This window comes from Oryctolagus cuniculus, chromosome 6, assembly GCF_964237555.1.
Source record: "Oryctolagus cuniculus chromosome 6, mOryCun1.1, whole genome shotgun sequence".
Taxonomy (NCBI): Eukaryota; Metazoa; Chordata; class Mammalia; order Lagomorpha; family Leporidae; genus Oryctolagus; species Oryctolagus cuniculus.
In genome coordinates, this window is record NC_091437.1 from 46,845,064 (window position 1) to 46,917,152 (window position 72,089).

The 72,089-nt window shown below is 46.2% G+C and overlaps 1 protein-coding gene across 1 annotated transcript; it reads left to right on the forward strand.

Moving 5' to 3' along the window:
- Positions 1 to 2,322: 2,322 nt before the first annotated feature.
- Positions 2,323 to 59,461, forward strand: ADRA1B (adrenoceptor alpha 1B). Its single transcript, NM_001082062.1, is given in 2 exon segments — positions 2,323 to 3,271; positions 58,854 to 59,461. Coding segments are annotated over 2 exon segments (1,557 nt in total).
- Positions 59,462 to 72,089: the final 12,628 nt, after the last annotated feature.

Sequence of the window (72,089 nt, forward strand, 5' to 3'; positions counted from 1 at the left end):
TAAATCACTCCAACCCTATGAATCTCTGATTTTGAATACTCACCTCCAACTTGGGCCAATTTAATTGAAATAGAAAAGCAATAGAGAAATCTGTTCTCAGGGTTGTCTCCACCACACATTTCTTAACCTCATGTAAAAATCCTTGAAATTGTAAAAATGATGCAGTCTGGGAGTCTGGGCATTTTGGCAGGAGAAAATTAAAACCACCTGCCCCCACCTCCAAAAAGTAAGAGCTAAAGAGCCTACATCTGGGAAGCCTGGCTGTAAATCACCCTGAGAGAACCCTACTTCCACCCCTGAATACCAAGTTTGCAGTGATCATCAAGGGTAGGGGCTGAGAAGTCTGAAACGCAGGGCTTGTGGGCTGGAGTAAAAAGGGTGTCAGGCTTGACTTTTCAGTCTCCAGCTGCCTATGTCTATTGCTCTGCCGCAGGTCTACCAGTCACACGATCTCGGATGTCTGCTTCCTCTGAACCACTGTTTTTTCATCCGTCTACGGAGAACAGTTACACTTCTAAGAATCGCTGCGAAGACTAAAAGAAAATGAGTAAGTGCTTGACTACCAGCAGGTGCTCAGTAAGTGAGAACTCCCTCCCGGCACTAGTAGCTCAGGTCCCAACATTTAGCACTTGGAACACAGCTCCATCTGTAACAGTCATTCCGTCCTCTACCTTGTCCCTAGGGGGAAAGTGTGACACAGCAGTTAAGTGCTCAGCGTTGAAAGAGACCTCACAGCTGGGTTCAATTCCCAGTTCCTCTCCTCCATGGCCGTGTGGATTTAGGCTGGAGTTAAACGTCCCTGTGACTACACCTGCCAAGTAGAAATGAGGATGACAACAGTCCTTTTCTCACAGGGTCTTGAGAAAATGTAAAAAGAAGGAGTGAACTGTCTAGGGCATAAGAAATGTGGGATAAATGCTACTTTATCTAGGCTCTTCCTAGGTTGGGGTTGCGGGGTGGGAATGGGGGGTGGCAGCCCATACTTCTCCTAAGCACCATTCGCTCACTTCTGGGAGTGTGTCCATGTTGTCAAATACCCAACATAGTAAGGAAGAAAGAAAAAAGTTAGCCAAGGACCCAGATCCCAGAGACCCTCCTCTGAATCAGCCAACTGGCTGCTTCCCTTTACTCCTTCAGGTCTGCACTCAAAAGTAATGCAGACATCCCAAGCAGCTGTTTAAAAGTTCAGATCCCACCACCAGCACGCACACACACCCACTGCATCTCCCTCCCTGTGCTTTATTCTCATCCTAACACCTGTCTTCATGTGACTCACCCCTTAAAATTTGTTGATGTGTCTGCCTCCTCTCACCAGAATGCCTGCTCCTGGGAGGCGGGCATCTAAGTCGTTGGATTGCTAAACCCACAGCCCCTAGGAGGCAACAGGGTGGAGGGGCCGCGGGGGGGCAGCAGCGGGTACCAATTCACTGAATGAATGAGTTAGTGTCTGAGCGAATGAATGAAGCGGAGCCACAGTAGGGACAACGCAAGGGGGCTGATTATCTCGGATCATACTCTCACCTCTCCCACTCCCCTAACCCTGCGATGCTTCCTCTTTCAGGGGCCAGCCAAGTTGCACATCCCATTAAATCCGGGTCCTGATTCCAAGCAACCCCCTATTCAGAGGTAAGTCACCCCATCCCACTTTAGAAACCGAGGAGTGAATAGCAGGGAGAATAATCCCAGCGGGATTAGTCCTCCAGGTGGGTGACGGGGGATCCCCACGCCCGGCCCTGAGCCCCGCCCCCGCCCCGGGCCCGCCCCGGGCGCGGCTGGGGGCGCGGCCGGCCTCCCGCCGCGGCGTCGGGGCTGCGCGGGCCTTGGCTGGACCCGCATTGCCCCCTAGTGCCGCGCGGAGTCAGGGCGCCGGGCTCCCCCGCCTGATGTCACCGCCGTGCAGTCAGCCCAGAGGCGGCTCATTGACAGCAGACCCTCCTCGGCGCTCGCTGGGCGGAGGAGGCGCCGCGGTGCAGAGCCGCCGCGGGCCGGGCGCTGCCGCGCGCCCCTGCCCTGCCGCCCGCTCCCGCCAGCGCTCGCCCGCCGGCCCGGCGCGCCTGACGTGGACCATTAAACTTGGAGCTGCCGCCTCGTCCCCTCTCTCCTCCTCTTCTCCTCCTCCTCCGGCAGGCGAGCGAGCGGCTCAGTGCAGTCAGGGGACGTGCCGCCGCCGGGCTGCACTGCCCGGGGACATGACTTCTCACCAGGAGGGCGCCTTTGGGAAGAAGACCACGGGCAGAGCAAAGTTTCAGGGCAGCTGAGGAGCCTTCGCCGCAGCCCTTCCGAGCCCAATCACCCCCCTGGCTATGGAGGGCGGACTCTAAAATGAATCCCGACCTGGACACCGGCCACAACACATCAGCACCTGCCCACTGGGGAGAGTTGAAAAATGCCAACTTCACTGGTCCCAACCAGACCTCTAGCAACTCCTCTCTGCCCCAGCTGGACGTCACCAGGGCCATCTCCGTGGGCCTGGTGCTGGGCGCCTTCATCCTCTTCGCCATCGTGGGCAACATCCTTGTCATTCTGTCTGTGGCCTGCAATCGGCACCTGCGCACGCCCACCAACTACTTCATCGTCAACCTGGCCATCGCGGACCTGCTGCTGAGCTTCACCGTCCTGCCCTTCTCCGCTGCCCTGGAGGTGCTTGGCTACTGGGTGCTGGGGCGCATCTTCTGCGACATCTGGGCGGCCGTGGACGTCCTGTGCTGCACCGCATCCATCCTGAGCCTGTGTGCCATCTCCATCGATCGCTACATCGGAGTGCGCTACTCTCTCCAGTACCCCGCGCTGGTCACCAGGAGGAAGGCCATCTTGGCGCTCCTCAGTGTCTGGGTGTTGTCCACGGTCATCTCCATTGGGCCTCTGCTTGGCTGGAAGGAGCCGGCACCCAATGATGACAAGGAATGTGGGGTCACTGAAGAACCATTCTATGCTTTCTTCTCCTCTCTGGGCTCCTTCTACATCCCGCTGGCCGTCATTCTGGTCATGTACTGCCGCGTCTACATTGTGGCCAAGAGGACCACCAAGAACCTGGAGGCGGGAGTCATGAAAGAGATGTCCAATTCGAAGGAGCTGACCCTGAGGATCCACTCCAAGAACTTTCATGAGGACACCCTCAGCAGTACCAAGGCCAAGGGCCACAACCCCAGGAGTTCCATAGCTGTCAAACTTTTTAAGTTCTCCAGGGAAAAGAAAGCAGCCAAGACCTTGGGCATCGTGGTCGGTATGTTCATCTTGTGCTGGCTTCCCTTCTTCATCACCCTCCCACTCGGTAAGTTGGAGACTGGCAGAGGGCAAGTGGGCATCCTTGGAGCTCAGGTTTCCTGATGAGCTTGCTCTGGAGTTGTTGCTGTTGTTGTTGTTGAGGGTTTTGTTTTTTTGTGCAGTCTGTGTGTGTTTGGAGATTGGATACGGTTGTTTGTACAGCAAAGGCTTTGCAGATTAGGGAGCTGGCTCAAAACCAACTCAGGTGTTAGTGGAACACACTAAGGTCCCTAGCCACTTGAAATAGAAACACGGGAGGAAAATCTTGGATATGGAATGACTCACTCAACAGCCTTGGTTTAAAAATTTAAAAGGACAGTGGGCTTGAGCACCACACCAGCATTGTTATTTCGGTAGTAGGGATGTGTCGGCTAAGGCAGCATCACTAATGCAGCATACAGAATAGTTGTAGTTACTGCAGACGCGGCATTCGGGAGGCAGAGAGGCAGCTCATACACAGGCAGGCAGCGTTCATTCAGCAGTTCCAGGGCTCTTGCAGAGACCACACTCTTGAAGGGCTTTGCAGAGTCTGCACTGCAACCCCCATCCCGCCCTTCACCGCTGGCTACCACCTCCATGCACTGCCTTCGTTGTCACTTAACAACAGGGTTTCACAGCCACCGGGCTCCAGCCAGCCTATGACTTAGCCGAAGCTTCAGATTCGAGGGGAAAAATGACCAGAGGGTCACACACTCTCACGTTTTGCCCCAAAATGTTCCTAACACTGGTGAGTTGTGGAATGCCTAGAATGAAATTATAGCTGTCGTTCAACCTTCAGCTGCCAGACACCAGGAACTCAGTACTTTCTTCCCTTTTTATAAAAACGTGTCCATCCTTATTTTGTTGGGTGGTTCTACCAACTGCATAGCTCAGAGGCTACCTAGTTTCTTCTAAGGGAGAACTCAAGGTCTGGTTGGGAGGTAAAGGCAGGAACTGGGACCTGCTGTCCACATGGCCTGGGAGACCCTTGTCCCATCTGAGAGGTAGCACTGATGAGCTTTTGCTTCTTCTCATTTCCCTGGGGAACGCTGCACACAATGAATGAATGGAGGTAGGCGATCATGGCATGATCATGTGCCAGCATAATGGGAAAGGTAACAGCTGCTGCATACATGGACCACATACACCAGCAAGCCCACCAGGGCCTCAGCTGGAACTGAGTATAACCCAAACCCTCCAGCAACTCAAATTCTGAAGGTGCACTGCTTTCAAGAGAAAAAAAGTGAATGGGAAGAAAGCAAACTGATATCAAGAATTCTGTTAAAAATAAAAGATAAAGGGAAAAAAGCCTATTTAACCTGCTGTCCATGTCCTCTTTTCTAAGGCGTGCTTTGTAAGCTAATGCCTTTCAGAAATATTTTCAGTGTAAGTGTTAAGTGGAAAGGGTTTGAGGTTCAACCCCCAGGAGTGATCGCAGCCCACTGCAGACAATCTTGCTTTGCTTTCCCAGTGCCTCAAGGTCCTGTTGCAGTCTCATCAGGTTAACAGTGGATGACGACTCACACTGCATTGGGCCATCATGGTTGTACGTGGAGGTGACTTGATCTCCCACTAGGCACATGACCTTGGGCAAGTGACTGCTCTTGTGTGAGCTTCGGTTTCTTCATCGACAATAGGGTGCTAACTGGTATTCGCTCCATAAGGTTCACACTACCGTGTGGAGAAGACTTACCAGATACTGGCATACTGCAAGTGCTCATGAAAATTAGCTATCAGAACTACTAAAGCAGACTGCAGTCTCCCCCTCAGTTGTACCTGTGTGTCTACTCCCTCACTTGCCAATCCACACATGTTTTTAAAAGGTCAGAGGAGAACTGGGTCCTTCCCCTTTATTCTTTCTGCCCATGCTCTGCAGAGGCTGTGACCAGAGCATGCATGGCAAGGAGAAGGGCCCAGCATGATGCAGGAGTGGATCAAAGGTTCAGGCTTTGGCAGGGGCCAGGACAACCCACTCCAAACAGGTGAGGAGACTTCCAGCATGTTGAAATGGAAAGAGCACTGCTCTGATGGGCAGCAGCTTTGCCACAGGTGGAGCTCTGTAACTTTAGGCTTGTTGCTTTACCTCTTTGGGCTTCAGATCTCGTGCCTGGAGTACAACAGAAGGTTGAACTAAAGTGATGTCAGTCTTTATTATCAGAATTACCTGATAAAAAAGCGTAGCCACCTGGGTCCAACCCTCAGAAAATCAAATCGGTAAGAAGCATCCCAAGAATCTGCCTGCTAAATCAGCCCACTGGGGGATTTCAAAGAGGTGGTCCACAGACCAGGCCTTGAGAATCACTTTCCAGAAGAACTCTCAGCTCCTTTCAGGCTCCAACACCCTAGAGACCAAAGTTTCAAACACTGCCAGGCTTGGAGCTTTCCTAGTCATGAGGTGGTTTGGGGATGATATGGCTTCTCTCTGGGTCCTGCCATTCAAGTCAAGCCCACCCTGAGTTTCTTCTCACACTCTCCCCACTGTCTCTCTCCTTCCCATCTGTGCCCTGCTGAGACCTTGTCCCTCTTGCGTCTCAGGTTCTTGGCCTCTCCGCAACAGGAAGTAGCGGTTCTTGCCTCTCTGATGCTCTCAGGGCTTGTTCCTCTCCTTGCAATGACTCTCTGGCTATCCCAGTCATGATGTCTTGGTGATCTCCCAGTGTGCCATCCTGGAACCGAGTCCATCACTATCCCACTTCCCTGGACCCCAAGAGGTGTGGTTGAGGACTCCCCACCATGAGTTGGGAACTATCCTGAGTTTGGGATAGATCCAAAGGTAATCAAAAGCTTCAAACAAAGAAAGTGCTCAATGAATGTTTTCTTAATCATTTAGGAAAAACAGTCCAGCAAAATGGAGGTGCGGGTTCCTACTCCCTCTGAGTTGAAATAACACCTAAATGAAAGTAGCATCATGTAGAACAATAACTCCTTTGGAATCTGAAGAAGGTTCCAAATTCTAAATTTTCCATGAGGAGCTTCTCACTCATAAAGAGAGAATCAGCTCTGGAGGGGAGATGGTGGTTGGCAAGCAGAAGTGCAGGTAGGAGTCACTTCCAAATGGCTATAGACTTTCAGGGGCCTGGATGGCAGCACATTTCCATAGCCATGTTTGTTTTCTCCATGGGAGAGAAGGGTTGGGATTCCTTCTGGGAAGGAGAAAAATAGCCATGCCCCCTATGGGATCCTGCCCAGGGGCCCCATTTGTTTTCGCTCTGCCCTGTTTTTTATTTTTGGGAGCAGGGCTGGGCTGCATGCAGAGCAGGGCCTCTCGTCTCCTGCTGTGCCCTTCCTACCTGTAACGCCCTCCCCACCGCCTCCTCTCCCTGTGGCCTCAAACCAAGTTGGATCTGGGACCAGTGCTCACTTAATCAGGAGCAGGGATGCACTCCACCAAACAATGACCTCTTTATTTGGCCCCTGGAATCAGGCCAAGGGAGGACAGGAAATAATTGGAATAGAATATAGCAGTACTTCTTGTCCATGGGCTGCACGCAAGATGTCGAAGAGAATCTTCAGCTGCCCAGCATTATAATGAAGATCAACAGCCACCCGCCTAGGGCCTGGTCAGGGAATGTCTGGGCTATTGAGGAGTGCATTGCAGTGGAGTGAGAGAGACCGAGGTGGGGGGTGTTGCAGGAAGTGCTGAGCAAGCCAACTAGTAGCTGGGCTTAGTGAGTTGTTTAGAAAATACTGGAACCTTGCCTCACTCCAAATCTTTCTTCCGTCTTTTACAATGCTGAAAGGCACCAGGAAGCCATTTTTGAACTAACTGCTTTCCCCTCCAAATAAATGAAGGTCAATTTCAAAGAAACAGTTGTGCTCTCTATAGTCCTGGATCCAAACAGGAATCCTCTCCATGGATTTGATTCTCCAGACCTCTCATTCAAATGGGTGCTGATGATTTTTCCATCCCCAATAAGCACAAGAGAGGATGGGGGTCTCCGAGATGACCCAGGACAGAGCCAGTCTTACAAATGCATAAGAAATCCTCCAGCTTGGAGGCGTCAAGGCATAGAGATCATAACTTCTCACAGGAACACTTTTGGTTTGAGTACTTGGTGAGGGGGAAAGTTTTACACATAGGGAATCCTTCCTGGAAGAGGAAAATCCTACTCAGCTGAAGTGCTTTTGATCATTTATTGAGTTAACAAAGACTCCCTGAAGTATCTGAACCAAAGCACGGCCCCTTCCTGCATGAGGTGCATGGCCTAGTAAGATTGCTTGGTTATTGGACACATACATACACATAGCAGACCTTTTGCTAGGGTTCCCAATGAAAGTGTCTCATCAATCCTCCCTCTTTGTAGATGAATACATTGTAGCTCAAGAATGGTGGATTTCTTGCCCAAAATCACACAGCAAGGAAGTGATAGGGCCAGGACTTGAATCCACATCTGTCACAGACCCCTACCTGTTCTATGGCACCGAGGAGATGCCTGGCCTTTTTGTTCCCTGGTAGCAACCTGTTCTTATAGAAGATGTTCCCCAGGAAACTGGGAGCCACCCCGTTAGAAGCTACTGATGATACTTCTCTTATAAAATTCTGCCCACTCCTGAGAAATGAACCCAGGAAATGTCAGGGCAAGCCATCCATGTTCCCCCTGAGAGCTAAATTTCTCTCCACCTCCTGCACCACACATAATTAGGGTCTCTCAAAGCTGGGCCCTTGATCAATCAACCCAGCCAGAAGGAGAAAGTAGGGGGTCCGGGGTCCTTGTAATTCATTCCTTCACTGAATAGATATGTATTTATTGAGTGGCTACTCTGTCTAGGCATTATACTGGAGATAGTTGTGCTCCATAGTATTTAGTTCTGCAGGACACAGGCACACAAATAGACAAGAAAAACAGTGAGATGCTAACAGAATTGTATAACAGAATTGGTATACCATGAGGGCCATGAGTGATGTTTAAGCCAAATCCTGAACTGTTTGAAAGAGCTAATTCAGTAATGGGGAAGTAGCAAAAGAGGGATGCAGGCAGAAGGAAATCACACATGAAAGCCCTGAGACAGGAATATTCCTGAGACAGGAACATTCCTGAGACAGGAATGATGGGGAAGTAACAGAGCCTGGGAAAAGGGAGAGGCAGGTGCAAGCTGAGCTTGAGGTATGGGCAGAAGCAGGCAATATGGGAATATTTAGGCCACGTGAAGGACTTTAGATTTTACTTTAAGACCATTGGCCAATATGGAAGAGTTTGAAGCAGGCAAAAGATTCTACCTGAATTATGTCTTTAAAAGCTCAGGGAGAGGGTGCTTAGCCTTGCAGTTAGAAACACACCCCACATCAGAGTACCTGGGTTTGATACCTGGCTCCAGCCCCTGATTGCAGCTTCCTGCTAATGTAGACCCTGGGAGGCAGTAGTGACGGCTTAAGCAATTGGGTTCCTCCCATCTACAAAGAGACCCAGATTGTGTTCCAACTCCTGGTTTTAGCCCAGGCTCAATCTCAACCATTGTGGACATTTTGGGAGTGACCTAACAGATGGAAGCATTCTATCTGTATGTGTGTGTATGCATGTGTATGTGTGTCTGTTTGCCCCTCAAATAAATAAAATTTTAAAATATGACTCGGGCCACCCTGTGGTACACAAACTTAAAGACAAGTAGGAGTCCTTGCAGTCACAGTGAGAAGTGATGGTGATTTACACCAGGCTGGTGGCATTGGCAGTTGAGATAAGCGACAGATTCAAAGACTTGAAGATGGGTTGGTGATGGTGGAAGACAAGGGAGAGAAAAGCAAAATGTATCCAGAGGATCCCTGGCATGAGTCACCTAGGTAGCCAGGTAGCCTTTTGTTGAGATGGAGAAGATGGGGTCAGGAGGAGTGGCTAAACAGGGCCATGAAGATTCCTCCCAGGTCTTCATTGAACCACTCACCAGGGCACATAAGACCATGCTAGGAACAATCCACAGAACCTTAGGAGTTGAGCAGGCAGGATGTCCAACCCAAACACCAGAGGCCACGGGCAACAGCAAATCTACTGTTCATCAGAAACATTCCACAGAGGGGGATGTTTTCAAAAGCATGGATTCTTGGTCCTCACCATAGACCTATTGTACCAGATTCTCTCATATTGGGGCCAAGAATCTCTATTTTTAACAAATTTTGGGGGTTATTCGTATTCAGCCAGTACAGCATCAGTCCTCCTGTGCCTAGGAACCCCTGGAATGGATACCTGAGTAGAGACCAGGAAACTCAGCTTAGCTTCTCCAAGAGCAGTCAGAGACATTCCAAGTTCTGCCCAATCCCTTGGTCTAGTCCATGTGGAAGAAGGCAGGGAGGCTGGCAGGAGGGCAGGCAGTTTCTCTGAACTGAATTCTCCCCAGAGAAGGGGAGACAAGAATGAACACATGGAAGCATCCTCACCGTGCTGGGTACCCTGCTCAACAATGCATCCCTGTGAATGGCAAGCATCATCATCCCTGCCTTTACAGCTGAGACTATTAGAGTTCAGAGAGATTCAGTAACTTGTCCAAAGTCACACAGGTAGTCTATCAAACCCCACATTTGGTACTCCATAAATATTCATTGTATTATTCCTATTGTTACTACCCTGCTTCCCCAACATTTGCCTGAGGTCTGGTGCTCAAAGATTTTACTGGATCATGGCAAAATGGGAAATATTTTATTATTTTAAAATCTAAATGTATCCAATTTAAATGACTGTCCTTTTATTCTAAAGACTACACTATGCCCTTTCTATTTTGGAACACTGACTTAGCACTCTATGATAGAATGATGGCAATGTGAGTTAAGTAGAGATGATAGTGGTAAGTATGTATATTTTAATGTCTCACTTAGCAAAATAAAAAATTAATAACCCTATGTCAGTCCCATCCAAAAATATTTTTGAAATTTTACTGAATCTCCTAAAGTCTTGGAATCTTTGGAGACACAGTGATGCCTGGACACTGCAAATATGTGTGGAGAAAAGAAAGCTGGGAAGAAAGGAGAAAAGAGGGAGAGAGGGAAGAAGAGAGGGAGAGGCAAATGAGCCTCAGCTTTGCTGTGAGATTCAGTGGACTGGAGCAGAGGGGCCGGGAGAGAAAGCAGGATGTGTGAAGAGTTACCCCTGTCAGGTATGACGGGCAAGAAGGCCAGTCTTAGAGTCACCCTATCTGCTGGGCCGAAAGAGGCCACAGAAACGTCAGCGGGTGCGTGTGGAGCTGCAGTGTCATCACAGCATCACAGAAGGGCCTCTTCAGATCTGTAATGCAGGAGATGCCTTCTCCTGAGTATGTATGTGGCTCATAAAAATAACTCATGGCCGCCAGGCTGTTCTGGAAAATTGCTTTCTCCCAGCTCTGCAGGACTCTTCTGCAGGCACTGTGCTCCCTGACCACGCCTGATAATAATAATACTAACAGCTACCATTTATTAGGTCATATCGTGTGCCAGGCTTACCCTGCTACTCTGGGATGGAGGTGTTTTCCATTCATCCTCACAGTTACTCTCCCTGCAGGCTTATGAAGTGCACAGTGCCATTGTCCCCATTTTACAGATAAGGAGACAGAAGCTCAGAGAGACTGAGAGATTTCTCGCAGGTCACCCAGCCAGTCAGTGACAGACCTGGATTTGAATCCAGGTAACCAGATGAGTTCATTATTGGAGATATTCGGCTGTGAGGCTTTGGACCCCACTTTAAGGAAGAGCAGGAAGGAACTGGGGAAATCAGAGTGTGAGAAGGAAGGAAGGAAGAGCAGGAGGGTGCCCATCATTTGGCAACCGAGAGGCAGTGTATCCTAGGGAGAAGGTAAAGAATACAAAAGTAAATTGGGCCTTTTCTCTGGCAAGAGAAGTCAGAAGTTTTCTTTTATTATTGATACTTTAGAAGGTTTCCTCCAGCATCACAGCTTAGTATTGGTAATGTCATCTGTATTTTTAAGATTTTTGTCAAATTTGGGAAAACAAAATTTAGAAGACTTTCCACACGTCCGTTTCTGGCTGCATATGTCTCAAGACTTGGCTTCTCCTGCACCACCCACCCAGGTGCGATGCCAGAATCTCGGGCTATTCTTCTCTCATGAATCATCCCCTGGTGCTTTCTGTGGATGTCACAATGTCAAGTGTGAATGTTGTGAGCAAGAGATTAATTCTAGAAGCCCTCTTTTCCATTCTGTGGGAGCTCTGACTACTGATGACCTGGCTACACAGAAAGACAGACTGCAAACCGCACAGTATGTTTGACAGAACACACATCGAATGTATCTTAACTCTTCCTCAAAATGCCCACAGTCCCTCTAGTGCCACCTACATATCTATATGAGCAGAGAGGAAGAGCAGACAGCTGCTGATCCCTCAGCAACAGAGAATTCAGAGCAAAGCCGATGGTGATCTAAATCAGTCATGGTTAATAGACCTTCCTTTTGAAAATGCCATGGCTGTGAGCGAACATTGCTAAGGCTGGGGGTGGGGCAGTCCGTGAAGATAAGAGCACTGAGGCTAGTCCTTCACCCACACCCAGACACTCCAGGGTGGCTCTGTCTGGTGACCCCAGGGGATCTACTTACCTTCTCTTGTAAGCAGTTACCAGATCTTTTATCTCTGTGTAACACAGGTCGTCACACGAACTGGATAAATGAATGAGTGAGCAGCACTGGCAATTTACTGGAAGAATTAAGTCCTTTATTTTCCATTACACAAGTAGACTTTCCCACCCTGTGCCTTTGCTCATGCTATTCCCTTTCCCACTAGTGTGTTTATGGCCCTTTTGAATATACAAATCCTGTCCACCTGTGAGCACCCAGCTCTGTAGAAACCTTTCTCATGAAGTTGCCCCAGCAGCAGTCACTTCCTTCATCTCCGGTTTACATGGCTCGCCACGTGTACCCGGGAGAATGGAGACTAGGCACAACTTTGGCAGGGCCACTAGGCTGCAAACCCCTGGAGGGGTCAGGAGCTGGGTCTGAATCATCTTGTGCTCAATGCCCAGAGACATCTACGTAGTATGTATGTCATAGCAAACAGCAGTGACAGTTGCAATTCAGGGTTTGTGCCACACTTCACCTACCATGTGAGCCTCTAATACGAGAGTACTTCAAAAGTTGTGGGAAAATAGAATTAAAAAGATATGTTTATGATGATGCAAAATAAAATTTTGAGGGACAGGCATTGTGGTGCAGTAAGCTAGCTGCTGTGATGACACCGTGCCATATGAGTGCCAGTTCAAGTCCTAGCTGTTCCACTTCCAATCCAGTTCCCTGCTAAATTGTCTGAGAAGGCAGCAAAGATGGCAAGAGTATTTAGGCCCCCGACACCCATGTGGGAAACCTGGACAGGGTTCCAAGCTGCTGGCTTCTACCTGGTCCAGCCCAGGCCTTGTGACCATTGGGGAGTAGACCAGCAAATGGAAGATTCTCTCTCTCTATCTCTCTTTCTTTCTCTCTCTCTTTCATTTGCTTGCCTTTCAAATAAAATAAATCCAAAATTTTTTTTAATTTACACATAATTTTTTTACAGTGTACTTTTTGAAGACCTGTCATAAATATTGTCATTCATTTCTGAATGTCATTCATTTCTGAATGAGGGAATGGGCTTACAGGGGTTAAGTGGCTTGTCCCATTCCTGGAAATTACCAAAAACACATTAAAAGAGACCATCATATACTGATCCTATTTTGAAACCAGAATGCAAGTCTCGGCCTGGTCACGGAGCCTTTGAGAAAGACTGGGTAAATGAAGAAACTATACACAGGCATGGGCTTGGCCATTGGATGGTGTCTTCATACTTTCTTAAGGGCTGCAGTCATCCACCTCCAGGAGCCCCCATGGGCCTCCATGCCCCGTTACCTTACTGGCCCTCGTCATCTTCACCTCTGTGAGATATACCATCAGAGATGGTTCCCTAACAAGAAGGAAAGGAGGAAACCATTGTGGCAACTTTATAGCAAGGCCAGATGGAGGTCTGTCTTTAAAGGCCAAAGGTTGAAGAAAGTCCTCAGCTTAGGATGGTTGGACTTAGAATGTTTTGACTTTACAATGGTGCAAAAGCAATAAATGTTCCATAGAAATCATACTTGGAATTGCAAAATTTGGTCTTTTCCCAAGCTAGCAATAGGCTATGCAATGCTCTCTCACAACGCTGGGCAATGGCAGCAAGCCACAGCTCCCAGTGAGCTCTGGGACATGAGGGTAAACGATACTCCTACAGGTGCTGTGTTGCTAACCTGGGATGTTTGGTTAGTTAGGTGTGTTGAATGCATTTTCAGCTTTTGATATCTTCAGTCACAATGGGTTTAATCACAATGTAACCTCATCATGAGTCAAGGAGTAACCATAATGTAATTCTACATTAAAACACACATACACACAGAGAGAAGCCTGAGTTTAAGGAACGCCAACAACATTGGGTTTTTCCCATGAAGGCAACCTTGATTTCTTTAATATCAAAAAGTGAAGGTACCCACGCTCTGTTGGTGCTCTAAGGACACATTGGGCTTGTGTGCTGGGTAACAGGGTGACTACATCCTAGTTTGCCTCAGAAAGTCCTCATTTATGCCTGTTTATGAAGATATGATTATTATAATAACCCCTTCTTATTCTCAAAAATGTCTTGGTTTGAACAATAGTAGTGTCTCCCTATTTTTTAAGTTTTTTTTTTTTTTATTTACTTGAGAGATAAAGTTACAGAGAGTGGGAGAAACAGAGAGAAAGGTCTTCCATCTGCTGATTCACTCCCCAGATGGCTGCAATGGCTAGAGCTGAGCTGATCCTAAGCCAGGAGCCAGGAGCTTCCTCTGGTTTCCCACGTGGGTACATGGGCCCAAGCACTTGAGCCATCTTCAGCTGCTTTCCTAGACCATAGCAGAGAGCTGGATCAGAAGAGGAGCAGCCAGGACTTGACCCTGTGCCCTTATGGGATTCTGGCACCACAGGCAGAGGCTTACCTTATTGTGCTACATTACTGGCCCCCAATGCCTCCTTATTTTAAAACCCAGAGTAAAAGTGTTTACAATAGAGTTATCTAGTCATACCCCAGTTTGAGATCGAGCCTGAGATGGGGGAGGAGGGAGACACTCTCAGTGCAGAGAAAGATGCATCACAGGAGATGAAATGAAGAAAGACATAGCTTGTGCTGTGAACATTTTGTGGGAAGCAGGACTTACTGTAAATGTTGGTTTTGAAATTTTAAATGAAGTTTTCTTCATTTGGTGCACTTACCCTGGTTATACCTATGCCTGGCTGACTTGGGGTGGCCCTAAGGAGCTGGTGAATGAGTGAAGAAGTGAAGAAATGGAGCCAGTGTTATGCCATAGTGGGTTAAGCTGCTTTTTACATGGGTATCCTGTATTGGAGTCCTGGTTCCAATACCAGATACTCTGCTTCTAATCCAGCTTCCTGCTAAGATACCTGGGAAGGCAGCAAAATATGGCCCAAGTGCTTGGGTCCCTGCAACCCATGTGGGAAACCTGGATGGAATTCCTGGCTCCTGGCTTCTGCCTGGCCTCAACCAAATGTTGCAGCCATTTGGGGAGTGAACTAGCAGATGAAAGATTTCTTTCTGTCTCTTCCTTTTCTGTCACTTTGCCTTCCAAGTAAATAAATCATTTTTTAAATGAAGAAATGGATCAATTTCAGCACAAGATGGGTGATGTAATCTGAATGATGACAGAAAGACCAGTGGGTTGAAATAGGATCTGGGGGTGGAGAGAGGGAAAGTGAGCTGCCTTTGAAGGACTTAGAAGTCTGGCATCCTCACCCCATCCATGATCACACCTCCTACTATGACAGAGCATGAGTCAGCCCTAGATACAGTAGAATCTGTCCTCACTGGCAGCTTAGCATTCTTAGGGCTCTGTCAACACTCTTGGCCACACCCACCAGCAGCATGTTGGAGCCCCCTCCGAACATTCAAGTGCCCCTCTCCCTGTGCACACAACAACTGTGCTATAAAAGTTGCACCAGTGAGCAATTCAGGCCAGAATGTTCAGAAACAAAATGTTCTAGTACATCCAAGTGGACCATTCTTCGCAGAGCCCTACCCCGACATTTAACTTTCTGAGCCGTGTCTTGCTCCCCTTAGCTTTCTCTCTGGCTAGGATGAGTTGGGGCTTGACCTTGCCCGCTTTTTGAAATTCTTCTTTAAGACAGAGTTTCCTGTCAGGCTAACAATCATGACTTAGAGGCTGAGCTTAGCGCCCCAGAAGGAGGGTAAAATGGGACCAAGGGCAGACAGGGCTCACTGTCATTCGCAGGCGCTGGCCGCAGGGCTCGCACCACGAGCACAGGGCCAGGCCGAGATCCAGGAAGGCAGCTGGTCAGGGAGGAGGAGGCTCCACTAACTGGAACAACAACAAAAATTACATGTCTGATTTATATATTCAGGCCATTAATTGTACCCGACATCAAGAAAAAGTGGTAGGGTCCCATCTCCCTGTCTCCAGGGATATCCCCCTACGGCACCCGTTTGTGTCCCCTGGTCCCCAACTTTTCAGAATTTACATTAACACAGGGTCTGTGGGATTTTGTTGTTGTTGTTCCATGGACCACTTTGGCAATCTGCTAAAGCCCCTCTCACAATGGACACATAAAATGAAAGACATAGGGTTTCAAAGAAATCCAATTATATTGAAATATTGTTATTATAATGGTAGAAAAACAAATTTATTATAGAGTTACAAATGTCTTTCTTAACATATTAAATAAACAAGATCTAGCAGCAAGTCAAATAAATAACTACTGTAATTTTGAAGTAGTGACAAGTGGAAATATTTTAAGATATCTTCAATGATTGTAATATGATATTATAAATCTGATTTCTGTGGGTGATAAATCCTGCTGCTTCTACTAGGACTGGTAGACTACATTCCTACAGTAGGAAAATGCAAACTTTCAGCCAAAGGTTTTTTTTTTTCTTTTTTTTTTTTTTAAGATAGTTTTTTTCCACGGACCCACTTACCATAGAGTAAGAGCCCTGCCTTAGGACATTACGAAAGATGTGAGGTATTCTATCATCTTTTCTTTATTAAAAAAAAATAGCCTTATAACCACAAAGCACTTGAACAGTGCCATCACACTTTGTAACTGGTATGAACGAATATGCACGGCCATGTTTTGAGTCAACTAATTTATCTGTTTAAGTGATGCATAGACTTTCATTTAAATCAGAAAGAGGAAAAAAAGAGAACGGTGAAACAAATTCTTCTGTCCTCACCTGGATTGTGTTCCTGACCCCCAGCTCCCAGCTTTAGATCCACATCCCCACAGTGTACACACCTTTTCTGCAGAGATAAACACTGTTACCAGATCAGTTGTGTACCCTTCCAGAAATATTCTATTTGTATGTTCAAGTATAGATATTAAATATTTGAATATATATAATATACAAGTGAATATGTGTACATGTGTGTTAGTGAGGATATGGATGTGGATTGTGTACATATGTTCATCCTGTATTGTGTTTATTTTACTAATGGTGTCATTTGAAAAAAAACCCTTCAGTGAAGGTTGTATTCTTTTACTCAACAATATATCTAGACATACTTCTGTGTCAGAGTATAGAGTTATTATTCTTTTCATGACCACATGAAAACCCATTTTATGTGTGCCAGCACCGTGGCTCACTTGGTTAATCCTCTGCCTGCAGTGCCAGCATCCCCATATGGGCACCAGTTCTAGTCCCGGTTGCTCCTCTTCCATTCCAGCTCTCTGCTGTGGCCCAGGAGGGCAGTAGAGGACGGCCCAAGTGTTTGGGTCCCCGCATCCATGTGGGAGACCAGGAAGAAGCACCTGGCTCCTGGCTTCAGATCGGCACAGCGCCGTCATTTGGGGAGTGAACCAACGGATGGAAGACCTTTCTCTCTGCCTCTCAATGTCTATAGCTCTGTCAAATAAATTTAAAAAAAAAAATTTATGGAGCATCCTATTTTACTTACCAGTTTCCCAACTGATTGATATTGAGGTTATTCTTGGTCTTTCACAACTACAACTACATAATGCAACACATTCATATAAATGCGGGGACTTCAAAAAGTTCATGGAAAATGAATTTAAAGATAAATTTATTTTTGTGCCCCAAATTTGTGAAAATATTTATAGTTTTTCCATAATACACATTTTCCTGAACTTTTTGAAGATCTTGTGTGTATATAAAATACATATGTCTGTGCACTTATATTCAGAATAAATTCCTAGAAATGGAATTGCAGAGGCATGGAATATTTGGTATTTTAGATTTAGCCTAATTGTGTCCTATCCTATTATACAAGGAATTTGAAATATATTAAAATATATAGTGATATTAAAAATAAGTTAGATCTATATGCAGGTACTTCAAAAAGTTCATGGAAATGAAATTTTAAAATAAACTTATTTTGGTGCAAGTAATTTTGAAATCCATACACACTTCTATCTACTGATCTACCGTTTTGGAGGGATGTTCATGATAACTAAATAAAAAAGGCAAGTTATAGAGCAATGTGTAATCCCATTCTTGAAAGCCATTAAGGGATAGGGTAGAGTAAGAAAGAACATATTATTAAATTTTTCATATCCTCTGTATTATTTCACTTGCTGCAATGAACAAATACACTGACTTATGATTAAAAACATCAAATTAAGAAAATGTGATGGAGGGAGTGGGCATTTAACTTATGCATCAAGATGCCCATATCCCATACCTGAATACCTGGGTTTGATTCCCACTTCTGGCTCTGAATTCCAGCTTCCTGCCAATGTAGACCCTGGCAGGCAACAGCGATGGCTTAAGTGATTGGGTTCTGCCACCCATGTGGGAAACCTAGATAGTGTTCCTCACTCCCAGTTCCCACTTTGGCCCAAGTCCAGCCCTAGCCTTTGCAGACATTTGAGGAGTGAACCAGTGGATAAGAGGTCTTTCTCAGTTCTCTCTCTCTCTCTCTCTCTTCCCCACATCTCTTTCTCTCTCCTTCTCAAATAAATGATTATAAAAATTTAATAGAGTTTATAAATTGGGTTTCAATAGCGTTATAGTGGGGACTATATACATTTCTGTTTTATGAGAAAATTTGTCAATGGCTGAAAAAGGACTGTGGTCTTTAGTCATTTTTGATTTAATTTTACCTATAGATATATAGATACATAGATAGCTAGTTTTTACTCTGTGATTACCAGCCCTAAAACACTTAGAAATGACCTTGGCTCCTTCCTCTCCTGGTTATAGCCCTGCCTACTCCCCCATTTCAAACATATATTTTGTTGGGTTCTTGATTTTTTTTGGTGTTGCATTTTTTTAAATGAGAATAATTTTCTCTCTTGGTAGCAAAAAATAATTCATAAATAACAGTAAGATATAAAAAAGAAAGAAGTCGCTCATAAGCAGACTGCCTGTCTTAGTGCATTTGGGTTTCTGTAGCAAAATACCTTAGACTGTATAATTTATAAACAATGGAAACTTATTGCTTAGAGTTCTAGAGGCTGAGAAGTACAAGATCAAGGCCCTGGCAGGTTCAGTGTCTGGTTAGGACCTCATAGATGGTGCCTTCCATGTGTCCTCACTTGACAAAATGGGCCAACAATCACCTGTGGGCCTTTTTCACATGAGGACAGTAGTGAGATTCATGAGGGCCTATCACCTAATCATCTCTCAGCACCACTGCACTGGGCATTAAGTCTAAGCACAGGAATTTGAGGGGATACAAACACTCAGACCATGGCACCATCTATATTTGCACATTTAATATTTTCCCATGAAACATCCCAGAATTTTCCATGAGTGGTATTAATACAAATTGGATCACCCAGTGCTTTCTTCACTACTCATCAAGCATGGTTTCTTGCCAATCAATAACTCATCATTTTTTCCATCATTTTAATATTACACTGAATTCCATAATATAAGCTACCCTAATGTACTCAAGCAATCCAGTTATGTAAGCAGCCCGCTTCTGTAAACAGATGACACACACAAGGAATCACATTCACAAGGTGCAAGTGTAGGGTAAAAAGCATGTCCCTCTCACATCCCTGAGTTTTCATTCCTGGAGGTAACTATGATTATTAGATTCTTGCATATCTTTCAGAGATAGCCTATGTAAGTGTATTTGCAAGTTCTTTTTGCAGTGTCAATACAGAGTACAAATACTTTTCTCCACTTTGCTTTTTTCTCCAAACAATGAATCATAAAGATCTTTTCACTTCAGTACAAATAGTGGCAGCCTCATTCTTTTTTGATACATGTGTGTTGTTCCTTTCTTGTTCTTTGCTTTTTTTTCCAATAAATTCATGTAGAAGGACAATTAGTTTGTTTTAACATTTAGTTACTGGCTGGTGCCATGGCTCACTTGGCTAATCCTCCACCTGCAGCACCGGCACCCTGGGTTCCAGTCCCGGTTGGGGTGCCGGATTCTGTCCCGGTTGCTCCTCTTCCAGTCCAGCTCTCTGCTGTGGCCCGGGAAGGCAGTGGAGGATGGCCCAAGTGCTTGGGCCCTGCACCCCATGGGAGACCAGGAGGAAGCACCTGGCTCCTGCCTTCGGATCAGCGCAGCGCGCCAGCCACAGTGGCCATTTGTGGGGTGAACCAACGGAAGGAAGACCTTTCTTCTCTGTCTCTCTCTCTCTAACTCTACCTGTCAAAAAAATTTAGTTACTAAAAATAATACTTTTATAATTCTTATGTAGGCAAATATATCTGTAAGAAAAAGTAAAATCCTGGCAATGAACTAGTCAGAATAAATTTTTGAGTGTTTTTGTCAATATTGCCAAACTGTCCTCCACATGGATTATACCAGTTTTTATACCAGTTTACATTTCTGTAACTGTTATTCACCAAGAGTGTGTTATCTACCATTTTGACCTTTTCCATCTTTTTAAAAAGATTTATTTATTTGAAAGGCAGAGTTACAGATGGAGAGAGGGAGAGAGATAAGTCTTCCATCCACTGGTTCACTCCCCAGAAGGCCACAACAGCTACGCTGGGCCAGGCTGAAGTCAGGAGCCAGAAGCTTCTTCCATTGTCCCTTGTGGGTGTAGGGGCCCAAAGCACTTGGGCCATCCTCTGCTGATTTCCCAGGCATATTAACAGGGAGCTGGATTGGAAATGGAGTAGCCAGGACTCAAACTGGCGCCTGTGCACTGCTAGCACTGCAGACAGTGGTTTTACCCACTACTAGCTCCAACCTTTTCCATCTTAATGAAATTTTTGTGAATAAGTTTAAGTGTCTCTAAATGTTTAAGACAGTCCATCTCCCCTTGATGTACATTTCTCTTTATGTTTTTAGCTGTGATAAATATTCTGATACATACATTTTCCTTTGATAGCTTTTGTGCACCTGTACTTTAGGATCTCCTTAGGATAAAGTCCACTTTGATGATTAGATCAAAAGGTAGGCACATAGGAGAGAGAAAACCTCGGACGTGTATTGTCCAATTGCACTCTGGGAAGAGCACTGCAATTTATACTCCTACTGTGTGTTTCAAAGTCACTGAAGAAACTCTTTTTTTAGTTCCTTGCTCCCAAGAAGTCCCAAGCATCTGCGTGACAAGTCAGCTCCCCTCCGAGGTGACAAGGTGACTTGCAAGGTTCAAATCCTTCCAACTTAATGTCAGCTTCCCAGAGTTCAGGGCTTGATAGCTAGCTGCTGATTTGGAATGCAACACCCATCATCCATTAGGGGAGCCCGTGCAGGCAGCAGCCTTGGAATGTGTGTATTTTACCCAGGATCCAAGAACAAAAAGCAGTCACCCACGGTGCATAAACGGATTTGATCTTTTGCACAGCTGCCAGGCCCACCACAGTCCCCATCAGTGGTTCAAGACTCCAGGGCTGACATCCCCATTTAAAACCGTAGCAAAATAAAATAAAATTTTGTTACCACCCCCAGGAAAACAACTGAGACTCGGGCACTCAGAGGAGGAGTTAATAAGGAAGAATTCTTCTGGGCCTCTGGGCTGGCTCCACCCCACCGTGGGGGCCTGCGAGGACCTAAGGAACGCAGTGGCCAGTCTATATTTAGACAAGGGCATGGCAAACGCACCACATTTTAGTTGCAAAATTCAAATTGGCCCTGGAGGATGCCAGCCTCACAGATTGAAAATTCACTTGAGCACCACTCAAGGAGCAAGGAGCCAGGCTGCTGAGCAGAATCTGCTAGGAAGGAGGCTTTTCGAGAAGAGTCCATGGGTCCTGGTCGACCAGGGGCATAATTTAACCCTGACCTTGAACTGCTGATCTGGAAGGAGAGGCCAGGTTATTTTCAGACTGTACTAAATCCAGAGGTGTTGGAACCAGCAGCTAGGACAGGGCAGGCAGAGGGTGAACTTGGACCCACTGCTGCAGGGTCAGAGGACCAAGGAGGGTGCTTGGAAGGCAGAGGCCTGGGCTCCAAGAATGGGCCCAGGAAAGCTCTTCCTGCCACCTGTGTCTGCCACTGCCTTCCCACACCCTGGACTGGCGTCAGCTCTTCATGGTTTCTGTTTGAGTGGCAACCTGGAGTACTAGAAAGAACAGCAGCTTTGAAATCAGACAAATGCAGTTCTCAAGTCCTGACTCTGCCACTCATCTCTCTAAGCCTCAGTTAATCCATCCATAAAATGCGACTGAAGTCATTGACCTCATAGAACTGTCACGAGGAATAAATGAGAAATGGATGAAAAGGACTCAGCCAGGTGCCAAACACTAGTAAACGTTCCATAAGCATCAGCTGTTAATATTCATGAAGCCTCTAATACAGCGTCCACTCCAGGAAAGAAATGTAATATTCTCATGATTATGACTCAGTCTGTGAATGGGCTGGCTTTTATGCCACAAAAGGCCAGGGGAGACAGAATCCTTCTCCTTCAATGGTTGGGCAAATCCCTCTGTTATGAAAGGCAAAGAGAGGGGCGGCTGTGATGATGCCATTCGAGACAGTACATCCCATGTCTCAGTGCCTGGGATAGAGTTCTGGCTTCACTCTTGATTCCAGCTCCCTGGGAGGCAAGGGTTGATGGCCCAAGTACTTGGATTCCTGCCACCATGTGAGATAATGTGGATAGTTCCTGGTTCCTAGGTTCGGTCGGGCCCATCCATAGCTATTGCTTTTGGGAAGTGAACCAAAGGATAGAAGATATCTGTGTGTGTCTGTCTGACTTTCAAATAAGTAACTAATAAATAATTTTCTTTTAAAAAAAAAGGATAATTCATTTTGAAATTTGAATACAATTTAAAAAGAAATCTTATGGCTAATCTTAAGGCTAATCCTCTGCCTTGCGGCGCCAGCACACCAGGTTCTAGTCCCGGTCGGGGCACCGGATTCTGTCCCGGTTGCCCCTCTTCCAGTCCAGCTCTCTGCTGTGGCCAGGGAGTGCAGTGAAGGATGGCCCAAGTACTTGGGCCCTGCACCCCATGGGAGACCAGGAGAAGCACCTGGCTCCTGCCATCAGATCAGCGCAGTGCACCGGCCGCAGCGCGCTGGCCATTGGAGGGTGAACCAACGGCAAAGGAAGGCCTTTCTCTCTGTCTCTCTCTCTCTTACTGTCCACTCTGCCTGTCAAAAAAAAAAAATCTTATGTTACACATGTATCTAAAAGGGCCCCTACCCCGCCTCTACTGACTCACCTCTCTCCTTTCTACAGGCATCTACCATGAAGCCTGTGACTGAGGGGCCGTTTTCTCTCTACATTCTGAGTTGTGTGCTCTGAGAAGTAAGGTGAATAAATGGTGTCAAGGCTGAGGCTCTGGGTCTTCAGTCCTGGGCTCCAGTGCTGCTGGTGTCCAGCACCACTTGTGCTCCTTTACTAGCTGTGGGTGTGGCTTTTGAGAAATTGCTCAACCTTTCCTTTCTCTCCAAAATGGGACAAGCCACACTCACTTCACTGGGCAAGGATGAAGTAAAATTGCTCACGTAAATCAGGGGTTCTCAACCAAAGACAATATTGCCTCCCAAGTAATGACTGCCAGTACTCGGGTACTTTTGTTTTCTTAGCTGGAGAGATTGATTTTATTAAAAATTATTGGTTTTGTTATTGTTTTCTTTTTGAAAAGCAGAGAGACAGAGACAGAAGGAGATCTTCTGCCCTCTGGTTCACTCCCCAAATGCCTGCAACAGCCAGGATGCGGCCAAGCAAAAGCCTGGAACTGGGAACTTAGTTTGGGTTTCCCATGTGCATGGCAGAGACCCAGTTTCCTCAGTCATCACCTGCTGTTTCCCAGGCTGTGCATTAGCAGGAAGTTGCAATCCTGAAGCAAACCCAGGACCTGAACCCATGCACTCTGAGATGGGATGACTTAACCACTTAGCCAAACACTTGCCCCAAGAAACACTTTTGATTGTCATATGGCAGGGTGCTCATGGCATCCAATGCAAGAGACCAGGGATGCTGTTAAATATCCTGCAATGCACAGGACAGCCCCTCTCCCACAGCAAAGAATTACCTGGCTCAAGACGTCAATATTGCTGAAGTGGAGAGACCCTGATGTGGGCACTGTATTAGAGCTTGATAAGCACTTATTCAATAAACATAATATAAAATTATTATCATTTTTTACATGTAAGACACCATGTTACTTTCACATATACTAGCTCAGTGGTACCTGGTGAGTTACCCCTTCTTGGCAAAAAGAATGATAGAAAGCAAATACTGTTTCTTTTCAGTGTCTGAGAATGTCTATCTAATTTGTTGGATCAAAATAAGAAACTTAGACAAAAGTAAAACTTCAGGCTAATAGAATAATTAGAAGTTGTCACTCGGAGCCTAACTCCTGCTTGCTTTCTGCAAAAAAAAAAAAAAATCATATCAGTGCTTTGAGCCACAAAATTCATTCATTTAAACCACAAATATCCCTTCAACTTCAGCAGGCCCATGGACTGGCATGGAAAGTTAATAGATAAATAAGGCATCATAATTAACATTTTTTGCTCTGCTTGCAAGGACTGGCTCTCAAGGGCTCAAGAAACCATGGAGGCAGCATAGGAAATAGGGAAGAGAAATCAGAGTTCCGCTTCTCTGATTTACTCCAGGCTCTGGTGGACTTGGATCCGGAATATTCAACCCATGACTGTCCCAGGACTTGGAGCTTCCTCCTGCATTTGTCTGAGATCATGCGCTGAGTGGCTTATCCAGGGGGTCTCCAAGTTGTTCCCCAGCCCAGCGACATCCACATCACCCAGGAACTTAGAGAAGATCAAAGCTCCTGAGCCATACCCCAGAATTACCAAGTCAGATACTGGGCACGCAACCCAGACAATCTGGGATCCTCCAAACACTCTGGGTAGTATTGCTGCATGCTCCAAGTTCAAGAACCTCTGACAGAATAAAACCAGGTCCTATTGGCCCTATGAGCCTGTTTCCCATTGCCCAGGGTGTTCCACACAGCTCCCCAGCACAGTTCAGAAGCAGAGGGGCTGTCCCTGTGCCAGATGTTCCCCATATGTCAACATTCACAGTAAGAATATGAGGGAGATAGTATTATCCCCTTTTCCTGATGAGAAAAACACGGCTTAGAGAGCATAAAAAACTTGCCCAAGGTCATACCTACAGACAAGGGTTTGAACCAGCCTTGACTATGGGCCATCCTAGTGCCAAATTCTGTCCTCTTAACAGTGACTTCAGGCTGTGACATACACTGGCCACACTGATGATAAAGCAACACAGAGAACACAGGTCATCATTGCTTGGGCCAAATTGTGAACCCTGACAAGTTTGTCTTTAAGGCATCTCAGTTACCTAGACTGAGGGCCACCTGGCCTCAGGTAATCTCCCAGGGTTAGGAACCCAGGTCTGATACTGCCCCCTGGGGGTCAACACTCCTTACGCTACAATGTTCTAGCCATTCCCTCTTAGGAGCTGTGTGACTTCTAACTTACTCAACTCCTGGTTCTCATCTGTAAATCAGTAATAATAATGTGTTTCTTTCAACACTGTGTGTGAGCATTAAATTAATAAAAGTGAACCTTATCCAGCGCAGTACCTAGTGCACGGCAGAAACCAATCAACTCCTGGATTTCTTCCCTCCCCCTCTCCACAGCAACAACTTTTAAAACTCCTCCATCCAGGATGGTTTCTCTGGAAGTCCCACTTATTGGCCACTTACCTAATACGATGAGCTAATCTTCCCAGAAAGGTCCATCCATAATGATGGCTTTCTGTGTCAGCCTACAGCATGCCGTTTGCGTTTCAGCCAGGGGCCCTTAGTCTCCAAGCTTTTGCAGCCATGGAATGATTAATAAGGGACATGTGGGGGGCAATGGGGAAAAATTTACCAGCATGGGGAGCCTGCCCCCACCCTTCATCACTCCAGTATCACATGGCTGGAGCCTGGTCCAGGAACCCCAAAGAAATGGGTAATGAAGCAAGCAAGCAAAACATACCTTCAAATCTGCACCTGGCTTCCAAGAGCAAAAATGAATGCCAGGCATCTGAATATCAGCATAGGTGTGAATGATGCAAAAAAAGTAGAATCAAAGACTAATGGTCATTTGCCAACATTTAATACAATTGTTTGGGATCTGCGTAGTTGAATGTAATAAGGCTCCATTAGAAAGTAGTTATAACGACTAATCAGACCCTAATTAAATTAGCTTTCACTGGGCAAACTGCTTGAGAGGTCCTAATTAGGTTATTTGCTGCCATTGGCCCAGACTGAAAACAAAAGAAGACTGTTGGGCCTTCAATGATGCCTAGAAAGCTGGGCCTTGGGCCTCCTGCAGGAAATGCTAAAAGGATGTGAATTTGGAGAGGGGGTGGCAGCCACTCCCAAAATTGTGGTATGCGCCAGAGTGAAACCTCTTCAGAGGGCCCATGGCTGTCAGGAGCCAGACAATTTTAAAGGAGGAAGGCGTATTAAAAGATGGAAGCACTAAGAATGTCATCTTTCAAATGAGGAAGTGAGGTCGTCCAAGACAGTCTCTCCATCCCAGCCCTCTCTGCAAGGCACAGCGTCCTTCACTCCCCTCGTCTGCCTCCTCCACCATCTGGAAGGAACACGGAACTTGGGGCTGTTGGTCCCAAAGCTTATCTGGGAAAGGAGAGGAAACAAAATACACTGGATTCTCAGAGGCTCATTTGTGCATGTGTGCGTGTGTGTGTCTGTGTGTGTGAGATATGTCCAGGGTAGTTTTGCCCCAGGTAAATTAAATTGCTGACCTGCTTACAAACTGTCTCTGCGTTGCTGCCACGATCTTAGAACACAGATCCGATGCTGCTGGTATCCTGCTGAACTACCCTCTAGGGGGCTTCTAAACTCCTGAGCATTGTAGAAAAGTCTCTTCACAGTTGCAGTCTAACCTAATTCATGTCTCAGCCTGGTTTGTGCTCAGACAGGCCCAAATCCCAGCCCTGTCCCTCACCAGCTATGCAAGCTTGGGCAAATGACTTAATCTCTCTCAGCTTCTTCCATTTTCTACCTCTAAAGGGGATGATGTTTTGCTTACTTCTTTTGCTTCATAGAATTCAAGGACGGGGCCGGCACCGTGGCTCACTTGGTTAATCCTCTGCCTGCGGTGCTGGCATCCCATGTGGACAGCAGGTTCTAGTCCCAGTTGCTCCCCTTCCAGTCCAGCTCTCTGCTGTGGCCCAGGAAGGCAGTGAAGGATAGCCCAAGATTAATTTCTTTATTTACTTGAAAGTCAGAGTTACACAGAGAAGGAAAGGGAGAGAGAGAGAGAGAGAAATCTTCCATCCACTGGTTCACTCCCCAGTTGGCCGCAATGGCCGGAGCTATGCCAATTCGAAGCCAGGAGCTTCTTTCAGGTTTCCCATGCAGATGCAGGGGCCCAAGGACTTGGGCCATCTTCTACTGCTTTCCCAGGCCATAGCAGAGAGCTGGAGAGGAAGTGGAGCAACCAGGACTTGAACTCATGGCCTTATGGAATGCCAGCACTGCAGGTAGCAGCTTTGCCTGCTACACCACAGTAACAACCCCTATCTGCACCATTAATTCTTTCAATTCAAATGTCCAGCTCCAGTGTCACTTCTTTATGGTCTTAGAATACTCCCCTGGCAGCACCTTCTAGTGCTTTCTCTCTCTCTCTCTCTCTCTCTCTCTCTCTCTCTCTCTCTCTCTAGCAGAGTCTTGTCACATGGAGTGGGAATTAACTTTTTGATGTTCATCATCCCCAGTAGGCAAAGTGTACCTGGCGTGGACCTAGCACATAGTGAGGATACAGTGAGTAAATAAAATCCAAGCACAGGAACTATGAGGAGGAACTGTGAGGAAGATGCAAGACTGGTTCCAATGCCATTTCAGCTTTAGCCAGGATCCTGAACCTTTTTCTAGACACATCTGTGCACATCCTTGAAAAATCCACTTTTTTTTTTTTTTTTTGACAGGCAGAGTGGACAGTGAGAGAGAGACACACAGAGAGAAAGGTCTTCCTTTACCGTTGGTTCACCCTCCAATGGCCACTACGGCCAGCGTGCTGCGGCCGACGCACCACACTGATCCAAAGCCAGGAGCCAGGTGCTTCTCCTGGTCTCCCATGGGGTGCAGGGCCCAAGCACTTGGGCCATCCTCCACTGCACTCCTGGGCCACAGCAGAGAGCTGGCCTGGAAGAGGGGCAACCAGAACAGAATCCAGTGCCCCGACCGGGACTAGAACCCGGTGTGCCGGCGCTGCAGGCGGAGGATTAGCCTATTGAACCGTGGCGCCGGCCGAAAAATCCACTTTTAACAAGAATCTCCAACCCTCCACATCTGGTTGTGTTCCTCATCCTCCACTGCCTTCCAGGTGATGTCTGACCACACTCACCTGCCTTCAGCAATAATTCTGTTAGGTACATTTAGCCAGAATCCCCATGCCCTCGTGCTTCCTCTTAGTCATGTGTCATCCACTTACTTCCACCTTGCTCCTTTAGCTATAAATCCCCATTTGCCGATGCTGTACTTGGAGTTGAGCCCAATCTCTCTCGTCTACTGCAAAATCCCATTACAGTTGCCCCACTACCCATCTCCCAATTAAAACCTTCCTTATCATGCTTTCACAAATATCACTGAATACTCTTTTCTTCAACAGTACACTCACAAACACACACACAACTCCCTACACCCATCCCAAGATATTAGCAATAATTATCTGTAGTCATTTGTATGTTCTTCTTATGCTTCTCTAGTGATTGTGCATTGCTGTTATAGTAAGATACAAAACAACAAAGGCAGTACTTTAAAGTGGTGAGCTGAAAGGAGACATCTGAAACACCAACTTTCCAAACACATCCCTGCAAAAGTCAGGAGTTAGCTGAATTTCAATGTGGTACAGTTCTGATTTAAGGCATCACAGTCGCTGAATTTCTTCCCTGTGATATCTGTCAGAGACAAATTCTTTTGGGGCTTCTAAGTACAAACAAGAAGACAGATCACTTTCGCTATATCCTTACACCAACCTGTTTTAAATATCTGTACTAGGGCTAGTACAGATATGTTCTGTGCTACTCAAAACAATAGCCATCGGCAACATGAGACTACTCGAGTTTAAATGTTTCTCAGTCAAAATAGTCACATTTCAGGGGTTCAATAGCCATACAAAACTAGTGGCTTTTATACTGTGTCATGTAAACTTAGAACATTCTCATCATCACAGGAAGTTCTGAGCAAGTTTTCAACTTGCTTTAAGTATAGTTAATGTGACCAGTGCTGTGGCACAGTAGGTTAAGGCCCTGACCTGCAGCGCTGGCATCCCATATGGACGCAGGTTCCAGTCTCAGCTGCTCTACTTCCAATCCAGCTCTCTGCTAATGTGCCTTGGAAAGCAGCAGAGAATGGCCCAAGTCCTTGGGCACCTGCACCCATGTGGGTGACCCGAAAGAAGCTCCTGGCTCCTCGCTTTGGATAGGCTCAGCACCCCCTGTTGCAGCCATTTGGGGAATGAACCAGGGGATGGAAGACCTCTCTCTCTCTCTCTCTCTCTCTCTCTCTCTATGTCTCTACTTCTCCCTGTCACTCTTTCAAATAAATAAAATTTTAAAAAGTATAGTTAACTATGTATGGAAAGCAAGCACATCTATGCTCCATGAAATTTCCTTTCTTTTCTAAAAATATATATTCATAGAAATGTAAAATGGTGCGACCACTTTGGAAATCAGTTTGTCAGTTCCTCAGAAAATTACTCATATAATCCAACCATTGAATAAATTTAAAATTCAGTTGCTCAGTCAAAATAGTCACGTTTCCTAGGATATACCACGAGAACTGAAAGCAGGTACTCACCCAACAGCTTCCACACAAAAGTACATAACAGCATTGTTGTAATTGGCAAACAATAGAAATAACCCAAATGTCTATCAATTGAAGAAAAGATAGACAAAATGTGGTGTATCCATACAGAAACAAAGAGAAAAAGAATAGAGATCATTTATCCCCCAGTATCCATGAAGAATTGGTTCCAGGATTCCCTCCAATTACTGAAATCTGTGGGAGCTCAGATCCCTTATATAATAAGATGGCATGATATCTGCATACAACCTACAAGACTCTTCTGTATCCTTAGGTTCTCTCTAGATCACCTATAATACTTAACACAATGTAAATGCTATGTAAACAGTTGTTGCACTGTATTGTTTAGGGAATAATTATGAGGGGAAAAAGTTTATATGTGTTCAATACAGACCAAATTTTTAAAATTTTTTCCTGAATGTTTTTGATCCATAGTTGGTTGGCCCCATGGATGGGAAAGCCACAGGTATGGAGGGGAGGGTCAGTTGTGCTGATACACACTGCAACACGATGAACCTTGACAATGATAGGCTAAGGCAAAGAAGTCAAACACAGATAATCCACACTGCATGATTCTGCTAAAATGAAATGTCCAGAACAGACAGATCCACCAAGAATATGTCAGTGTCTGCAGAGGCAGGGGGCGGGGGGACTGGGAGGACTGCTCATGAGTTAGGGCTCCTTCTGGGTGAAGAAGATATCCTGGAATTAGATCATGGTGATGGTGTGCAAGTCTGTGAATGGGCTACAAACTACTAAATTGTACACTTTTTAGGGTAGCTTTTATAGTAGATGAGTTACACCTCAATAAAGCTGTTTTAGATTAACCACTGTTCTAATTAGGAAATGACCTAAATGTCCAGTCATAGGCAAGTGAAGAAATAAAACTCTGACACATCCAGAGAATAGACAGGAATGCAGCAGTTAGGTGCAGATGTTTGGCCTAGCAGTTAAAACAGTTAGTACACCAGTGTCCCATACTGGAAGTACCTGGGTTTGATTACCAGCTACGGCTCTGGATCCAAGTAATTGGATTCCAAGACCCAGCAGTGATGGCTCAAGTAATTGGGTCTTTGCCACCCACTTGGGAGACCCAGATTGAGTTCAGTTCTCCCAGCTTTGGCCATTATGGGCATTTGGGAAGTAAACCAGCAAATTAGAGAAATTCCCTCTCTCTCTTCACACACACACACACACAGAGAAAAAATTAGTACATTAAAAAATGCATCACTCAGGATAAATTCAATCTGTATATTAATTGGGAAAATTTTTAAGATAAATTGTTAATAGGAGCACAAACTAGTTTCTAAGCACAGTATGAAATGTTACATTAAAAATGAAAATTCTAAATATTCTACTTTCTATGCATACATGTATGGACTTGCATAGAGAAAAAAAACTCAAAGATTTTACCCAAAAAAATAATAGTTACCACTGAAAGAAGGACCTCGAATTAACGATGGTAGTTAAATGGCATGTTCTTAATTTTTTAAAAAAAAATAGATTTTTATTTATTTGTAATTTTAAAGCTCTCCTTATTAAAATAGAAATACAAATCAACTCTGTGGTTTAGAAAGAGAAATATAGTAGAGAACAAGTTACAGAGAAATAAACTACCTAAGTATGTTCAGGTATATTTTCTGTTTCTTAATTGACTACTTATATTCTCCCAGAGAAACAAACTTAACTCTTAAACTTTGCTGAGCCCTGAGCTCTGTAGGGTTGAAAACACACCCACAGGCTCATTGCTGTGGTTTACATCCTGCTGTAAAAGCCCCAGACCTGAAGGTCCCTAACTCTTCAGCTCTGACATAATCGAAGGTTATGAGTCAGATGACTTTCTCTCCATGTCACCTGTCATCACCTCTCCCCACCAGATCTATCTAACGACTCAGCATTCTTTTATGTTTCCTGTGGCCTGAGCCTCTGCCCGTATGGTTGAAGATACTGCATGTGACCTACTTAGGGTTTGGGGGTTTTGTTTGTTTTTTAGGGATCGAGGTGAGAAAAAGATTGCTTTTCATTTGACGTTCTAAGTCTTTCCCCCAATCTTTTCTTTGCCATATAACACAGGGGGAAAAGATGAAAAAGAACACAATGGAACACTTTTACAGCTAAACTTCTATGACGATTTTCTTCCAATCAGTATATTGTTACCTGGGTGACTGACTACTGCAATGGGCCTTCGTTCTCATTCATTACCTGACTGTCTGGCTCTCACGCCTGAATTCTATTCTCTTGGGTTCTCTCTTCTTTTTAAATCAGTAGCCTTTCCTGTTCCTTGAGGTTTTTTTACCCAAGACGCTGTGTTTACATCAGCACCTGGCAGATGCCACCTTTCGCCTTTGCAGACTTGGGCTCTGAAGGCAGACAGGTCCCATTTCCTCTGAACCTTTCAAGCAGGTTCAAGCAGGTTTTTCTTAACAGAACACTTCTAAAGATACCAATGTACTGAGGATACCCCAGGAACAAATGGCCCCATTTGTTACAGGGAAGAACCTTGGCCGTCGGCTTTCTCGCCATCCCCCGGCTCCCAGGCTGGGTCGCACTCCCGGGTTTTCATTATCACATGCATGAACATGGTACAGTATGCTGAGGGCTGCTCATCTTTCCAGATATGCATTCCATCCGCTATGTCTTTTGAAGAATGATGCAATGTCGTGCAAGGTCTCTGTTAATCAGTTAATTATTGTACATCACACAGAGTGGCTAACACTTTGCCAAAGAAACATCAAAATAACACTGGGAAGCCTGGTCTCTTGACGGACTGTGCTACCATTTTGTCAGAGTGCCCCTAATAAAAGATGATGACTTGCTCATGATAAATGAAGCAGCGAGGCCTCTGGTGGGCATAAGATTAACAAAGCCTTGCAATTAGCAAACAGGGAACAGAGCCGCCTTTGTACGGGGTGCCAGGCACAGTGCTAAGTGCCTCACATACTTTATCTCCTTTCATCTTTACAACAACCTAGAGAATGGTAATATTATCCTAAATTTACAGATGTGGAAGTTGAAGTTCAGAGAGTAGGAGGCTTGTGAAGATCACACAGCCAGGTATCTGTTCAGTACTTGCTACATGGGGCACTCTTCTATGTCCTGCAGATGCAAGAGTGAACATGACAGGCAAAGCTTCCATTTTCATGAAGCTTTTAGCCTTGGGGGTGGGTGTGGACAGACAGATATCAGGTCATCGTAAGTACTGTGGAAGAAATAAAACAGGCTGCTGTGCTAGCGAGATGGCAGAAGAGTAAAGATTTAAAAAATAAAAAAAGCGGGGCCGGTGCCATGGCTCACTTGGTTGATCCTCCACCTGCAGCGCCAGCATCCCATATGGGCACTGGTTCTAGTCCCGGCTGCTCCTCTTCCACTCCATCTCTCTGCTGTGGCCCAGGAAGGCAGTGGAGGATGGCCCAAGTGCTTGGGCCCCTACATCCACATGGGAGACCAGGAAGAAGCACCTGGCTCCTGGCTTCGGATTGGCATAGCTCTGGCTGTGGCGGCCATTTTGGGGGGTGAACCAACAGAGGGAAGACCTTTCTCTCTCTCTCTATCTATATTTCTACCTGTCAAATAAATTAAAAAAAAAAAAAAAAAGAAAGAGGGGCAGGCTTGTGGCACATCTATTACTTTGCTGCTTCAGGCATCCACATTCCATATCCCACAGTGCTTCAGTTCAAGTCCTAACTGTACTCCTAACTCTAGGTTCCTGTTAATAATATACCCTGGGAAGCAGCAGGTAATGGCTCAAGTTTATGGGATCCTGCCACCCTACATGGGAGACCCAGATGGAGTTCCTGTCTTCAGCCTGGCCCAGCTGGAGCTGTTGTGTTCATTTGAGGTACAAACCAGCAGATGTAAAATCTCTCTTCCCTCTTCTACATGCTCTCTCGCTCTCTCTCGCTCACTCTCTCTTGCTCGCTCTCCCTCTCTCTTTAACTCTCACTCTGTCTCTCTCCCTTTCAAACACATAGATAAATTTTAAAAGAAAAAGCATGATAAGGCTTGGAGGGAAGAACTCTTTGATGCCACAGACAGAAACTTTAGTAACTAGGAGGAGGAGCCACACAGGGATCTGAGGGGAAGGCACTCCAGGGCAGCAGGAATGGGTTTGGCACAGCTGACATGGAAAACTGTGGCCAGAGACCTGGAGAGGAGAGAGGTAAGAGGAGAGAGGAGGCAGACGATGTCAGCTAGGAAAGTAGCATGGACATCTTGTAAGGCCTTGTAGGTCCCAATAATGATAGTGAGAGTTCTCTCTTAATAGAAAATCACTACAGAGCTTTGGACAGTAGCATAATTTAATATGACTTCCTTCTTTAAAGACCTCATCAGATGTGGGGAGAATAGACTGTAGAGGCTCAAGAGTGAAGGCAGGGAGGCCAACTGTGGGAATGTAGCAGTGATCCAGAAGAGAGTGATGATGTCTTGGGTTGGTGCTCTGTCCTTATGGATAAAAATCGAGCCCATCCAGGAAAAGGCAGGATCCAAGAGTCTCAGAGAATTCCTCATCTTATTCAGCAAACTGGCATCTTCAGGACTTGTCCTGTCCCCTGCTGAATGTGCACCAAGTGTGTGCCACTTATTTTCTTTAAAGAATCTTTTAATTGGAATGGAGTATATGAGTACATACAGAAAAGCACACTGATCACAAGGTGTGTTGCCATCAGTTTTCACAAAGTGAATTCAGCCCCACAAGCAATGCCCAAAACAAGAAAGAGAAGATGACCAGTACCCCCTTCCAGTCTCTCTCTGGCATGCCAAGCATGTGTTCATCATATGTTTTGCAGGGTGGCTTTCTGTAAATCCATTTCCTCAGTCTTGGTTAACCCATACCCCTTTTTCTAAACTGAAATATGCAGGCCCACTGTAGGCAGGGGTTTTTTTATTTAATAAATATAAATTTCATAGGTATAGCTTTTGGATTATAGCGGTTCTCCCCCCCCCCATAACCACCCTCCCACCCTCACTTCCACCCCACCTCCTACTCCCTCTCCCGTCCCATTCTTCATTAAGATTCATTTTTAATTATATACAGAAGATCAACTCTATACTAAATAAATATTTCAACAGTTTGCACCCACACAGGCATACAAAGTATAAAATACTATTTGAAGACTAGTTTTACTGTTAATTCTCATAGTACAACACATTAAGGACAGGGATCCTACATGGGGAGTAAGTGCACAGTGACTCCCATTGTTGATTTAACAATTGACACTCTTATTCCTGACATCAGTAATCACCCCAGGCTCTTGTCATGAGCTCCCGAGGCTATGGAAGCCTCTTGAGTTCACAAACTCCGTCGTTATTTAGACAGGGCCATAATCAAGGTACAAGTTCTCTCCTCCCTTCAGAGAAAGGTACCTCCTTCTGTGATGGCCCCTTCCTTCCACCAGGATCTCACTCACAGAGATCTTATTTTTAACAAGGAACAATTTTCAATTAGATTTAAACACCTAAGAATAATTCTGTGTTAAGTAAAGAGTTCAACCAATGGTATTAAGTAGAAAAAGAAAACAGTAAAAAGAATAAAATAGTAAGCTGTTCCTCAACAATCAGTACAAGGGCTGATCAATTCATTGCTTCTCATAGTGTCAGTTTCACGTCTATAGATTCCCTTTTAGGTGCTCAGTTAGTTGTCACAGATCAGGGAGAACATATGATATTTGTCTCTTTAGGACTGGCTTATTTCACTCAGGCAGGGATTTGAAGTTTGTGTTCTGTGCTGTGCATGAAGAAAACAACAGGGCTTTCCCTTTACAGACTATAGTATAATACTGAATATGCTTTTTTCAAACCTGACATCAATTCCGATTCCCCAGTTCTGTTAAACTCACTCTTGATAATCAGCTCGCACATAAACTTGGTCCAAATTCTGCAAAGCCTGCAGTTGCCTTGTCTAAAAGAACAGCCTGGAAATCCAGGGACACAGACTGCTGGACTAGGATACCTGAGTTTGTAATGCAGGATGAAGACACCACTGCCAGGCTTTGTTCAGAGGACAAGACTTGGGTGGAGAACCAATATTTACTGAACAGTTATTACATCCCCAGGACTGAGCGAGGTGTTTCAGTGTGTGATCTTATTCAACCTTTGCAACCCTTTGAGGATGGTATCAGTCTATCCCTTGTATAAGTAGGAAACCCAAGACTGGCAAATTTGAAATAATTGCCCCAAGTCTCAGGGCACATAAGTGACAGAGTTGAGCTTGCAACTAGCTTGGTGTGCCTCCTCTCCCTTGCCAAATCCCATGCTAATTTCACCAACCAAAGCAGCCTGTCTTGTGCTTGTCTTCCTATGATCTGAACTAAATAGACTGAAAATGTTGGTTCCAGCACTTGGTTGCTGCAATAAGCCCCATTTCCTCTAATGCTTTCCCTTTTTCATTGCTTTTTTAATGCACTGACTTTCAAATTAATGATAAAGCTATTCATAAATGAAATAGGGGACCTGGCTATGATTTTGCTTCTCTCCAGAAAGCAAGGGCTCTTTAAGCCTGATGGAGTTTAGTTATTGCTGCCAATCCAGGAAAGTAATGAATGAGTGCAATTTAAATCACCCCAGCCTGGAGTCTACCCACGGGAGGGACATGGGCACTACGTCACCACACGATCTGTTACTGAGAAAGGAGTCAGCAATTAGTGAAGCAATCTAGATAAACCACGTTCACATTTCTGGAAGAGAGATTCATGTTCTCTGGCTTTCTGGACGCTCTTCCAAGCTCAAGCTGTCCCTAGGTTCTTTGGTTTTGCGTCATGAAGGGAATTGATTTGATCAATTACATTGCTGCTGTCTAATTAGTAGGCATGGCCACACTTGCCAGCCGGTTTCACAGAGATTAAACTTGGGATCCTGACTGCAGACCAATTTTCGCGGCTGAAAGTCGCTGTACCTTTCATCCTTGATCCATACCAAGCTTCCCAGAGTTAACCAGAACAGGTCTTCAACCCAGGGTCACCGGAGTGTTTTCAGCATCCAGATCACTGGGCCTCCTGGGTCCTCCTGCAGCACAACACAGATGATTTTGTGAAAGTATCCCAGGATAAGAAGCCCTGATTTTCCCCACAAGACCTACAACACCCTTCAGAAAGCACTTTCACTCTCATCCTTTCATTTGAGTTCCCCAGTATCTCAACAAGGAAAAGGGGGTACAACTACGATTTCCACCACCAAGAAAGGATCCTATACAGAGATAGACACTCAAAGCCACAATGTGTTTCTCTACTGAGATCAGTTATCATTTTTTTCAAAACATAGCATGTGTTAGGTTAGCTTGTCTTGGGGCAAGAAGGTATACACAGTCATGGCAGAAAATTTAGAAGATACAGAATACAAGAAAAAGACAAAAAAAAGCCATCTCTCAAACATTACCACTGAAATGCTTGATACACTTGTCTATGAAATTATATCATGCATAATATTTTATAAATTCATTTACTTGGTTGAAAGGCAGAGACACACAGAGATAGAAGTGGTAGGGGAAGATCTTCTATCTGCTGCTTCACTCCCCAAATGGCTGCAAAAACCAGGTCCAGTCTGGGAACTCTATTTAGGTCTCCCAAATGGGTGGCAGGAGGCCAAGTACTTGGGCCATCATTTGTTGCCTTCCCAGGAGCATTAGCAGGGAGCTGGATCGGAAGCAGAGCAGCTTCGATTTGGGATGCAGGCATTGCAAGTAGCAACTTAACCCACTGCACCACATGCCACCCCTCTCCATGCATAGTATTTTGTAAACTTCTTTCCGTCTTTTGACATATTCTGAACAGTTTCGTAATTAAAGTCGCCAAATTAATCTTTACTGGTTAAGTTGTATCATTAAGGCAATCACTTCTGTTGGATATCTGGGGCTACTGTAAATTTTTAGTTAGGATAAATGTGGCCCTAAAATGCTTGTGTCTAAGTTATAAAAACTAGCATTTATGGAGTATTTATTATATCTCAGACTGCTTCATGTGTGTTATCTCACTTAACCCTCTGGAGAATCCTATGGATAGATAATATTATCTCCATTTTACAGATGTGGGAACTGAGGCCTAAAGAAGTTAAATAATTTGTCCTTGGTGACATAGAAAAGGAGAGATAATACTAAATTTTAACTCAAGTCAATCTGACTGCAGAACTTGCACCCTTAGCCATCAAGATAAATTCTTATAAAACTATAAAACTTTTGGTCATGTTACCCAATTACCCTCCAGAAAGCATGTACCAATTTATACTCTATCACGCTCCAAATGCCCTTTTCATCTGTGTTTGTGCATCCAACACAGTGTGCTATTCCATTCATTTTATTTATTACAGAAATGAAGCCCAGCCTTCTAATAGCTCATTCTCGTCCTTTGAGCATTCATGCAACCTAGTTCCTGATAGAAACAGTGATTTTCTTTACATCAGCGGTTCTTAGTCTTTTTTGGGTATGTAGGCCCTTTTGAAAATCTGATGGAAGCTATAAAGCAGCTACAGAGAATGTGCACAAATGCACTTCAAATAACTCCTTTTGCAGTGGTTCACAGACACCATTAAGAACTCCTGTGTGCTTGCTAAAGGACTGATGCATCAACAGCACTGAAACTCAAGCTAAAAGCAGCACTGAGAGTCTTCCAATGCAGATCTTACCAGATTGTTCTTTCTAGCCATCGTGTACTATAAGGAAACAGATCAAGAGAGACTGGAATAAATGCTCATGTAGTCTTAGGATGTATTTGCCAAGTAAGATAAGGACCCCAGTCTAGACTGTGTCCTGTCATTGTTCTGTCTTCCCCAGAACCAGCAAGGCCTCAGAGCAGATCCACCAGCCAGCGTTGGCCTCTGCTGTGTTTCAGCAACTTCAGAAGTGTAAGTCTAGGATCCTCTTACCAAAAGCGCTTCTCCACTTGTTCCTCTGTTCCATCTTGCTCCTTAATGGTGCAGGAAGCCTTGTCCCAGATCGGTCAAACCTCCACCAACCCTACCCACCTGCCTCTTGTAACAAACAGTGGATCATGGCAAGTGAGGAGAGGACAGTGAGGCCAGGGCCTCACTCTCCTATCTGCTCTGAGTGCTGCTGTGCCAGGGAGATTTTTCTGTGAGCCTCTCTGGTCAGAACACATGCCTCTAGGAGTGATTGTGCCATTTTTTCATAATGATCCATTGAGGCTCAGTGACATTTTCAGAACGGGGTGGGACATCTGGTCCCAGACTGCAAGGAAGGAGGTGAACCAAGGAATCAGCAAGCCTGAGCTAACAGCCCTTTGGAGCAACTCATTGAAGAATTTAGTTCCATCTGGATGGGCAAAGCAGACCACCAGGAGACATACATGAAGAATGCAGGCAGCTCCTCAGACTAGAATCCAAGCTATCCTGGCCTGGTCACCCACCCATGACCACCTTTAGAGCCTCCTTGTGCACGAGATTCTAGTCAGAAATAAGGGGGGAAAGGAGATAATAAGGCCTGCTGTGCCTTTCATGGCCTGGTTTAGTTCTATCTTCAATTTTTTGTTTGTTTTTTTCCACCCTTTGCCCTATCCCCTGCTTTTGTTCTTGGCATCATCCATTGACTGATCATGGAAGGATATGTGAGTTAAACATCCCTTCTCCCTCCACCTTCCCAAGTGCCCAGGAATTAACTTCCACCAGGCTCGAAGATGTTGAAAGGGTGATTTCTAAGTTCTAAATAATTACACTTTCTACTTGATTGGGCTGGGAAGATGCATCATCAAAACTAGGATATTCACACCCAAACACAGATCTTTTTCCCCCTGCTCCATCTACTCCCATGTGGAATATGCTCCACTTTCTTGACTTTCTTTTTGGCACCTCATTTCTTGGTGGGCTGCCCCACAAAGTCAAAATAGTAGTAGATGGGAGAGTAGTAACTACTAGGTTGTAATGAGATAGTAATGAAATAGCCCTGAGAAATGACTTCTCTTCTTGGTCCCACCTTCAGCATCTGTAAAATTGGAACAATTACCTCCCCACATAGAATTGTTTTGGGTACAGAGTGGGAAAATGCATATTAAGGTATAGTTATAGTGCTTGCCACCTGTAAGCTGTTAATAGATGGGAACTGTTCTTATTAATATTGTCATTATTACTAAATTCAGATCACTGCCATCTTCTGTTTTTTCTTTAATAATGTCATAAAGACTGAGTCTATTTCTAACTGTGATGAGAGTCAGCACACATTCTCCTCCTTCTCTGTAATCAGTACACTGTGTAGGAAGTCACACCACCTCTCTCCAGGGCTATGTAACCTTCTTAAGTCTTTTTAGGCTCTTTGAAATACGCTTGCCCATTACCCTTACATTCCCACCTATAAAAGGGATGATATCCCAGTCCTTCCAGCTCCTGTCTCAAAAAAAAAAAAAAAAAAAGTGTAAAGGTGCCGTTGTTTTTGTGGGAATGTTCTTTGAAGGTAGCAATAGTGCCTCCTTCCCAAGCTTTCCCACACAAACGTCTCTCAGTCCCTGCATGTAACCAGCACCTCCTGGCTTTCTTCTGTACATCTCCACACTGTATGCTTTGGGAGAGTTGCAAGTCTCCAGCAGCTGGAAATCAGCACTGGAGTGGTGGGAAGACTAGGAGTTCTGAGTTAGGCCTGTCTCCATGACTGTGTCATCTTGAACAAGTTCCTTAATTGCTTGGAGTTGTGATTTTTTTTTTTATCTATAAACTGAGCACAATTGCACCTGCCTCTTAGGCTTGTGGGAACTGAAAAAAATAATCAGTGACATCTCCTTGCTTCCCAAATCAATGTTAATTTCCTTGATTAGATTCTCATCCCAGGTACAGGCATCTAAGAGATGTGTAATGGGCTTGCTACAAAAGTGGAGCAAAACCTGGGGACTTCATGCTGACACTGATAATCCAGAAACCTAAGTCAAACTGACAAAGGACCACTTATTTCCATTAAAAGCATTAAAAGGGCTAGATAAGTTGTATTTTCTGAAAACCTAGATTTCCTTTGAAAACAGGAAGTATCTTTGGGAAAATGTCTTATTTAGAAGTGGCAGTAAAATAGGAAACTCATAGATCATTGCCATTTTTCCCCAACTCTTTCCTCCCCAATACCCACCACAAGGCTGGTGACAAACCTACCAGAAGAGAGAACAGAAAAGAAGAATGTGGATCTCCTGGAGCAACCTGGGAGGGAGGTGGAGATGAACAGAGATGAAGACAGAAGGAAGTCAGGGAGCCTGACATCGTGTAGTTCTCCTAAATGTCTTAGACAGCTCAAGCTGCCATAACAAAGTACCATAGGCTGGTGGTATGTGAACAACAAATGTATTTCTCACGGTTTTAGAGGCTTGAAGTCCAAGGTCACAGTGTTAGTATGGTCAGGTCCTGGTGAGGTCCCTCTTCTGGGTTGCAGATTGCCAACTTCTCCTTGTATCCTCACATGGAGGAAGAAAGGTGAGAGAACTCTCTGCAGTGCCGTTCATGAGGGCGCTATCTTCATGAGCTAATGAGTTCCCAAAGCCCCTGCTTGCTAGTACCAACACACAGGGGTTAGGGTATCAGCAAATGAATTTGGGGGGACACATGCATGTAGGCCACTGCAATTGGTGTGGCTGATTTTTCTCTTGTGGAATCAGCTTCAACACAGTGCAGATAGAGGGGGCCCATTGAGGTAAATGAGCCTAATAGGCATGAGAGGCCAGGTGGAAGTCAGTCCCCTGCCCCACTTCAGCAATCTGGAGACTCCCAGGGAAAGCTCTGAGATTCCAGCTTTATGAGGAAAGGATATTGGAGATAGTCTCACCTAGCTTTCAAGGGGCAGGAAGGTCCACCCCTTTTAATGCTTTTCATGGAAATAAGTGTCCCATTGTCCATTTGACATAGGCTTCTGGATTATCAATGTCAATGTAAAGTCCTCAGGTTTTGCTCCACTTTGCAGCAAGTCTATTACACATCTCTATCTATGGATGACACATAGCAAAAGAGCATGTGCAGTAACAATGGGCATATTCTGAGCTTTTTTCACTGAAATTCTCAGAAAACATTTTTGTGTGGCCACAGCAGGCCCACAGCTCTATGTCCTACGGGACAGCTCTGAGTTGGACAGTAAATTATTTTCCAGACTTCTACCTAGAAGGCTTCCCAGCTGAGAGGAGCCTTCCATCTGTGAGAAAGGGCAAGTATTTCAAGGGCTCTTCATGGCTCAGACTGAGCAGACGAAAAAAGTCCTACTGTGTTAGAATCTGGAGAGCAGCCCAGCAAAGACCACTCATTTCATGCAGCAGCCAATTTGCGTGGCTCTCCAAGATACAGAAAGCAAGGGAGAGTCCTAGGGAGATGACAAGACACCCTGGAGTTGGTGGCCAGCATCATTCACCCTGCAATCAATAAACACAGAGAGCTGCAGGTGACAAGTATGACACGATCCCCAGGCATGGCCACCTCAGGGAGGGGTATGGGCCCCACTGGGCCAGACAAGTGGAGCAGGGACATAAAGCCACCCAGGGGTCCCAGGTCCAACATAACCTGGCAGACCAGTTTGGATATAGGGAAAGTTTTGATTCCCACCAGCCAAAGGATGGAACAAAGGAGTGAGTCAGAAAGAAGTGGACCGGAATCGGGAACAGCTGCCGAGAGAAGGGATGAAAGGCAGCGCGTGGAGCCTCAGCGCCTAAGTGGCCCCAGCTCGGTGTTTTACCATCTGGTTCCCCAAGGCCAGTAATGGTCCCTGTTCTCTCCTGCAGCCTTTCATCGCAGACACCCCGGGCTGCTCAGCCAACCAGCGGGTTCATCTGCTGCCTCAGAAAGAAGGATCAAGCATGTGCGGTCCGTTTGTTCTAGGCTCAAAGAAACTCATTCAGGCGCTCAAGAGTGAACTCAGGCTTCAAGTCAGAGAAGGGGGGCCCAGGTGCTCACGTGGCCCCCTGCTTTTGTACTTGAGAAACTTGGGCTCAGAGAGGCCATGTCCTGGCCCAAAGGTCTTCCAGACCCTACCACTGTGCTGGCCTGCTTCTCCCTCTGCTTTCAAACTTCCTGGCTCCCTCAATATCTCCCTCTCTTTCTTCGCCTCTCCTCGCCTCTCCTCTTTTCTGCTCACCTCACCTTGTCTCTCCTTCTCTCTCTTTCTCTCTCTCTCTCTTGCTCTCATTCTCTAATTACAAAAGCAATTATTTGTTCACTGCCAAAAAAAATTTTAAATACAAAGTGAAAATCTTCACATAAGCCCATCTTCCAAAGATAACCACTATGAACAGTTCCATATCTATTCACCCAGATTGTTCTGCTGTAAATATAGCAACACACACACACAGTTACACACACACACACACAACCTCCCCACATATATACACAGACACATGCACACACAACATACGCTCAGGCAGAATTTTTTTTTTTAATAAAATTCAGAATATACTAAGGGTGATCTCCTGAAATTTGTTTTTCTTCTTAATTCTTTCATGGACATCATTACGATGTAGACTTAGTTTACCATAAGAGAGGTCTGGTTTTTCCATTGTGCCAGTGCTGCATGATTTATTTCATGATCCCATATTGCTGTAAATTTAGGTTGTTTCCCATTTGGGAGAGACATTACTATTTCTTATACTTTCATCTCTGTGTCTTTTAAGAGTATACTTGCAGGGCTGGCACTGTGGCATAGTGGGTAAAGCTGCCACCTGCAGTACCAGCACCCCATATGGGCGCCGGTTCAAGTCCCAGCTGCTCCACTTCCAATCCAGCCCTCTGGTGTGGCCTGGGAAGGCAGTAGAAGATGGCCCAAGTCCTTGGGCCCCTGCAAGTATACTCTTTTTTTTTAAGATTTATTTATTTGAAAGTCAGAGCTACACAGAGAGAAGGAAAGGCAGAGAGAAAGAGAGAGAGAGAGAGGTCTTCCATCTGCTGGTTCACTCCACAATTGGCCGTAACAGCCAGAGCTGCGCCAATGCGAAGCCAGGAGCCAGGAGCCTCTTCTGGGTCTCCCACGTGGGTTCAGGGGCCCAAGGACTTGGGCCATCTTCCACTGCTTTTCCCAGGCCATAGTAGAGAGCTGGATGGGAAGTGGAGCAGCCAGAACTTGAATTGGTGCCCATATGGGATGCCAGCACTGCAGGCAGCAGCTTTCCCCACTACACCACAGCGCCCTCCCAGAGCATAAGCACTTTTTAAAATGCCTTCCAGGGAGAGGGAGTGGGAAAGGGGAGGGTTGTGGGTGGGAGGGACGGTATGGGGGGGAAGCCATCGTAATCCATAAATCGTACTTTGGAAATTTATATTCATTAAATAAAGGTAAAAAAATAAATAAATAAATAAATGCATGTTTCAATTTCAAAAAAAAAAATGCCTTCCAAACTAATAGGCCTAAAGTATTTCTACCGCATTTTAATTCATCATTTATTATAAAAAGGAATGTTATATTTATTTTTTCACTTATTCGCTTTTTGTCCATTGTACTTAGTCTTACTTGCTTATTATGATTTGCTTAATTTTCTATTGAATTGTTTTTCTCTGATTTCAAATAAAGCATTTATGTTAGAAATATCATTCTTTTTATCATTTGAATCACAAATATTTTCCTCAATTCTCCTTTTAACTTTGTTTTTGACGTTTTCAGCCTTATAGAAATGCCTACACAGATTCGTCAGTACCTTTCTTTCCAGATCCTGAGCATCTGTCATGCTTTGAAAGGTCTTTCTTCTTTCAAAATTACAAAAATATTTGCCAACACCCTCTCCTAATACTTCAATGATTTTATATTTTAAAATCTTGCATTCATCTATGTTTATTATAGTTTGAGAAATAAAGTAAGGATGTAGCCTTATCACTTTCAAAATAGCTATTCAGTTGCCCTAATTACAGAATAATTTACAGATTAATCTATTTTTTCCTACAGGCATTGAAATGGCATACAATATTCTTATAGATGTTTTGTTCTTTTTCTAAACTGTATAATTTTATTGATCTTTCTGCTTTTTCCTGTACTTCCTACCCAATTTTTAATTTTATGATAGGCTTGCATATCTTTAGAGGTGAGCTTACACATTTCCCCCACCTGCTTGATTTATTTCAATTGACCTGGGAATTTTTCTCATGGTTGTTGTCATATTCTTCCGTATATTTGGATTTGTATCATTTAACTTCTTCCCATCTTTTATCCCCCCAAAAATAAGGAGAGGTTTTAATGAGATTGTTTTAGATTTTCAGATTAATTTGGGGAGAAGTAAAGTTATCTTGTATAATGACTTCATGTGAAATTAAGCTATGCCTCTCCATTTAAGCATAAATATAAATTCTTTTTTTCCCCTTAAAAAGTTATAGCTGCGATGCCCAGTTTCTAAAAGTATTCTATGGGGAAATTGCTATTTCCAGGGAGGTCAAAGCATGGAACAAACTCAGTATGGCATCGACAACAGCCCCTTGAGTGATGCAGAAACCACTCCATCCCATCTGCTCCCAACTGGGCCTGAGCCAGGAGGTGGCTCCCCTACTGGAAGTTGGAATAGGTCCATAAACCAATCAGTGGGTAATGGATGGGCACTCACTGCATGCTCAGCCCTGCGCTAGAAGTGGAAGACACAGGCCCCATCTTCAAGGAGCTCTTACACTACCTAAAGACAAGAAGCACATCCTTTAATAATAGCATTCTGTATTAACCCCTGCACCAAGGACTCTGTGATGGGAAATAAAATAGAAGAGGATTTGAGCAGTCAGGGAAGGATTCGGGGAGGAGATGGGAACTGGGCAGGGTATTGGCCCATAGTTCCCATTTAGATAAGGGAAGAGAAGGCAGGAAAGTACAAGCAATCAGCCAACAACCATTCAATCAGCACCTGCTGTGAAGCCAGTACTGGACCAGGCACACAAAGGGGAGGTGATGTGCTCAGCAAATATTTTTACACATTAATGAGACATCAAGCTCTGTGTTGGGATTCGGAGAAACCAAGACAAGGAAGATAGACCCTGGCTTCAAAGAGCTTGTAAGCAAAGGGAGACAGATGCTAAAACAGGTAAGTTCAACGGCTGTTGTGTCAGAAACACAACAGCAGAGACTCCCCATCTGGTGGCTCTGTACCCCCTGAATATCCATGGATGGGATTCAGTGAGCCTGTGAAACCTTAAAACTCTATGGAATTCAATGATCTCCTTACCCAATGTAAGAGCCACTGGGGTAAAGAGACATGAAATTCTCAATTTAGACATTTGTGTTTTAACAACCAGATGAAATGTATATGACACTATTATAAAAACAAAGTTAAACAATTCTAGGCCTCCTCCACCCCTCAAGAAGTGTTCCAGGAGTTTAGAGAAAGTATTGCATATTGTGGACACTGGCCCGCTTTGGGGCCTAGCAGATAGGGTTTGAGCTCTAACTCTCCCACTTACTAGCTGTGTGACATTGGTTGAGTTCCATACACTTGAGCCTCCATTTCCACACTTGTAAGTGGAAAACTGCAGAACCCATGCTTCCTTCCTGCCTCTTGTGAGGATGAAATTAGGTGAGGTATGTGAGTCACCTGGATCTTAGCAGATCTTCTCACCCTGTTAGTTTCTTCCACTATTTTCATGCTTCAAGGGAAAGCAGCAGAGGAAGAAATTGAGCTAGGCATGGAAAGGACGGAGAGAAGGTGGGAAGAAGAGAGGCCATCTCAGACCAGTGGCCAGTGTGCTAAAAGGAAAGGGACCTGAAAAGTCTATGCACATTGCAAAGAATCAGTCAACTGTAGCCAAGCTGAATGGGTCTTAGATTCTGGCCCAACTAGTTTGAACTTTATCCTAAAAACTATAGGGCCACTGGAGGATTTGGAGCAAAAAAGTAAGTCTCATGATGAGGTGTCTCTCAGTCCAGCCTTTGCTCACTCATGAATCTCAAGATACACGAGAAAACAAGTTATGTATTTTTTTTTAATTTTTATTTATTTGACAGGTAGAGTTAAACAGTGAGAGAGAGAGACAGAGTGAAAGGTCTTCCTTCCTTTGGTTCACTCCCCAAATGGCCGCTACGGCCGGCGCTGTGCCATTCCGAAGCCAGGAGCCAGGTGCTTCCTCCTGGTCTCCCATGCGGGTGCAGGGCCCAGGCACCTGGGCCATCCTCCACTGCACTCCCGGGCCACAGCAGAGAGCTGGACTGGAAGAGGAGCAACCGGGACTAGAACCCTGCGTCCATATGGGATGCCGGCGTCTCAGGCGGAGGATTAACCTAGTGCGCCACAGAGCCAGCCCCAACAAGTTATGTATTTATTTACTTATTTAGTTATTTATTTGAAAGGGAGGGAGGGAGAGAGAGAGAGAGAGAGAGATTGATTGATTGATTGATTTTGCAGCTGCTGCTTCACTTCTCCAAATGCCCACAACAGTGGGGACTGGGTCAGATTGCAAAGTCAAGAGCCAGGAGCTCTAGCTGGGTCTCCCACATGGGTGGCAAGGAGCCCAGCTACTAATATACCTCCCAGGCACATTAGCAAGAAGCTAGATCCAAAGCCTAAGTAGAACTCGATCCCAGGTAATCCATCTAATATGGGATTTGGACATCCCAAAAGGCAGCTTAACCTACTGCACCATAACACCTGCCTGGAGAAATAATTTTTTAAATCACATCAAAATGTGGGCTAAAACAGTATCTGTCACCTCTGAATCATGTTTTAAAAAGATTCTAATGCCCTGAGTCAAAGAATATGCATATCTAACCAGCACACAGTTATTGCCTACCCATGAACTTCACTTTGAGCAGCCAGGGGCTAACACCTTTCAGTTTTATTATTTTCATCAGTATTGTCATTACTTCAGCACATGTTGGCAGAATTACCTGTCATATCTCAGACACCGTGCTAGGCCCAGGACAGAGAGAGGAGAATCACACATAAACTCTCTTTTCTAGAGGTTCCCAGTTTCATCAGAGGACATGAGACTAAGTAACTGTAATCTAAGGTGGAAAGTGATAAATGCTGCATTTCACAGCCTCAAACAGCACTTGGACAGTTCAACGAGACTGTTCCAGGGTAGGGAAGGAATTGCCTAGTACTTAAGGAAATGAAGAGAAGCTCCTTTTTCTTATTATAAAACATGAGTAAGAACCCAGGCTGCAGAGTTGGATTTGAGTTCCAGCCCATCACTTCCTAGGCATGTGACCGTGTTTAACCTCTTAAAGTTCAGCGGAGCTTCTGGGAGGATTGCATTAGAGAATGTTTATAAACTTAACACATAACAGCTGTTTAAGGAATCGGTTATTGTCAGTGGTCCTTCTGGCGATTATTATTGTTGTTTTCAGCATTTGATTTAAATATTTGTTAAGTATCTGTTGGCCCCTAAAATGCTGTATGTGTTGGACAAGTTCATGATAGCATTCCAGGGTCAAGTGGCAAATGAAAATGGAAAAGCCTCAAAGGGAATCTCCAAACCCAAGGAAACCCCTCTTTACAAAGCTGGCGCTGAAAGAATTCACAACTATTTTAAATTGTTCCAGTTTTTATTGAGCCAAACTGTTTCATCTGGAGAGATTTGGCTTGGTGGAAGATGTAGCCAAACGCTACTCACATGAGCCATGCTGGGAAGGCATCCTCTCCCCTCAAAAGCTCACCATAATAGTTGCACTACTCCTGTTTCCCTGGAGATCATGGGCATGTCTGACACAGACTGAATTTTTTTTATTCCTCTATTTCATGTATTTGAAAAGTAGAGAGACACAGCAACAAAGAGACAGAGAGATCTTCCATCTGTTAGTTCAGTCCCCAAATGCCCACAACAGCAAGGCCAGAGCAGGTAACTAAGAACTCAATCTGGGTCACCCACATGGGTGGGAGGATCCCAGCTTCTTAAACCATCACTGCTGCCTCCCAGGGTTCATATTAGCAGGAAACTGGAATCAGAAGCAGAGCTGGGACTCGAACCCAGGCACTCCAATATGGGATTGGGCATCCCAAGCAGCATCTTAACCCATGGCAGCAAACATTCACCACCACACTGAATGAAAAGAGTCAAATCAAGTTCATAACCCTGGAGTCTACAATGCCAGAGTCCTGGGTGGGGAGGGTGTGCTGGAACTAACCCAATACTGGCTTATTGTTGACCTGGTAGCTGATGCTTCAGGTCCCCTGGCCTCACTGCACTCTCCAAACCCACCCATTGGTTCATTCCTTCCACCAATATTAAGTGAAGGCCCAGAGATGTAGGAATACCTAAAGAATAAAACAATACCCCCACTTATTCCCCACAGCGAGGGGATAAGGGCATGGCAGCCACAGCCACATGGAGAAGCAAGAAGGCCACTGGACTTAACAAGATGGCAATTTCAAGCCTCTCTTTCTCATACCTGTGGAAGACCTAAGTCAAGTGCTACCATCCCCCTGAGTCTCCATTCTTCATCTGTCAAGTAGGACTGATGCTACCTTAATCATAGAGCTGTTGTAGGGATTCAACAAAACAGGATATAAGAAAGTTGGCAGGTACCTAGCAAGTATTCAGTAAACACAGCATCTTCTGGCTTGTTTGCTTTTTTAAGTAATATTCATTGGATTTTTTCCCAATCACAAGAGTAATTCATGTTTGTGAAGAAAACTTTTGGAAAACACCAAAAAGCACAGTGAGGGGAAATTCCCTCATAATTTCCCCACCCATGGATGAACACTGTTGTTATTCCAGTATGTATGCTTCCTGTTCCTTATCTACAGACACACATGTGAATATACTTCAAAAAGTTTGTGGAAAACAGAAGTAAATGATAAGTGTGCTTTCATGTAAAAAAAAATTGACATCCATGAATAATTTCCTCATTATACACATTTTTCGTCTTCGTTTTCTTTCCTTGAGCTGTGATTTAAAGCCTCAGTTAGACGCTGCCTGGATTCGAATTCTAACTCCAGGGGCAGACATTTGGGCTAGCTGTTAAAAAGCCTGAGTCCCATAGAGCAGAGCACCTAGCTTGAGTCCTGGTTTCAACTCCCAGTTCTAGCTTCCTGCTAATGCAGATGCTGGGAAGCAGGAGTGATGGTTCAAGTAGTTGGGTCCCTGCCATCGAAAGGGGAGATATAGATTGAGTTCCTGGCTTCTGGGTTTGGCCCTGACTCCAGCTCCACCACTGCAAGCATTTAAGAAGTAGATCAGTGAATGAGAGTGAGTTTCTCTCTCTCTCTCTCTCTCTCTCTCTCTCTCTCTCCCCTCCCCTCCCCTCCCCTCCCCTCCCCTCCCCTTACTCCCCCTCCCCCTCTCCCTCCCCCTCTCCCTCTCCCTCTCTCCACTTCCCTCCCTGCAATAATTTTTTAAAGATTTATTTATTAATTTGAATGTCAGAGTTACAGAAGACAGAGGAAGAAAGAGAAAGAGATCTTCCATCCGCAGGTTCACTCCCCAGATGGCCACAATGACCGGAGCTGCACCAATCCAAAGCCAGAAGCCAGCAGCTTCTTCTGGGTCAGCCACTCAGGTGCATTGGCCCAAGGACTTGGGCCATCTTCCACTGCTTTCCCAAGCCATTTCAGGGAGCTGGATCAGAAGTGGAGCAGCCAGGACTCAGGCACCCTTACGGGATGCTGGCACTGTAGGCAGCAGCTTTATCCGCTATGCCACAGCACTGGCCCCCAAAATAATTTTTTTAATAAAATCTCTTACTCTGTCACCCACTAGCTCTTTGACCTTGATCAACTTACCTGTAGAATCTGAGTTTCTGTCCTCTTGATGGAATAATCATGGCCTCTAGGTGCATGTGTGCAGTTTGAACACACACTTACCAAAGAGTATTATTCACCACAGGGTAAATGCTGTGCCTTAGAGCTGTGCAGTGCACAGTCCTGTGGGGCTGCCCTTGGGAAAAGTGATCACTGAAGGAGTGATGGGCATCACGGTGCCTGTTAGCAGTAGAAGCTTGTTCAATGCCAGCTGCTGTTCTACAGATACACCCAGTGTGACACACCCAGGATGACCTTCAGAGACCACCTCTGGCTAAGAAATGCTTCTCCGTGTGCTGATTCTGTTCAGTATTAGCTGTTGATCCTTGTACTTCAAAATGCCTCTAAGTCGCCCTTGGGTACTCAAAGCACAAGTGATGTAGGTGGGATGACAGCAACATCTGTTCCTTGATTTATCCATCCTCCCCAAGCCCCACATCCTGCTTCTCTTTCCTTGAATAAAAGAGGGAGAGAGTAAAATACAAATGCCTCTCCCAGGTAGTAAGCTTTCATCCCCTCTAAACCTTTTCAGCAATGTTGTCTCATTTGATCTGCTTAATAAGCCTAAGCAAGATGCTGCCAGAAGGATCAGAGTAGAGCCATGGGGCCACCAGCACTTGATTTTTTCAATGGCTGCACCTGTACTTCAGGTCAAATTCACTGTATTAAGACAGCTTGAAAAGACAGCTAGAGATGGCATAAGAAACTCTGAGTCATATATTCAGTCAGCTATGAGTAAGTATTTCTTTAGTAGCTACTATGATCCACGGGCTAGGCTCCCCAATAAGAAAATTATTCCCTGTTCAAATCTCTTTCAATCCTTTAGGCTCTGCAAAGAGCAGTGCCCCCTTGGTTTAGGGCCAAAAACCTTCAATACCGCTCAGTCCTGCTAATCTCCCTTTTTCAGAGAAAGAAAATAGGCTTTAGGCCTTGCACAGTCTGGAGTCATCCAGAAAGTACAGATATTATTTTGTCCCCTTATTCTTCTCTACCATAACTTTTTACTTATACCAAATGATTCAGGTTTTTAAATGATGGTGTAAAGTTTCCTTCCAAAGAATTGTTACTGAAAGTGAGTTGATTTAGAGAAAAGCATTTAGTAAATGGTAGGACTTGAGGCTTAGCAAACCCAGACTTGGGATGAGCAAGTCTTAACTCTTTGAGAGTGACAGACCCCTTTAAGAGCATGATCCCCAGAAAAAGGCATGAATGTTGCATACAATTTGAGCAGGTTGGAGAACCACCACACGAAGCCCGTCCTTGGGCCTGCACTGGGATGCCTGCTCAGACCTCCTGTCCTTGATGCCTTGTCCTCTCTGTAGCAATGGCCCTGGCACTGACAGCAGTGTCATAGTAGGATAGTAGCAGGGTTTGGTGCAGTAATAAACAGCTTCACGTACTGGGACCTTTCAAACTGCCAGGCACTTCAACCACACCCCACACCAAAAAGAGCTATCACCATCCCCATTTTCTAGGAATTTGAACCTCACAAGCCCAAGGATTCTCCAAGGTCACACATCTAGGAAAGCCAGGGCCAGGTTCTGAACCCAAATCTACCTACCTGTGATATCAGGAGAGGTCCTTAACCAACAAATGCCACTGCCTCCATAAATGTCCATTCAGTCAGATGCATGGCAGCATGAACAAGTCCCAGGGGCCCTTCTTCCATTCCCCAGCTGACCAACCTCGAGTGAGTCACTCACCCTCACTGAGCCCCTGTGAACACAAGAGGTTTCCCAGCCCTAGCAAGCCATGATTCTCAGACACTGGCAAGGAGCTTCATGGCCGGTTCACCAGCAAGAGAGGAAGGGACATGCACTGCAAATTAGTGACAGTGTCAAAGATCCCGGCACAGGCATGCTTTGCAGCTCTGAGCTCTGGCCTTCCAGGAACCCGTGTTTCCTGTTGCAGTTGTTCCCCTCACCCACAGGCTTTGTCAGCCTCCAGTCCCCAGTGAAAGGACTGTTTCAGTGCCCAGGGGAAGCAATCCCTGTCACCCGTCCTTTCATGCCAGAAAGGATCAACACCTTCCCTAATTAACTATGGCTTCTTGGCTCCCACTAGGGCAGCCTGGCACAGCAAACAGGGCTGCTAATCCCAGAAGTTAGTGTGCTGGGAGGTTGGGGGGTGGAAATATGCCTGGAATCCGTGGCCACTTCAAAGTCCAGTCCCTGACCCACACTGCCCCTCTGTGGTGGATCTGGGGAAGCAGGCAGTCCCAGCAGGGATGGACAGGGCTTCCTGGAGCCCAAGTCATCTCTGGCTTCAGCGAGACTCTGAGTGTTAAGGCTGGAAAACACCCAGCTCAAACCACTCAGTTAAAGGGGGAAACAGGCCCAGAGTGGGAAAGCAACTTCCTGAAAATGACAGATGGAGTAAATAAATGTAAGTACCAAACGTGGGCTTCCTAAATTTGGATTTCCAGCCCCTTCAGTGGTAAAAGGAACAAATTATTTAGTTAAATTCTATTAATGCAGTTGACTGAGTGACAAGCACCGCCTCCATTGCCTTCATGAGAGCTTCCATGTTTCATCTTGCTCAATCCTCACAATAATCCAATGAGCTCAGGACTATTAGTAAGAACCCCATTTTACTGAAGAGAAGCAGGGGCGTAGGGACAAGTATGAAATCTTCCAAGGTCACATAGCTGCTGGTGAGAGAGCCAGGATTCTAACCCAAAGAGTCTCATCCCAGCAAGAAAGGAGACTCCTTGCTGGACATCCCTGAGGGCTTGTTCAAGGCTGGCATGCCATGTTGGAGTCTGCAGGAGGACAAAGTAAAATGGGATGCAAATGGGACAAAGGGGAAAGGTCACTGTTAACCTGTCAGATAAGCAAGGATTTAAAGGGCTGAAGGCCCCCCACGCTATGGAGACACAGGGTAGGAAAAGGTCAGACCCATACACAGTTGATGAGAAGGCACAATGGTACGACAAGTTCAAAAGGCAGTTTAAATAGCTGTCAGTGTTCAGATGCAGAACTGACCCAGTGATTTTGCAGCTAGGAATTTATTCTACAGAAACATTCAAATGTGCAAAAAAAAAATGAATGCTTGAGGCTTTTCGTTATGCAGTTTGTAACTGCCAAAAATTGGAAATCAATCACCTACTTGACTACCATTAGAGCAAAGTGTTAAATAAACTACTGTGAATCCAGACATCAAATTGGAATGCTGCTCTTGGGAGAAGAGGCAGGGGTGAACCAGCACCCTGTACGTTGACCTGGGGTAACACATGTGTTCTCAGCAAGGAAGGCAATTTGGAGAAAGGAAAGTGTAGATAAAAAAAAAATCAAGGAGGATAAAAACAAACTGTTAACTTCAGTCCCCTGTGCTTGAATGGAGAAAGAATTTTCACTCCATACTTTATAGATTTTTTGTCATGTGTAACTTTTTTAGCTCAGCATGTCTCATTTTTGTAATAAAAACATACAAATCTGGAGGGGAAAACAAAAGAAATGAAAATACAGTTCCTGCCCAGAGGGAATTTACAATCTGGGTAGTAAGCAAGGACTCAGCCAGCCCTGGGATGGCTGAGCAACATTAACAAGCAAACCACAAAATAACAAAATGAGACCTGCTTGTCTGTATTCTATAGGGTGTCTGTTCTATGAAGAAATCGATCTGAATTGAATGGGGTTCATCAGAGCAGAGTTCCTGGAGGAGCGGGATGAATGGGCCAAAGAACAGTCACCATTTAAAAGTATTATTTTCACTGTGCCAGACCCTATATCAAGTATTTTACGTGGGTATTTTCCTATATTCACAATTATTCCATGAAACAAATATTGTCCCCACTTCACAGATGAAAAAACAAGGCTAAAAGGGCTTCTCTAAAGTCTAACAGCCACCTATAAAGAGAGGACTCAGGGGCCGGCGCCATGGCACACAAGGTTAATCATCCGCCTGTGGCGCCAGCATCCTATATGGGCACCAGTTCTAGTCCCAGTTGCTCCTCTTCCAATCCAGTCCTCTGCTGTGGCCCAGGAAAGCAGTGCAGGATGGCCCAAGTGCTTGGGCCCCTGCACCCGCATGGGAGTCCAGGAGGAGGCACTTGGCTCCTGGCTTTGGATTGGCTTAGCTCCGGCTGTTGTGGCCATCTGGGGAGTGAACCAACAGAGAGAAGACCTTTCTCTCTGTCTCTCTCTCACACTGTCTGTAACTCTACCTCTCAAATAAATAAATAAAATCTTTTAAAAAATTAAAAAATGAAATAAAAATAAAGAGAGGACTCAATGCCAGGTCTGGCTCATCTCAAAGCCTGAGCTCTTTGGCCAATGGCAAAGAATGGCCTCCTCTTGGGGGAGAAAACAGCTGCAGGAACTGCAAGTAAGAGATGGCCATAAATGCCCATGAGAAAACATCCCCTGAGGCTGTACGCTTCTCAAGAGCATGATCTTTTGAGAGTACTTTGTAATAAAATAGAGGCAAGGAGCCAGGCTGGCTGTCCTTGGCCAGGTGCTCCTTATGTGATCGAATTAAGGAGCACCCAAGAAAAAAAAAAAGTCCCAAAATATGCCCCCAGGGTGACAGAGTGATATTTATGCCTGTGTCCTAACACCACATGTGTTCTCTTGCCATGCCTGTTAGCTGCCACACCTCAAACTCATCTCTTTCCCCACTGCTTGTCCTAGTGTTTGGCACTTAATAGGAACTCAGTATTGGTGGAGTAAGTGAATGGATAACAAATGAATATGCTGATGAACTGATCCAAAAAAAAAAAAATGGAACTAGCGATTCTATCTTGCTCAATATTCCCTTCCAAGTGTTGTGAGTATCAATAAGCTAGTGGTGTAAAGAGTTTTGCACAGGACCTGCAGAGCATGCACACAACATACATGGTGGGTATGATAAATACTTGCTGATAGCATTCCTGTTATTTGTGGCCTCTGAAAGATCTAGTCCCTTAGGGTGCATCCTCATTAATCCATTCATTGCCTATTTCACAGAACAAAATTACAAGTTTGTCCTCAGCAAGTATGCTCTGCTGCTCTGGATCCTCCCTACTTCTGACCATGACTGTCACTGCACCCCCAGTACCCCAGTACCCCCAGTCATCTCTCCTGGATTTTATGTGGCCTCAAACAAAGGGATGTGCTCCCTATACACACGTTCACCAGCATCCACTTTCCTGGGGGTAGTGCACAGTGCTCCCAAGGTTTAGCTTCTTTGTACTTTTTCCCTAAAAGTAATTCTCCCCTTTCCTCCGCCCTTCAGAATCAGTGACAAACAAGCCATCACAAAGAGACAACTCATGCCCGTCGTGAGACAGTAGGTGTCCGTACAGCATAGTTATTTTACCTGGGACCTTCGGTGTCTTACTCCTAAGGGTGGGACACAGGCCCAGTGGTGTGAACCCTGTCATTGACTACGAGATGATGCCCTCATCTGCCTTACCTCGAGCAACCTACAATGTGGCCTATCCCACATTTCCCCCTAGGTTGAGAAGAGTCAGTATGTACACTGAGTGCTCACATCAGCTGTGGATAACCCCTGACTGGCTGAGTCCTGCTCCAGGCACCCCGCCAGCTCTCCTCCGCTGGGTTGCTAAGCAGAAAAGTAGGAGTTGGAGCTCCCTGTAGCAGCATACCAAACCATAAAAACACAAGAAAGTAAGCAGTACACGGGAGAAACACCATCCAAAGACAGAGATAGGAATTCTTGTGGCATCTGCGCCACCACCTGTGGGACTGGCAGTCACTTTCTGGGCCTCAGTGTCTCCATCTGAGAAATGATGCTTGTTAAGATTCTTTCTGTTCAGATACACCAGTGCTTTCCCTGCATTCCACAAATGGATTCAAAGGTGAGCCCAAAGACCAGGTCCTTGGGAAGCTCAAGTCTAACAGAGGCGAAAAGACAAGAAAGACAATGTCTATATTCCAGACCATGTAGCAGGGTTAGGGACATAATTTGAAGGTACAAAATGTCCTGTATAGTCCCATTTTTGAAAACATTTAAATAGGTGTATACAACAGGAAAAATAACACCTGGGGGCAGATGATTTTGCAGCATTTAAGTTGCCACTTGGAATGCACACATCCAGTATTGAAGTGCCTGATTGGATTCCTGACTCTTCCACTTTCTAATCCAGCTTCATGCTGATTCACACCCTGGGAGAGAGCAGGTGATGGTTTAAGTACTTGGGTCCCTACTACCCATGTGGGAGACCCAGACTGAGTTCCCAGATGGTGGATTCAGGCTGGCCCAGCCCTGGCTGTTGTGGGCATTTGGGAAGTGAGCCAGTGGACAGAAGATTCTGTCTCTCTCTCTCTCTCTGTGTATGTGTGTATGTGTGTGTATGTGTGTGTGTGTCTGCTTTCAAATAAAATGAAAATAAATATAAAATTTTCTTTTTCTAGAATCTGAAAATATATGTCCCAAAATGTGATTTTTTCCATATTATAGGATTATGCTTTTTTTCTTTTTTCTTTTTTCTTTTTTCTTTTTTTTTTTTTTTTTTTTTTGACAGGCAGAGTGGACAGTGAGAGAGAGAGACAGAGAGAAAGGTCTTCCTTTTCCGTTGGTTCACCCCCCAAATGGCTGCTGCAGCCGGCACACCGCGCTGATCCAAAGCCAGGAGCCAGGTGCTTCCTCCTGGTCTCCCATGAGGGAGCAGGGCCCAAGGACTTGGGCCATCCTTCACTGCACTTCCAGGCCACAGCAGAGAGCTGGACAGGAAGAGGAGTGACCAGGACAGAATCCGGCGCCCCAACCGGGACTAGAACCCGGGGTGCCAGCACCACAGGTGGAGGATTAGCCTATTGAGCCACAGCGCTGGCCAGGATTATGCTTTTTTTTAAATTTATTTATTTGAAAGGCAGAGTTACAAAGAGGCAGAGTCACAGAGAGAGAGAGAGAAAGAGAGAGAGAGGTCTTCCATCCACTGGTTCACTCCCCAAGTAGCCACAACAGCTGGAGCTGGGCCAGTCCAAAGCCAGGAGCCAGGAGCTTCTTCCAAGTTTCCTACGCAGGTGCAGGGGCCCAAGGACTTGGGCCATCTTTAACTGCTTTCCCAGACCATAGCAGAGAGCTGGATTGGAAGTGAAGCAACCGGGACTTGAACCAGCACCCATATCGGATGCCAGCACTGCAGGCAGAGGCTTTACCTGCTACACCACAGTGCCAGCCCCAGGATTATGCTTTTAAAACATCTTTTCTTTTTGCATTTTTACATTTCCTAATTTTTCCAGAGTATTATTAATAGCATCTCTAAAAAACATTTTATATTCAAATAGAATTTAGTTTAAATCCCAGTTATATTACAAACATTGCTGAGTGACCCGGGGCAAGCCACTTAATTTATCCAAGTCTTAGTTGCATTATATTTAAAATGGAAATTGTTTTTAATTTAATATGGCCAGAAAGTGTTTTTGGATCTCAAATTCTGAGAAGGGGGAATTAATCATATTTCTCGTTTTATAACATCTCATGGTCATCAGTTTATGCCAGGCCTTGCTCTTATTGTATTAATTTATTTCTTTTTATTCCCATTTCCATTCCCATGTCTCTCTGCCTTCACCCCTAGCCAGACATTGTGTTCAGATGGTTTTTAAAAAGCTTTTGCAAAAGACACATGGTTGTTTGGTAAGTTACTTAAATAGTATTATGTCATAAATCTCATTCTATTTCTCTCTCTCTCTCTCTCTCTCTCTCTCTCTCTCAAGAACAATATGTCTAAGATCTTTCTGGCATTGTTCTGTGGCCATGTCGTCCTGGGCCTCTCAGTGCTGGGTAATCTCCCTGTATGCTTGTACTCCATTCTGCTTGCCCAGGGAGGGACACCAGGTTCTCCCCAACTCCCTATCACTACAAACAGCACTGCCATGAGCATTTTCATGCACACCCCCTTTCAGACCTGTTAAAAATTTGAGATCAGTGCCCTGGAGCAGAATGGGTGAGTTTCAAAGAGTATATTGACTGGACCAAGGGGTGCCAGAGTCCTCTCCGTCTGCACAGCCTGTGTCCCACCAGCCGTACAGAAAGTGCCCCGTGTCCCCACACACCTGCCTATGCTTAGAACCCTCCAGCTCCCTAAGTTTTGCCAGCCTAACAGATACGTTATATCTCTTGTGGCTTTCATTTTATTTCCCCCCCCTTTTTTTTTTTACTTTTTAAAATCTATATATGGGAACAAATTTCATGTATTTCATATATACAGTTTTAAGAGCCTAACGATACTCCCCATTCTCCCTCATTTTTTTTTTAATTTTTGCCATGACATACTTTCGATTTGCTTTATAATCACAAGACTGCCAGTGTTCTGAGCATCTTTTCATAGGCTTCTTAGCTCTTGGATTTCTTGGCTTGTGAATTGCCTGTTCATTTTCTTTGCCCACATGTCTGAGTGGAGGGGCTGGGGAACGCTGTCTTTTTCTTATTGATTTGCAGGAGTTCTCTGTATATTCTAAATAATCACTTCCTAGAGGGTTTTGGACATTGTAGATATCTACTGCCATTCTTGCCTCTTCTACATTTTTAAGTGCTACGTCGTTTTTCTTCACTCCTTTAACCTTTTATTTTTTGCGTTGTGGTCTTTCACACGTCTCCTACTTGCACTGGAAACGAATCACGGCCTGTTGGAAAGGATAGAATAATGCAGGCAAAGCGCCTAGCACGGTGCGTGACCCAGAAGAGACTCACATTTCCGGGTGATTATCATCGCTGGGAAATCTGTACCTGCAGGAGCTTGGGGGCTGCCTAGCTAGATCCCGAAAGGCTTCACCGACACGAGGGAAGGCCCTTAGGTTCGCCCTACAAATGAGTGCAGGAGTCGTTCATTCCGAAGCGCGAAGGCGATTGTGGGAGGGGGCGGGGCCTGGCGCAGGTGCGCTAACCCCTGGGCCCGGGTTACTGAGGACACAACGACACGGGAGGGGAGGGCCCGAGTACTCATGGCTGGCGTCTGTCTCCGCCCTCTGCAGGCTCCCTGTTCTCCACCCTGAAGCCCCCCGACGCCGTGTTCAAGGTGGTCTTCTGGCTGGGCTATTTCAACAGCTGCCTCAACCCTATCATCTACCCGTGCTCCAGCAAGGAGTTCAAGCGCGCCTTCGTGCGCATCCTCGGGTGCCAGTGCCGCGGCCGCCGCCGCCGCCGTCGCCGTCGCCGCCTGGGCGGTTGCGCCTACACCTACCGGCCGTGGACGCGCGGCGGCTCGCTGGAGCGCTCGCAGTCGCGCAAGGACTCGCTGGACGACAGCGGCAGCTGCCTGAGCGGCAGCCAGCGGACCCTGCCCTCGGCCTCGCCGAGTCCGGGCTACCTGGGCCGCGGCGCGCAGCCGCCCGTCGAGCTGTACGCCTTCCCCGAGTGGAAGGCGCCCGGCGCCCTGCTGAGCCTGCCCGCGCCCGAGCCCGCCGGCCGCCGCGGCCGCCACGACTCGGGCCAGCTCTTCACCTTCAAGCTCCTGGCCGACCCCGAGAGCCCCGGGACAGACGGGGGCTCCAGCAACGGCGGCTGCGAGTCTGCGGCCGACGTGGCCAACGGGCAGCCGGGCTTCAAAAGCAACATGCCCCTGGCGCCCGGGCACTTCTAGGGGCCCCCAGCGTACAGCTCCCTTTCCCGGGGGAGGCGATCCTGGTGTGGGGGGAGGGGAGACGGAGGGGGGAGGGCAGTGGCCGCGGGGGCGGGGGGCGGGGAGAGGGGCAGCCGCTTTTCTGGCCGGGGCATGGGTGCCAGGTACAGCGCAGAGAGCTGGGCCGAGCATGCTGAGAGCCCGGGGGACCGATGCCTGCCGGGAAGACGTCTCTCTCTCTCTCTGTATATAGAAACGAGTCCCTCGCTACATGTATTTAACCTTGGGTACACGTGTGTGTGTCTGTGCGGTGTGCGTGTGGCCTGCATGTGAGCGTGTGAGGGGGGCGCCCGCGCGAGTGCGGGCAGAGCGAGTGTGCGCCCAGGAGGTGGGCGGGCGCTGTTGTGTCTCGTGACTCCATACCTCTCCAGCCCCTCCTTTTTCTTCACTGAATTGATAGCACTTTGCGGGGGCTGGAAACAAAGACATTAAAGATCATTTCTCCTGTGCGGCTCTGAGTGGTCTCTGAGCGCGTGGACCCTGGAGGTCTGCCCCGGCCCTAGATCTTGGGCTCTCCGCTGGCCCTGTGGGCAGCTGTTGGTGCTGGATCCCCTTGGTCCCTTTTCTGTCTTTGCCACGCCTGCCCTCCGGGGCTGAACAAATCTGCCCTATAGGGTGAAAGTGGCTCCCTGCAGCATCTCCTTATAGCAAAACTGAACCCTACGTGGTTCCCAATTGTAGGTAGGCCTGCCTGGTCAGTACCCTAGGGTGAGGGCTGTCCCCTGAGAGTGGACGAGACGGGGCAGAGAAAGAGGCTGATGCCTTTCTCTTCCCCTCCCATGTACATCCCCAGGCCAAACATTCTGTGTGTGTCCACTGACCCTGAAAACAAATCCAGACCACGAAGGTTACTGAGTAAGGTAGGAATCCTTGTGGCTCAACCAACACAGGGGGGCGCAAGAACCCTTCTGAGCTCTTCTAACTGCAGATGAGGCTGCACGAAAAAGAAGTGCTAAGGCAGACTGGGCTGAGAGGTGAAGTGGCCCTGGAGAAGGAACCGCTTTCTAGGCTCAGCCCTGATTGTATGACCAGAAGAAAATCCCACCCACCCCCCCCAATCTGGATCTGGATTTCCTGTCTGTAGTGGTGAGGTTGATTGGAACATCTTTTCTGTGCCCGCTACCCCCACCACTCCCTCACCTCCCCCCATGGCTTGTGAGGAGAGTGAGAGATGGGGAACAAAACAGGAAGCATTTTTCTTCTGGGCTTCAGCAGGAGGAACTTCCCTCCCCTATCATATACATTTCAAAGTTGAGCTTCATAATTTTTCAACTGGCAAGAGTCCCGTTCAATAATATCAGTCATTTATTCTATAAAGTGATTAAAAAGAAAATCCTTAAAGGAGGAGAAGCCAGTAGTTCATATAGTTGAAAATTGTTTGCTTATCAGGTATGGCTGATTCCAGGGGCTTAAGCAAGATCACTAGGTTACTCCATCTCTCACTCTCATCTAGCTCCCATAATTTAGCTCTGCCTATCTCTGTATGTTGCCCTTGTTTCCTTACTGCAAATAGCTTCCTCATATCATTATTAAGACCTGATAACTCCAAAAAGAGGAAAAAGATTGTCCAGCAATTCTGCCAAAATGAAAAAATGTCCAAGGAAACCAGAGATTCTGTACCGCGGACCCTTTAAAACTCTGATGAATGCTATAGACACTCCTTCCAGAAAAATGCACACACAAATGAAACTACACCCTTTTGTACAGGTTTAGCTGCCTTGCCTCAGTTTAAGATTTCATAAATTGGGGCCTTGGTGGCATTGTGGCATAGCAGGATAAGCCACCGCCCACGATGACTGAAGTCCTCATTGTTCTAGTTCTGATCCAGCTTCCTGCTAATATGCCTGCAAAACAGCAGATGTTTCAAGTGCTTAGGAGCCCCGCCACCCAAGTGGGAGACCTGAATGGAGTTCTAGGCTCTTGATTTTGGCCGGTCCCAGCCCTGGCCACTGTGGTCATTTGGAGAATGAACCAACAGATGGAAGATTTTTTCTCTCTCTCTCTGTATCTCCCCCTTGTGTCACTCTGTCTTTAAAATAAATAGTAAAATAATCCTTTTAAAAATTAGTGAATTGAGCATAGTACCCCAGACTCACAGATTAAACTTCATTTTAGGGACTATTGGAGCCAACCCCCTCATTTTTACAGATGAGAGGGCTGAGGAAAACAGCTGATCCAAGGCACACCAAAGCCAGAATATGAACCCAAGTCTTCTGCCTTCCCAGCCTGTGCTGCTCTCCCGAGGCTGATGCCATCTTCTTGCCCCTACAGAGAACAGGGGCTCCCAGCAAAAGAAAAGCTTGAGCCCCATCCTCAGGGGAGAAAAATGGCATGAGGCAGTCCTCCAAAAATGTGTTATTAGAAACACAAATTTGGGGGCAGGGCATTGTGGCACAGCAGGCTAAGCTGCCACTTGGGATGAACACATTCCATATCAGAGTGCCTGCAATCAAGTCCCACCTCCACCTCTGCCTCCTGCGGATGCTCCTGGGAAGCAGCAGGCGATGGCTCCAATACTTGAGCCCTTGCCACTCACACAGAAGAACCAGATAGAGTACCTGGTTCAGTCTGACCAAGCCCTGGCTGTTGCAAGCATTTGAAAGTAAACCAGTGTAGTGGAAGATTCTCTCTCTCTCTCTCTCTCTCTCTCTCTCTCTCTCTCTCTCTCTCTCTCCCCTCTCAGCGCTCTCTTTCTCCCCTGCTCTCTGCTTTTCAAATAAAGGAACATGATCTTCTTACAATCCACCTTTACACAGCACCCTGATGTAGGAGCAGCTGAGAGTAAAGTGGGGAGAAGCCTGACTTCTCCTTCGTCTCCTCATCCACTTCCTGTAGCCTACCCCTGGGTCTCCATGGAATGATATTGGATATTTGAAAATCACTGGTCTACTGCAAGTGAAAGGCATCTAGAGTCAGCAGGACGTTGGCTGAAGTCTTGACCCTGGATGACCTTGGGCAGTTTTCTCTTCTGATCAATGTCTCCATCCAGCAAATGGGCAGAATCATGCAAGCCCACCAGGAAGCACAGAGGATTCAATGGGACCACTGTGGGGGCCTGCACTGTGGCGTAAGTAGGCTAAGCCTCCGTCTGCGGCCCCAGCATCCCATATGAGCGCTGGTTCATGTCCCAGTCCAGCATTTGCTATGGCCTGGGAAAGCTGGGGAAGATGGCCCAAGTGCTTGGGCCCCTGTACCTCCATTGGATTCCTGGAAGACACTCCTGGCTCCTGGCTTCTGATCAGCCCAGCTCCTCCATTGCATCCATGTGGGAAGTGAACCAGAAGATGGAAGACCTTTCTCTCTGTCTCTCCCTCTCTCTATCTGTAACTCTGCCTCTCAAATAAAAAAAGAAATAAATCATTTTTTAAAAAAATTAGTTCAGGGGCTGACACCATGGAACAGTAGGTTAATCCTCAGCCTGTGGCGCCAGCATCCCATATGGGTGCCGGTTCTAGTCCTGGCTGCTCCACTTCCGATCCAGCTCTCTGCTATGGCCTGGGAAAGCAGTACAAGATGGCCCAAGTCCTTGGGCCCCTGCACCTGCATGGGAGACCCAGAAGAAGCTCCTGGCTCTGGGCCTCGGATCGGCACAGCTCCGGCCATTGCAGCAATCTGGGGAGTGAACTAATGGACAAGAGACCTTTGTCTCTCCCTCTCACTGTCTGTAACTCTACCTCTTAAATAAATAAATAAAATCTTTAAAAAAAATGAGTTCACTGTGGTATAAACACTGAAATGCCCGTCACTGGCTACATGTGAGTTGTAATTTAGATCTTGGATATCTGACGCCACGGGCACCAAACTGAGCTGCTGAGTTCTGATGACTTTATTCATTAGTGGTGTTTGGAGGTCACCCAGAGAGCACAGGGAGGCAGTGACAGCCTTCTGCATCTTTGCAGAAGAAACACTGGCCAAGCAGTGGCTCATACCCCCCAGGGAGTCCTGGGTTCCAGATCTGGCCCTAGGCAGAGCCCACATGTCCACAGTATGTATTGGCACCTAATATATTATATATATATATATATATACATATATATATATAATTTTAATTATTGAAAGACAGAGACAGACCTACTGGCCCCCACTGCTATCTTACTTTCCAAGTGCCTGCAGAGACCAGGACTGGGCTAAGTTGAAGCTGGGAGCCAGGAACTCCATCCATGTCTCCCACTTTGGTGACAGGAACCAACTATTTGAGCCATCACCTGCTGCCTCCCAGGGTGTACATCAGCAGGAAGTAGAATCAGGAGCAGTGCCAGGACACAAACCCAGGGCACTCTGACATGGGATGCAGGCATCCCAAGCAGAAGGTTAGTCACTAGGTCAGATACTCAGTCCTCAATAAATATTTTTGGATGAATGAATGAACCCTGCCATGAGTGTAGAAATGCGTAAAGCAGTAGAACAGTGTCCTATGGGAGGACGTAGCGAGGCTGCTACCTTTAATTTGGTAGAAGGCCATTCTGATCAGAGAAGGCTTCCTGTAAAAAGTAACATGTGGGGCCTACATTGCTGTCAGTGCAGCATCCCTTTGGGGCACCTGTTCAAGTCCCAGCTGTTCCACTTGCAATCCAGCTCTCTGCTAATAGCCTGAGAAAAGCAGAAGAAGATGGCCCAAGTGCTGGGGCCTTGCTACCATATAGGAGTCCTGGAAGAAGCTCCTGGCTCCTGGCTTCGGTCTGGCCCAGTCCTGGCCGTTGCAGCCATCTGGGAAGTGAACCAGCGAATGGGAGCACTCGCTTTCTCCCTCTCTCTCTCTCTCCATCTCACTCTGTAACTCTGACTTTCAAATAAATAAATAAATAAATCTTTTTTTAAAAAGTGGAATGTGAAGGCTGCCATCTCAGTTGTCACTGCCAACAGCCTGGTGTTTCTAGGGTTGCTGCTCTCTCCTGCACTCCTCACTTCTGTTCTGGTCCCTAAGCCCTTCCCGCTCTAGGCCTCTGTCTGCTGTGAAGTGTCCTGAGTCGCGACAGCTCCCAAAGTGCAGATCAGCGACTCCAGTCTTTGTCCTCCCATCCTCAGTGCACAGTGCTCGGAGACAAGCTATTTCTGGAGACAACTTCATTGGGATTGGTAAGACCAGAAAACACAGTCCCTGCTGATGGCCTCATTCAGAGGAGCAGCCTCTTCATAAGAGGCTTCCAAAACTGCCTGGGAGCTGGCAGAAGTGCTAAACTCGTCACTGCCCTCACGTGTGCTGCCAGCTACCAGCCAAGCAGCTATGTCCCCACAAATGCTACCTGGAACCCCGCACCCAGTGACACCTGAACAATGCCTCACTCACTCGTTTCTTCTTTTCCTGCTCTACAACTGCCCTTCATCACCGGCACCGAGCTTAGAGCCAAGGACAGAATGGAGAGTAAAATCCAGTACTAGCTCTCATGAGAACTTAGTAGGAAGGGAGATTAAACAGTCGCTAAAAAAATGGATACAACAAGGTAGAGCCAGGTCTATATGTCACACAGATAAAGCATTAAAGACATAGAGTCATAGGGACTGGGCAGCAGCACTGATTCTCCGGTTTATGAGCTGCGTCTTCTTGGGCAAGTTGCCTACACTCTCAGAATTCCAGCTCCATGAAATGTGTTATGGTTTAAGCAGGATTTGGCTCCCCCAAACCCAAGCAGATGTTTAAACCCCAAAGTCTTAGGTTAACGATTAATGGATTAATGTTAATGGCTGATGGATTTCACAGCAGAAACTTGATCCAGTTGTGGCATCTGGGAGTGAGCCTAGGGGGAGGTCTTTGAGTCACTGGGGGCGTGTCCTGAGAGGAGAGTTTTTCTGGGAAGGCTGGTTATCTGAGCAGAGTTTGGCCAAGCTGCCCTCTCTGACTGCTGGCTCACTGTGTGTCTGTCCCTCCATCACCCTCCAGTCTCACCAGATGTCTGAACCAATGGGGCCACCTTGTCCTGTGCGTCAGATCTCCAAAACTGGAAGCTGAAATAAACCCTTTTCCTTCCTAAGAAGCTCACCTCAGGTATTTTAGATAAAGTAAAGGAGAGGTGACTAATATAGAATGGAAATAATCATATATTCCTAGTGGGTTTTGGGGAGGATCAATTATAATAGGGCATGAAGCAAGTTTAGGGCAGTAACTGGCACATGGCAATTTCTCAGTAAATGGTAGGTGTTGTTAGAAAATGCTATGGGATGGCCGGCGCCGCGGCTCACTAGGCTAATCCTCCGCCTTGCGGCGCCGGCACACCGGGTTCTTGTCCCGGTCGAGGCGCCGGATTCTGTCCTGGTTGCCCCTCTTTCAGGCCAGCTCTCTGCTGTGGCCAGGGAGTGCAGTGGAGGATGGCCCAAAGTACTTGGGCCCTGCACCCCATGAGAGACCAGGAGAAGCACCCGGCTCCTGCCATCGGATCAGCGCGGTGCGCCGGCCGCAGCGCGCCAACCGCGGCGGCCATTGGAGGGTGAACCAACATTAAAGGAAGACCTTTCTCTCTGTCTCTCTCTCTCTCACTGTCCACTCTGTCTGTCAAAAAAAAATGCTATGGGATGGGTCCAGCACTGTGGCGAAGTGGGTAAAGCCACCGCCTGCAGTGCTGGCATCTCATATGGGCACAGGTTCAAGTCCCGGCTGCTCCACTTCTGATCCAGCTATGGCCTAAGAGAGCAGTAGAGAATGGCCCAAGTGCTTGGGCCCCTGCACCCACATGGAAGACCCAGAAGAAGCTCCTGGCTCCTGGCTTCAGAACAGCACAGATCTGGCCATTGAGGCCAATTGGAGAGTGAACCAGAGGATGGAGGACCATCTCTCTCTCTGCCTCTCGCCTCTCTGTGTAACTCTGACTTTCAAGTAAATAATAATAAAATAAGTCTTTTTTAAAATGCTATGGAAGGCAAACAAATAAAGAGTTTAGGGACTGAAGGATTCCTGGCCACCCACACAGAATCAGAAAGGCTTTGGGGAGGCAGCACTAGCTGAGCAGGGTTTGGAAGATTTAGCAAGAAGGAATGCTAGTGGAGGGGACAGAGCATGGAGAGGAAGAAGAGAAAAGGAAGCCAGCCAGAGGTAGGCTCAGGCAGCACCATGAGTTACACCGACAAATGTGGAGCCGCCCAAGGTTCGCGAGAAGAGAGAGAACATCTGAGATGTGTTGTGAAGAGAGCAAGAGGCTGGCAGGAGAGGGGATCCAGGCTGGGAGAAAGCCCTGACAACAGGTCAAGGGTGAGCACCTGCACAGGGGTCTCCTGGAGGAGAGAACTCTGAGCGGTGACAGAGCAGTGACCACAGCACTGCATAGGGTGTTGCCCATCACAGTTCTCCTGTGACCGACTGAGTAGGTACAAGACTACGTGTGGGAGGGGGTGAGCTACAACAAGACTCCATACTGCCTACCCCCACCAGATCTGTCATCCACAGATGGATGTGTTTCAACCCCAGACGCCAATGCCCAGAAGGTAGCTTGGCAAAGAAGGACAGCCTGGTCATTAAGCACTTGGGCTTAAGGTCAAAGCTGAGTTCAAACCCTGGGTCTACTGCTTGCCAGCTGTGTGGCCCCGGACAAGTGACTTAACCTCCCTGAGCCTCCTCATCGGAAAACTGGCATAATGGTGGAAATTTTTCACACAGTTGTTGTGAGGAATAAATGAATCATGCATGGAATTGAGAAGTGATTGGCGCATAGGAAATTCTCACCTCGTAGCCCCTAGTATTAGTGATGGGTCAGATTATCTACTGTGAAGAAACAGGGGAAAATGTTAGAATTTGCCCACAAGAGGGTGAAAGCTTCTCTCCAAACCCAAATCCTAAATTAATAAATGTTAAAGGTCTCTCGCTCCCCCCCCCCCCCCGCCTCGGTAGCTTTATGGCCATGCCCCATCTCTCCTGGGCGAAGTTCTGTTTTGGGAGACTCAGTGATAAGAGAAAACCAGGAGAAAACAACTTATGGATCCAGATGGTCTGAACAGAGACTGATGTTAGCTGGGATTGTAAGAGAAACTTTGAGAGAGAACTAGGTGCAGCAGTTGGATTCCCATGGAGTCTTCTGGGCCAGGGGCTCTCTTATTTTTTGAATGCATCCCACAGGAGGAAACACATTTTACCTTGCAGCCTAGTGCATAAAGAAAGATATAAATATAGGCTGGATCAGGGTCTCTCAATCTCAGTCATCCTGAAATTTTCAATTGGGTAATTTTTTTCTGTGCTCATGCTGTCCTGTGAATTGCAGGATGTTTAGCCATATTCTCGGCTGTGACAATCAAAACTGTCTCCAGACATAGCCAAATGTCTCCTGGCAGGCAAAATCACCCACACCTGAAACCACCAGTGAATGTAGATAAAAGAAACGAAAGTTTCATAAACTTTACCCTTATTTACAAGACAGACTCTGATATTTCCCATTCATATTGTTAAATGTCACTGTTTTAGAAGCGCTAACCATGACCCACTAGCTAGGTCCCAAAGTACGTGCCTCGTGTTTTGAGCAGCACTGCTCTAGGCAAGGGTTTTGACCTGTTCCAGGCGTTGAGACTCAGTTGTCACCAGTTTCCAATATTCCCCATCTTCCCCGAGGGGAACCCATATTGAATATTGGGAAGAATTCAGGACTGGCAAAATTACATACCCCACCAGGACCTGTGTCCCACCCTCTGTGCAATGGAGGTCAAAGATCCATGTCAGACGCCTGGATGAACAGTGTTGAGATAATCCCTATAACACACGCTAACTGAGCAATTGCAGAGTTAAGCAATAATCTCAGTGATAGGCACCATGCCCAGGTTTCTACCCACACTTTGTCATTTAATTCTCACTTCTTTTTATGAACAGGCATCATGGTTAGCATCACTTCATAGATGCAGAAAGTGAAGCCCAGAGAAACTAAGTGACTTGTCAACAGTGTACACTTAGGGAGGCATTATTTGTTTTGGTTTTGTTTATTTTTAAATGACTTTGTGATACATTTTAAGTTTTTTATCATTATGATTTACTTCAAAGTCAGAGAAATCTTCCATCCTCTGGTTCACTCCTCCCAATACCCATAATAGCCAGGGCTAGGCCAGGATGAAATCAGGAGCAGGGGTGCCAGCTGACTCTCTCATGTGGGTAGCAGGAATCCAAGTGCCTGAGGCATCAGCTGCTGCCGTCCAGCGTCACATTAGCAGAAAGAGGGAATGGACTCAATCCCAGGAGCTCAGTGTGGGATGCCGGCATCCCAAGTGGCAGCTCAACCCATTGCACCACACAGCCATTCCTGTTTTTGTTGCCTTTTAACTGATTCAAAAAAGTTGTACTTATTTTTGTTGTAAGATGTGATGTCTTTAAACATGTATACATTGTCCAATGTTCAGATTAATATAAATATCCATCAAACACCATCTCTTTTTTGGTGAATACATTCCAAATTTTCTCTTGCAGCTTTTAAAAATAAGTATGCCTGTAGTATAATATTATTATCTATAATCAACTCCTGTGCAACAGAATGTCAAAACTCTTTACTCCTATCTAAGCATAACTTAGTACTCATGAATCAACTTTTCCTCTACTATACTCTCCCCAGCCTCTGGTAACCAACATTATATCCAACTTCTATGAGATCAACAGTCTTGAAGTCTACAGATAAGTTAGATTGTGAAGTGCTTATCTTTCATACCTGGTTTATTTCACTTCACATAATGACCTCTATGCTGTTGCAAATGAAGGAGTTTCACCCTTTTGTGGTTACAGAGTTACTATGCCATCTATATGTATCACACTCTAGGTAGCCATTCATCGGTGGTTATTTCCATTTCTTTGCTATTGTGAACAGTGTTGCAATAAACATGGGGTACAGCTGTCTCTTCACAAGGAATGCTAGTTCCAAAATATCTCTGCAGATTCTCTGGCATTCTACTTAGTCTGACCCTGGAGCTCACACTCGTAACTATCACTCCTCATACCACACAAATGCTCAGCAAGATTTGAGATCTAGCAACTTCTTGGCCTTAGCTTACAAGGGAGATATAGGACATAACAGAGAGGAAAAATAAATCAGGCCAAGAAGGGATGTGCTTGGTGGAGTGATGTGTTTCCCTCCAAGTTAGGACAGAAGGCAGGCATCTGGCCTAGTGATAAAGATTCCCAGTCCCCTATTGGAGTGTCTGGGTTCTAGTCCTGCTCTACTCCTGATTCCAGCTTCCTGCTAATGCATAAGCTGGCAGACAGCAGGTGAAATTTCAAGTTCTTGGATCCCTGCCACTCATATGGGAGGCCTAGATTGAATACCAGGCTCCTGGCTTCGCCTGGCCCAGCCCTGGATGTTGTGGGTACTTGGGAGTGAACCAGCAATAAAAGATCCTTCTCTCTTTCTCCTTCTACAGGAGATAATACTGACCTGTCACTAATACTATTGGCTACCAGTTGAGAATTTCCAAAAGCCTAGCACTTCTCAATAGATACCAAGCTATTCTCATTGGGGTGTGTGTGTGTGTGTGTGTGTGTGTGTCTCCCTTTCAAATAATGATTTTTTTGTTAGAGTAGACAACTTTGTTCTCTCCAACCTTGAGGGGCTCCAAAATGTCCTCAATATCAATAGCCCAGAACCTTGGGACTGGAGCCATAGCCTTAGAACAACACATCAATGAGGTAGGCATTATTATTGTCCCATTTCTAGACTTAAAAGACTAATCAGTCCAAGATATCATGGCTTCTGGTGGTGAGCCAGTATCTAAATTGTGCAACCAGGGCTAGCACTGTGACGTAGCAGGTAAAGCTGCTGCCTGCAGTACCGGCATCCCAGATTGGCACTGGTTCGTGTCCTAACTGCTCCTCTTCTGATCCAGCTCTCTGCTGATGGCCTGAGAAAGCAGTGGAAGAGACCCAAGTATTTGGGTCCCTGCACCTGTGTGGGAGGCCAGGAAGAAGCTCCTGGCTCCTGGCTTGGGATTGGCCCAGCTCCGGCCATTGTGGCCACTTGGGAGTGAACCAGCAGATGGAAGATCTAATGCTCTCTTTATCTCTCCCTCTCTCTGAAACTCTGCCTTTCAAATAAATAAATCTTTAAAAATAAAAATAAAATAAATTGTGTAACCAACCCACTTTGTTCTGCAACTCCCAGTGTGCAGAAACTTCCTTTAAAAATAAAAAATATTTTTATTTGAGAGGTAGAGTTACAGACAGAGAGAGGGAGAGACAGATAGAGAGGTCCTCCATCCGCTAGCTCACTCCCCAGGTGGCCACAATGGCCAGAGCCAGGCCGATCCATAGCCAGAAGCCACGAGCCTCCTCCAGGTCTAGCACATGGGTGCAGGGGTACAAACGCCCGCACCATCTTCTACTGCTTTCCCAGGCCATAGCACAGAGCTGGATTGGAAGAAGAGCAGCCAGGACTAGAACTGGAGCCCATAGGGATGCCGGCACTGCAGGCAGAGGATTAACCTACTGCGCCACAGGACCAGCCCTCGCCTTTTAATTTTTAAACACTTATTTTCCATAGCTTCCAAGCTGGCGACCACTCCTTCTCAGTGGAGAACTTTCTCCCCTTCCCAACCCACAAACGCTGGGGTTCCCCAGGCCTCAGACCTTGGGCCTTTCTCTTCACTCCCTGGGACTTCATCCACTCCCATGGCTTTAAATTCTACCCGCATTGTAACGACTTCCAAATTATGTCATCTGCTGAGGCCTTTCACAGGCCTCTCAAACCTAACATGTCCAAAGCTGACTTCTTGTTTCTCTCCCCTCCTCCAATCTCAGGAAATGTACCACTGTGCACCTGAACCCACAAACCAAAGTCTTTAACATCCTTCCAGCCCTCAACCCCCACATCAACCATCAAAAGGTCAGTTGGCCTCTATTTCATTTTTTTAATTACTTTTAAAGATTTATTTATTTGACAGGCAGAGTTGCAGACAGTAAGAGGATGAGGAGGAGTGGAGAGGGGAGGGAGGCAGAAAAAAAGAGACAAGAGATCTTCCATCTGCTGGTTCACTGCCCACAATGGGCACAACATCCAGGGCTGGGCGCCATCTAGAGGGCAGTGCCCACAGCGCCTCTGCCTTCGGGCACCACGTTGCTGAACACCGAGTTGGAGGAGCCGCTTCTCCTCTCTGCCAGGTGCAGCTCCCGCTGCGTCAGGTGCAACTCATCCAGATGGATTCTGGGAAAATAAGCCTCTCTTCCGACGCAGTGGTACTTCACAGACGGTCAACGCGCGCACGCCTGCCTCGAGGGAGGAAGAAGCCGGTCCCGGAGCGGAAAGCGGCGGTGTCAATTCGAACAGCTGGTTTCTAAAAACCGAACAGCAGAGGTCTCAGTTTCCCCCGTTGCAGGTTCGTAAATATTTGCCTTTTGGTTTTTGTGCTTTCTGCTGCTGCAGCCGCTCTGATCCTTCCTGGGCAGGGCCTCAGGTGCGCGGAGCACGCTCGTGGGCTCAGCGGGCCGGCACCGCGGCGTCTCCAGCTGCGAGCTGCGAAGAAGGCGAAGCCTCTCGGGGTCGCCACCGGCCGCCTGCAGCGGGGCCTCCTTCCTCCGTACGTGCAGACACTGAGAAACTGATCTTGAGGCGCTGCCCTGACCGAGAGCCCTCTAAGCGCGGTTGCCCTGAGCAGGTGCTTGGAATGGGGCACATTTGGCGCTGAGGCGGACGGGGACGCCACCTGC